The 60,965-nt window shown below is 32.0% G+C and overlaps 2 protein-coding genes across 2 annotated transcripts; both read left to right on the forward strand.

The window, feature by feature from the left end:
- The first annotated feature begins 41,740 nt into the window (after positions 1-41,740).
- On the forward strand, positions 41,741-44,549 carry LOC132726960 (uncharacterized). The gene is made up of 3 exons (XM_060712376.1): positions 41,741-41,847; positions 42,893-43,061; positions 43,365-44,549. The coding sequence occupies exons 1-3, from the start codon at positions 41,741-41,743 to the stop codon at positions 44,547-44,549; spliced, it is 1,461 nt and encodes a 486-aa protein (XP_060568359.1).
- A 10,582-nt stretch (positions 44,550-55,131) lies between these two features.
- On the forward strand, positions 55,132-60,679 carry LOC132726961 (potassium voltage-gated channel protein egl-36-like; the record flags this gene model as incomplete). The annotated part of the gene is made up of 3 exons (XM_060712377.1): positions 55,132-55,424; positions 57,342-57,507; positions 60,269-60,679. Coding segments are annotated over exons 1-3 (870 nt in total), but the record flags the coding sequence as incomplete, so codon positions are not given.
- Between the last annotated feature and the right edge of the window lie 286 nt (positions 60,680-60,965).

Below are 60,965 nucleotides of genomic sequence, written 5' to 3' on the forward strand. Positions count from 1 at the left end.
ACAGAGCAATCTATAAATGCATTTATCTAGCTTGAAGTATACATCCGCCCCTACAATATAGTGAATATTTATAGAAATAGTTTACATTAAAAGTAATAAATGAAGCTCGTGAAAAACACTGTTTTCATACTCCGCGTATCAGTCATACAGGTGTAGAAACTAATACGGACAAACGAAGAAGAAATAGCTTTGAATGCATTGTAAATATATATTTCTCTACAATATTAGATATCTTCAGAACTGTTGGTATGCCTAAAGTTTACAGAGAACACAAGATCTCAGCGATACCCGTTTGTTGTCGGTAATTAGCAGACGATTTTTAGCGAGACTGTATCTACGTCTTATCGGGGGTGTTCAATGATTATTGATATATTTGATGCTGCTAGCAGACGATATTTTTACGACAATGAATTCATGTTGCAATGTTGCAAAAATAATTTTGATTTAAGTACCAAGATTAAATTTAAAACTGTAAGATCATATTCAGAATTCATATGAACATATAAATGTGAAAACGGTCCCATTGAAAGTCACGTTAGAATAAACAAAATAATGATCATATTCGCATCCGTAGGATGTGTATGCGGCGCTTGTTTTAATGGTCATTGAGTCCGTCGACGAGTAACAGTGATAGTTTATAATAGTTTATGATATGTACCATAATAAGCGAAGTAGCGGTATAATATACTTAAAGTGGCATTATGCCTATCCAAGGGGCAGATAAAAGTGTAAAAAAAGTTTACATTTTGCAATAATACCTTTCAATTCTTGCAATATACTCGCATGAACAATAGATATATAACATGGTCCACGGAAGTTTGTGTAAAAATCGCTCAAAATTTACCTGTAACATTCATTTTTTATAATGAGTGGGACAGAGGTTTTTTTTTTATATTTTAGTCTGATTAAAAATGTATCTTAAACATTTTCTAATATCAACTGTTTGCCGGTCATCATTCTAACATTTTTTAAATATATTTTCAAATAAGCTCAACTTGAAAATCGAAAAATAAACATAATTTCACTTTAATGACAAAAGATACCAACAAATTACGAAGGGTGAATGTTAAGCTTCCAATTGAAATTAATAATACAGGTCAAGATATGCTGTCATTTCTCTTGAAACGATGTAGAATGATTAAACGGTAAATTAAATTATTTGTAATGTTTCAACTGTATCTGGGAAAAAGGATAAATTGTCTTCCTTATATTAATTGAACTCAGCTTGAAGGTTAAACTATCTTTCCACAAAGCGAACTTTGTTCTTTATACAGTATCAACGCGTGTAAGGTATTTAAAGCGCTTAAGTGACTGAAATAATAAGAAGGAAAATAATTTGATAAAACTTCAATATTTACAGATAGTTTAAGTGTTCTAAAATCAGTCAAAGCCGGCTTCTCTAAAAATCCACCAACTATGTGCAATAATATTCTAAGAAATAGTTCTGCGTTACTAAAGGAAAACCTTATGTTAACGCTAGTATGGGTACCCAGTCATATCGATCTTGTCGGGAATGAACAAGTCGATATATGCCCAAAAAGTGCAAGCATTGAAGGCATCCCATCAGACATGGCACTTAGTATAAAAGAAGCATACAGTATAATTAATAGAAAAGTGATAGAAAAAAGAAAAAGATTATGGAACGAACTTTGTGAAAAAAAATAATATAGAAATAAACAAGATACCACCCAAAAAACAGTGTCATATCACCACAGCAGGTGTCAATTGCCGTGTGGCAGTCGTAATAAGTTGGCTCGTACTTCAGTGTTATTATATTTTTGTCTGGTCCGTTGGGATCATTGATTTCCAGCGCTTTTAAATGCCAGAAATAACTGCTTCCGGGTAGTTTATTGGAAACCCGGCGGAGCGTCGTTAGCCGCATTTATAGTCCCAAGAAGCCAGATATTCCGGGTCTTACCTGCATTTGCCAACTTTGCTTTTGAATTTCGGGTACATGCCACTACATGCATACATGTTTACTAGTTTTGACAATATACTTTATTTGTTTGTCAGTTAGATGGGGAAATCCTTCTTTTGCCGTTTACAACTATTGATTTTTAAGGGTAGGGCATACACAGCTCTAATTACCGTCTTCATTTGCATGTTAAAATTCGCATATGAACTTAAGTTTTACCTTGGGGTTTACTTTTAAAATCATTATTTCTGAGCAGTATTTTATAAGATTTTTTAACTTTGTTGTTAAAAAGATTAATAAAATTGTAGTCTGCTAGGTTTATAGTACGACGGCAAAATATTTCTATAAATTTATAAAATGCAGCTTGAGATGGATATCTTTAAAGATCCTGAATGCTGTTATTAAGGATGTAATAATACTTAAGTGAAATCGTATTTATGTATAGAATTATTCTTCTAAATCAATGTCCAAACGTCGGATTATATGTTTAATATGTAATGCAAATGCTAATACGCATTACAAGTAATCATAAGAATATATTCATTCATTTCTTATTGAAACATTTTGCTTAGACTTAATCAAAATAAATTTCTAATTACCCCCCTTTAATTTCATGAAATGTAAATTCGGTAATATTTTCATGATTTTTGGAACTTACAATGCTGATAAATCTTTATTTGAGCATCATATTTATGATATAAAATGATTTTCAGGATCCTTAAACAAAGATGCGATTGAAGAAATGAATAACCGGATAGGAATAAACCGCTCGAATGTCTGTATTACTATAACTATATAAACTTTGAAACAAATATTAAAACACTGGATGATTTAGTTTGTTGAATATCATTATCCATTTTATGATATGTTTTGATATAGCTGTTTTTACTTTCAGCGTTTTATTACCATGCTGAATATACAATACAGCTGTAATCGTTATCAGATAAGATCACGTGTGGACATTATGCTGTATGTCACTTAGCTTCTTGATCAGCTTGTTATACACTGTCTCCAGGTTGTTTTTTTTAATATTCATAACATCTACAGCATGATAGGTTATTTAAGATGTTCAATAATACATAATTACATACAATGGTAGGATACTACGTCATCGCGCACCAAAGAATTGCTATAGTACTTGAGATAATTGTACAAAAAGTTTATAGATTTATTGCCTGGTTTAGGCCTGAAAACGGGATAAGTGTTTTTCTCTGAATGCTCCCACTCGGACTTCTCCCGAAACATATAAGAAATAAGGTTGAAAACCCTCCTGAAATTATATTTAACGTACCGGAATATAAACCGAGTCATGTTTAGACATTTTTCTATATTAGTTTTAAATATTTCTATTCAAAAGTCAGTTTTTTAAAGTTTTTTTTTTATAAAAATGGAAAATGCTCTCACTCGGACTCGATTTCAGAGATGCTCCCACATTTTGAAAGAACATTGCTGTGTTAAGCTTTTATGGATTATTCTTACAATTTTTACACCATTTTGTCAATAACTACTGTGTTTGGCAACATTAACTTTTCCTTCTTTTTACAGAGATCACTTCTTTGATTCTGTAGAATGACGTCGTTGGGCAGGAACAAGGTGCCATGGCAAAGTTTCAACTGACAGGATCACTATACAAAAAGGTGCACTTGGCTTGTGTTAGATCCGAAGGGATAATTCAAAATTATTGCTAACAACAAAGCTAGGACTATAAGACTTTTAAATGGACAGAATAAAGTTTTGTTTAGATGGAGTTTTATAAAGAAGTCATTATACATTGTTTAGTACTATACTGGATTAAGATTCTGTTGGACTCGTGCACATATTAGAGGCCTGCATTTATTCAATAATTGCTGACTTTAATTTATTGTTAATAATTTAAAACCCAATGATTTGCGTGTTTGTTAAACATGTGATTTAGGTTTTAAAACAACATAATGGTACGTTTATGAACATAAAGAAGTCAATATCTATAGGTTGATTTGAATAGTTTATTAAAGAACAACATGTAAATCATTTTTGTCATGAACTGGTTAAAAAGTTAATGTACTGCCATACTATGGCACATAAAGCATGCGCCACAATTATTGACAACTTTGACAACTTTAAGTATGAAAGTTATCATGTGTACGTATTTTTACCTAAAATAACAAAATTAAATAAATAAGAAAACAAAGATCATAGTTATTTCTTTATCACAGTCTTTACCATATCTTGGTAATTAAAGATCCTGTAAGTTATATTTCAGGTTGTTACCAATTGAAATTTTTTATATGTGTATATAATTATGGTACTCAAACAATTTTTAAACATAAAGGAATATGTAAAATACGTACTGCAAATGCTTGTCCACATTATATGTAATCATTAAAATATACATGTATGCATTCATTTCTTATTGAAGAATTCAACTTACACTTAATAGAAAATATAATTATTTATAATTACCTCCCTTTATGAAATGTAAATTCGGCATTATCTTTACATAAATAATGCTTTTCGGAACATACACTATTGATAAATCTTCATTTGAGCATTTTATTTATGATATAAAATCATAAAAAATGATTTCAGGATATTTAAATGACGTAAAATAATACAAGAAGGAATCACAGATAGTAAAATCCCCCGCCGAAAAGGAGGAAGTACATTTCATAGGGGAAGTAACCCTTACATACGTGTATAAATTCTAGGTAATGCCACTCGTGAAAATTAATGAAAAGTTATAGCCTAGACATAATAAATCATGACAAAATAACACTCCCATGAAAAAAAAAAACAAAGAAAAAACAACAAAGAAACATTAAGTGAACACTTCTGGTCCTTATGCTCTGCTATTCACTTCTATTAAACATGTTCAATATAAAGTTTCAAGTTTATATCTCAAATACCTTTAGAGGTATGGTCTTGCACACTAATGATAGTGAAGACAAAGAGCAATAACTCCAAAACCGGAGAGTTGTCATTCTTGTTTGCGGTATTTTACTTTATTGAAATCTATCCTCCAGTTAAGTTTAAAATGAATTGATCCTTTATGACACATTGTCCAAAAATTAACGCAAAAAAAATTGAACAAAAGACAATTACTTCAAAGAACTATTATTCTTGTGTTTTCTAGAGTATTCCTCCTTACTAACATATATCCATAGTTGGTATCTAAAATATTTGCTCCAGCTATGCCGTGCCAAGATGTCCTGCCATGTGCTTCCTTACGTCGCAATGTGGTTTATACCTTTTCACATACTGGTCACAAACACAAATACTTTCTGCAAAACAAAACGTTATTATATTTTTAAAATGTATAATCAATTTGTGTCTTATTTCAGCGACTCTATTAAACAAGGAATTGTTTCAACACAACTTTTTTTTCTTATTCTCAGTTCGATAACTTATCCTCTAAGAAGACATATTTACGAGACTGTTTAGTGATTTAAATATTAGTATCGTATTTTAAAAATGCTGTTTCATTGATTTCTTACTGATTATATGAATATATGAACGTGAATATAAAGATATTTGGAAAAAAAATATATCTTAACACAGCAATGTGCTTTCAAAATTTGTATATATTTAGGTCCACGTGGGAGCATCTCTGAAGTTGAGTCCCAATGGGAGCATTTTCCATTTTTTTTTTATATAAAAAGATAAGAAAAACCTGACTTTTAAATAGAAATATTTGAAATCAATGTAGAAAAATGTGTAAACATTACACGGTTTTTGCTCTGGTACGTATAAAATAATTTTCAAGAAGGTTTTCAACTTAATATTTCTTATAGGTTGTGGGAAAAGTCCGAGTAGGAACATTCAAATAAAAAAAATAATCGCGTTTTCAGACCTAAATCAGGCAATAAATCTATAAACTTTTTGTACAATTATCTCAAGTACTATAGCAATTCTTTGGTGCGCTACATGATTTTTTAATACTCTTACGTTTTCTTATAATAAAATTGTATTTTACCTTCGAGTCGACGAAAAAATGGTCCAAATGGGAGCATTCAGCAGGTGCGCGATGACGTAGTATCCTACCATTGACATAGGTAGTTTAACTTTCTTACCACAAAAGTCACAATTAATTTACCAGAACACAGTTCAGCCACCGCATTTTCCTAGACAGGCTGTCAAGCAGCTTACCAGTACTACATGTAGTTGCATTCACTCAAAATTGCAACGTGCTGATTGGGCAAATGTACTCTTCGAAATGTGGTAGAATGGATTTCACGATCAATCACAGTGAAAATAACCTTCACCATGCGAGATTCGAACCCCGGGTATCTAGATTTACTTGGAGTCTGTTACTCCCAATTTCAAGCATGCGCATGTCTTTTATATTGACTTGGACTGCTTGCACCCTTTTTTTGTCTTCATTATCTTGCAGAGGTTGGAATATGTAAGATTAATAATTATTGAATCAATCGTTGCTTACATTTTCAATATGCGTAACGAATCAACGAAATTATATGACCAGGGAACCATCGCAAAAAATAAAACAAATAATTATCGTACCTTTCCTACATTAAATATTAAATAGAAAATTAAAAGTAATCAAATCAAGAAACATTATTAAACAAGTTTGCTGATAAAGTTTATAGTAATTATCGTTGGGAAATATGTGTTTTGATTTAATGCAAATGATGTGTTCGTTTTGAGGGGCGGTAACTTTTCCATTTTTGCTTCAACTAGAACCTTTCACTCTCAAATTAAGCTTTTATCTATTAAAAAAGTATCCTAAACAAATGATAATTTCGCGCAGGATTGATTCCGTATCATCAGGATAAAATTGAAAATTCAAACATTCCGCAGACAACTTTTTTTTCTGATGATACAAATATATGTAATAATTTTACAAAAATTGACTTTATTTTTCTTTGGATTGCCAATAAGTATACCTATTATAACTCATTATACCAAAATTTCACGCATTTTTTGGACTAGCAATTATTAAGGTTCGATGTTGGTTAGGGGCGAAACGTCCTGTTTGCTCGAGGTGATCTGATTGCATTTAACGGAATCTTTTACAAATAGAAAGGTGATAAGGGTGCCCTCTATAACATTTGTACCAATTCATCTCCTATCATATCCTTGTGACGACTGTTAGGTCCTTTCTGAGCAGTCGTTTATCATGAAGACATTATGCAAGAAGAAACAGAAACCGGTAACTAAAGAATGTACTTGTACACATATGTGTACATGATTAAGATGTTTAAAAGTTAGATATAATAGTTAACAAGTATAGTCTGTTTATTATGTCATTATTAGTTTATTGGTATATGCCGCTTTTCATGGGATGGCACTAACGTGTCAAATTGAAGGTTCCATGATTACCACCATATGAACACATCTGCGGATGTTTCAAAATTCCAAATTTTACCAGTTTATGTTAAATGTTGAATACTGCTTAAGCCGGTGCTAGGGGGCATGGACGGTGACTTGCATTTACCAGTGCAGACCATGAACATCCCCAATCAAACGGAGCCTGCAACATTTTCAATTTTGCCGAGTTGCGCTTACTCTAGGGAGTGTTATTTCTCTCTTTTATTTAACTACCTACAAGCTTTATTATTATTATTTAGCATTACTAATTATATTTGATCCATGATCTCATAATTATTGTCATTTAAAATTTCATATATTTTTATTAATACTACCCATGCTTGGAAAAAAAATATTCCATGCGTAATCTATAAAATTTTAAAATATTCTATTTCCTTATATGTCTTCTGCCATGTGTAAATAAGTGAAACGTTTTTCAAAGACAGAACAGTCCTACTTTTCCATGCATTTTTTTGATTATATGGCAAACTTTTATGTAATTGCCATGGCAACTTTTACCATTACAATTACACAAAAGTTTGCCATAAAATCAATAAAATATTTGCCATTGCAAAATGAAAAAAATAGAGATTGCAACAAAAAACATAACAATAGCACCAGGAGCATGTCATAGGATAAGATTGAGAATGTTTTGCGATGTTTTTAAAAAAAAATTGATAATTGCCCTGGTAAAATACCGAAATGCCAATACAAAAACAGTATTAGAGATAGAAAAACAAAACATATTAACTTTTAAACATTTTAGATAATATGACAATTTAAGACAGTTTTTATTTTTTACAGCGCGTAAAAATAGGGGTTGAATTTGCCAAAAATAAAACGGCGCGGCAAAAAGAAACCGGCAGCTACTTTTGACCTATTGATAATATTTTGTTTGTATGTTTGTTTCATTTTACGCCTTTTCCCAATTGTTTTTCAGTTATATAGGCGGGTAGTTTCTTAATTTTCGTTCCTGGAGAGTTACACCAGTAAAATAGGTGTCACAAGTGGCAGCTTGTGATTGCTACCCAGAGGTCTGTGATAAAGGTCAAGGTCACTGTTGTTAAAACAGAAATTTAGTTTCCGCTCAATAAATTGAGTTTTCTTCGTCCTATTGACAACAAACTTGGTGTATGGGTGACTTGTATCAAGAGGCAGCTTGGGATTGCTACCCAGGTGTCCGTGATCAAAGACAGGTAACTAGTGCTAAAATACAATTTCAGCTTTCTCTCAATAACTTGAGTTTGTTTAGGCTTATTGACACCCAACTTGGTGTATGGGTATCATTTATCAAGAAGCAGCTGAGGATTGCTACCCAGGTGTCTGTGATAACGTTCAAGGTCATTGTTGCTAAAATATAATAATCAAGATCAACAAGGAAAGGCGGTTAACCCCCACACGATCAAGCAAAACTAGAAATTCAGTTTTCTCTCAATAACTTGAGTTTGTTTAGGCTTATTGATACCAAACTTGGTGTATAGGTAGCTTATATCAAGAGGCAGCTTGGAATTGTTACAAAGGTGTCCGTGATTAAGGTCAAGGTCTCTGTTGCCAAAAGAAAAAAAAAAACGAAATTCAGACACAAAACTAAACTTTGGTAGCTTATATCAAAGCACTACTCGGGATAACTACCAAGGTGACTTTTATTAAGGTCATGTTACAGAAATTCAGTTTCCATATAATAACTTGAGCTAGGTTCGACCTATTGACACCAAATTTAGTATGTGGGTAGCTTAAATCATGCGGCAACTTGGGATTGCTACCCATGTGTATGTAAACAAGGTTAAGGCCATTGTTGTTATAAAATGAACTTTAATGATATATGATAAATGTTATCACGTAATAACTTGAGTTGGCTTTGACCTAGTGACACCAAACTTGCTATGTGGATAGCTTATATTCAGATGAAGCTTTGAATTGCTACTAAAACGTCTGGGAGCAAGGTCAATGTCATTTGTTTACAATAGAATTTTCAGCTTCTACTCAATAACTTCAGTACCTTTGACGTTTGATACTTCACTTGGCATATGTTATCTTACATGAAAATACAGGTATATGGTATATTTTTTAATTTTGAACTTCAAACCAACTATCTATGTTGGTACAAATAACAGCATCATTTTCCTCACTTTTAGTCTACCATATTTCATTCCTAATTCTTGTCACATCGATACTTGGTATTTGAAAACCTGTTTTTATTTTGTCGCATTGCGAAGCGTCCTGTTTCTTTCTGTTAGTTCACTTCACATTTCTGTTACATTTTCGTAAGAATGTTTTAAATATGATATATGTTTCAAATACATGTCCGCTTTATACATTTATTGTTTTGATATTTTTTTTTTCAAAATAGAATCACTTTGTCTATTCTAAATATAAATTGAAATATCTCATACATGGCAAGGCATTTACTTACGTATATTGGATAATTTCGTGAATTTTCCTCCCGCTGCTTGTCCTGCGTCAGTCATCTCGTTCTGAATATTGAAAACATTCGTGTCATTACGTGTCTTATTGATGTAAACAATGCGTAACAGTCGTGCAAGACTTGTCAAATGACTTTGCACTAGTACGTTGTGAGCATGCAAAATGGCCTCTTTATTTGCAAAACAGACAATGAAACACAAAATGATAGAATTATACGTTTTCTTCTGTGCCAGAATAATGTTAATTCTTCTTTTTGTGTGATAAAATTTGTATGAGCTCGCTCTTTTGAGCGATGTTGTCTTTCCGTTCGTTATATTTCTTTGCAACTAAGTGATCCCATCAGGGTTTGCAAATTTTAAAACAAAGGGTAATAGATTAAAGTACTTCACCAGAAAGTGATGTTTTAGTCTAAATATTAAAGCTGTAGGTCTTGTGGGTTTTCACAAGACTAATATTAGAGATTTAGCTTTCAATAACATTGGAGCAGTGGTTTTCGGAAAGATGCTGGTTAACAGACTTACTGATTTTATTTAAGCTAACTCTAGCACTCTTTCCTGGAAATAACGTTCAACATTGTATTTTAAACTATTTCAAGTTTGCTATCATAATTAGCCTGTTTATAGAACGAAGTTGTCAATGACCCCCACAGTTACAAATTGTGTGTTCTTAGCGTGAAAACAATCGACTGAAGTCATATAAATGGCTTTTTAAAAAGAAATATTGTATTTAAAAACTGTCAAAAGTCAAATAAAAACCAACAGTATTATATATATAAAACGTGTTCAATTAAGAATACTGCCACCTCCGAAAATGAAAAAAAAAAAAATGATTGACATAAACATAGATATACAGGAAGATTATAAAGGGGAATAACGCTTGTTTTGTTGATCATTTCTTATAGACATACATGTATGTGCCCTTTAAAATATACTCTGACATGTGATCTGATATTTCTAAATAAAAGAATAATTTAGAAATATAATAAGCATGTAGTGTGTCATAAAGACAGAAATAGCGACATTTCATTACTAAATTGGGTTTTGTGTCGACTCCGGATATTATTTTGTGATTAGACAACCAAAATAAGTTTTATAAGCATAGAAATCTGCAAGCTCATTGTGGCGAAATCAGAAATACAGTGTCTGTTACATGGGAAACGCGGCATTCGGATTATGCGTACATCAATATAAAACCAACAAACATGGCTATAAGAAGCATTCCTAACCTTACCATATATTTCCGCATTGTAACGGAAGTGTTCATAAAAATTTACTCTTTTTTATAAGATGATTACTTTCTTTCTGAACGCAGGCCTAAGATGATTACTTTCTTTCTGAACGCAGGCCTGATGCATCGTGAAGCTCAACCGGTTCAAGTGTGTTTGCACTAGAAAAATTCTGCTGTGTTCCGAATAGCAACTAAAACTCTGTGACGCAATGCATACACGAGCTGATTATAGTATTCATTTGCATGTTAATATTCGTATACGAACTTTAGTGTTACAATCAGGATTTCCATTTAAAATCGTAATTCATGAACAATATTTTATGAGATTTACAACCATACTGTTAGAAAGGTTAATGAAAATGTAGAATGCTTGGTTTTTAGGCCAACGGCAAAATATTTTTACATATTTATTTAATACAACTTTAAAGAAGTAAATAAACGAGATAAACCTTAACAGCAATATTTACAAACTTACGATTTTTTTCAGCATTTACTATTGGACCATTCACCAAAAAATGAACATAAGATGAAGTTTAAAATAAAAACTTTGTTTCGAATAAATAAACCGTATTTAGTATTTAAATTCTTCAAATTATTATTGTTATCATATTTATATACTTTAGAATTAAAAAAATATGCTATTGGTATTACCAAGGAATTATAATTATATAATATACTATATAAGTCCTTTGACATGAGAACTTAAGCAAATTCAATACTACAAGTTACCTTACAGCAGAAACCCCTTACTGTGACTACAGTAAAATATTTTCATCACTCATTATCAATTTTAGAAACAAAGTATTAACAAGAAAACAGACCGACACTCAATTGTCAATACCCGGTGCAAAGTTGATCATAGCCAAGGCTAACACGACAAAACATGTCTGTTTGACCAATAACCAACAAAACATAAGGCGTATTCTACAAAGTTTTAGATTTATTCTATGCCCTGACACGCAAGTAAATCATTTAATTTGTATCGAAGAACTTACTAGAAACTCAATCTCACTATCAAGACCGTGAATTTAATTTGGAAAAAGAAATAAAATACATATACACTCAATAGTAAAATCGCAATTACGTTATTGTCGCATTGTTTATTTATAAGAATTTATCAGCTTTTGTTTATTTTTAATGCGAAACAAATGTGAACGGTTTTTGAAGTTAATCAAGTAAAACTATTTCTGTTTTATATCATAAATGTGTTAAATATTATTATAAATATTTCCAACAGATGGAAGTTACTGAGCTAAACAATTAAAACAGGAGGAGTCTAAAAATCATTCCATATTAAATCATTAAAAGATATAGGCTGAATAAACCATTTTAAGACCGAAAAGAGCAAGCAGAAACTTTATGGGGTAAATCAACCATATTTAATGCCACTGGAATGACTCTAATTCTCATTACTATTTATTCTAACTTACAAATATTTGCATAATCCAGTTAACAAACAAATGAATATTCGATAAACGAAACAAAATAATATGAGAGTCGAAGTTAAAACATACCAATAAAACTGTTCCTGGTTGCTTCCAGATTTTTTTGTATAACACTTCTTAAAATTTCAAACTAATATGACTTATCGAAAATATTGTCGATATTTGTAATAAAATGTCGCAAAACTTTATCTCAAGTAGGACCGAAGTATGTCTCATTGACCTATTCACTGTTTGTCAAGGAAAATAATTTGACAAGGAAAATAATCAATCAGTTTTTCAGTAGATTAGACAACAGATTTGATAATAATTATCTAATAATAATAATAATAGTAATAATAATAATAATAATAATGATAAGATAATATGTGTGTTTTTCACGTAAAAACCAATTGACGGCTGAACTAGTTTATATAAGGAATTTTCAAAAGATGATTTAAATTTTCAAGCATATGCATCTTTCAACATATATAGTTACGCTTAAAAAACAACAAAAAAAGTTAAGATGCTGATTTACATAATTCCAGAAGGAATACTGCTGCAGCAACAAAACAAAATGTATAATTATATAGTGTGATTACAGAAACACTGATACAACAATGTTATAGATAAAATAATTTTGTATGATAATATATTTATGTAATATATATTTTTAATATAAGCACACAACGTAGAATAGTATTTGAAAAGAACACAGAAAGGTGAAAATGTAGTGAAGAATAAGAAAGATAAGTAATGAGGTATACAGTATAGGAATATAATGATTTAAGTGTTTGAGTGTTAAATGAGTCTTTTTGTCTCTTGGATGTAAGTGTGTATGTGTGACAAAATTATGTCATTTGTTTGGTCAGAAAGGTATAGGTTGCCTAAAAGTAGAACATTTAAATCAATGTCAGCATTATTCATATTTTGGAGTAACTTTTGTCGAGCTGTGTCAAATTGTGTACATTCGAAGAAGAAATGAAAGTTATTTTCTATTTGGCCGCAAAGACATAAAGGCGATGCAGTAGTGTTTTTTAAAAACAAATGGTAGTTTAGAGTATTTGAAGTTTTCACCAGAAAAATAATAGTTAGACGTGTGTCGTTTGTTTTCCTTTAAATTTTGTTTGAATGATGTGAGAGTTGGAAGGTTGCGGACATCGTGTGGAAGATTATTCCATTCCCTTATTGCAGTCAGGAAAAAATGAGTTAAATAAAGTGTAGTTCTTGCATATATTCCAGGAATATTGTCAATATTTCTTGGGTTGTACCTTTCATTAGATTTTGTTGGGAGAATTGAGAAAAGATCATCTGGAGCTAGTCCGTTTTGAATTTTAAAAAGTAATATCATATTATGAATATATCGCCTTTCGTTGAGAAATTCCCAGTTTATTTCATTTGAAAGATTCTCGAGTGAAACAAGTCTTGTACATCCAAAAGCAATACGAGCACATTTGTTTTGGATTTGTTAATATTTACCCTATTCCATGCTTTATTTGTTATATAATCTATATGTGAGTGCCATGTGCAGTTATTCAAAATTAAAACTCCAAGATGTTTGTGGTCAGAAACTTCAGTAATAGTCTGATTATTCATTTGTAGTTCTGGGTGTTGATTTGGATATCTCTTTCTAGAGACTAACAAAGACTCAGATTTAAAAAGATTAAATGAAACAAGCCACGTATCTGCCCATAACGAAAATCTATCTATATCCGACTATAATGTTGGAGCTGCTGTTTGAGAATTTTCAACAACAAGATGAAGACTAGTGTCATCGGCGAATAAATTGATACAGGATTTTATATCTTCAGCAATATCGTTAATAAATATGAGGAAGAGAAGAACACCAAGAATTGAACCAGCTGAAAGAAAACCAAAAGACAATTTAGAGTTAGAAAGGACATCTCGTTGTTGTCTTAATCTTAAATATTCGAGAAACCAAGTAAAGACCTCTCCAGAAATTCCAGCATGTTTCAATTTAGTAAGTTAACCCTTGTGCCAAAACCATGTCGAAAGCTTTACTAATGTCGAAGAAAATAACTCATACTTCTAGACCGTTATAAAAGGCTTTGCAAAGACTATCGTAAATAGACATTAATTGATTGACTGTTGAATCGCCTGGTATAAATCCTGATTGAACTGGATTAAGGAAGTTGTTCTCCTGCAAACGGTTAAAGAGGTGTTTGAATATACGTCTTTCAAATACTTTCTCCATGGTGAAGTGATATAGGACGGTAGTAACTAGGTAAGAATGGATCACCTTTTTTAAAAATTACAGTTACATTAGCCTTTTCCAAGAAGATGGTATGATACAACTTTGGAAAGAGTAGTTAAATAACTAACATAAGGGAACAGCGCGTTCTTGTGAAGCTTTTTTTATAATTGTATTACTTATTCCATCAGGACCCGATGCTTTGTCTGTTTTAAGAGATTTAAGGACTGGTTCTGTTTCGTCTGGAGTAAGAACCGGTCAGATAATATATTTCCATTCAATGGAGGACCAAGATCGGGGTCATTTTTATCTGAGTTGTCGACTTGTGTCTGCTGAAGAAAATATTCATTTAGGAGATTTGCCTTCTTTTTGTCGGAACTAAAATATGATGTCAGAACGAGATCTCAGTAGGTATATTCGGACAAAGCCAAGTTTCAGAGAAAGCCAGTATATCAAAGTCATAAAGTTCTGAATTAATTAAGTCAAGTTTATTACGAATGCTTTGGACGTTTAAGTGGACGAACAAAATGTGATGTTGAATATTATCAAAATCGGACTGAGATTGGTCTGAGCATGTTGAAAACAATGACTATGGGTCAGGGTTTTTATGGACATCACCGGCTATCAAAATAAGTAAGTATAGCCACATACAATGGACAGTTATAAATAATGTTTCTATAAATGCGCATGTAAATCTCATGTTTAATTCAAGTTTGTCAATATTTGGAATTACATTCTTATAAGGAAGTTTTATTAACCTATGTTTGTTAGCGACAACTAATAAACCATACTGTAATGACAAAGTTGATATAAGGCAGAAAAATATATATAGCAATAACAAGAAGTGATTGAATAGAGGAAACAACCCATAATACCTATACAGACAAGTGACAACAGTATAATATTTAATGTTGACTATGTATTTTGTATCATAAGCAAAAATTAAAACATGTTCCCTGTTGTCACAATATGAAATCCAAGAAAAAAGTAACCATCATCTTGTATACTTTTGTTCATAATTTTCAATTTCCTTACGCACTCGTATATTTATATGTTTTTGATATTTTTTTGAAACAGTCGAGTCATTGAATGTCAGACATATAATGTGTCTGTCTCCAGTTTCAAGTTTTTACGGTGTGAAGACAAGTAAGCATTCCAATAATTTCCTACAAATAGATTTCTAGACAAACAAGATATATAGAAACGTTCTTCTCTTTCAGCAGCTAGTGGTTGTTTACAAAGTACCGATCCATCATTTGGGAAACAACCAATTATACAAGAACTCGTGCCATCGCCAAGGTGAACATTATAGTATTGTTACATTTGTGATAAAATATTAGTGGTATAAAATGAATTCTAAGAAATCGTATGCTTTTGATTAATATGCCTTTAATATATTTCCCTTCAAATAATTCATATTTCATATTTTATCTAGTATTCACTATTTTGAGGACAATTGTGATATGGCTTAGTGAGTTCTTTTTCTTAATTTTTCAACTTTTGTTTAAAAAAAATGCCTTCAAAATTTCCACCTCGCAACTTCTAGTTTAGTACACTTTAAATGATTTTTTACCATTAATAAGAATATTGTTACAACAGCGCCAATCGTAGAGCATGATTATTAGATTAAATCTTTCATATTGTATACATATATATTTGAACAAATATTAAAGAGGGAGCTAAAATATTTGTTCTTATAGAAAATAATAGTAATGCTAACTTATCTTCAAACTGTTAAAATTAAAAATTCCCCCATGACCTCCCAATGGGAAAAACAGATTTCATAATTAATGACAAGTTTCACATTACAAACGTACTACACATAGTAAAACTATTTACATTCTTAACCTGGATTATTAGAATGGGAAATTCTCCAGAGGACCTCCAATATGAAAACAAATATTCATAATAAATGACAAAATTTAAAAGCTCTTTTGGGAATATCATATATAAAAGTACACCACATAGGTACATTTTGAATAATTGAATAATTTTGTATTGAATTATTTATTGATATTCAAAATATGCAAATCTAAATATTAAAGAATTTTTATAATTTTGATTGATATTTTTTTTCTGCATCCCTATGTCAGTTTTTTGTACTGATTACAATATTTTATAACAGAAGATCGCGTTAAAGAATATGAATATGAAATATTTAGTTTAAGTTTTTACGAGCTGCCAACAACAAATGGAAAGAGGTTAGATGATATATTATACAATGTAAGTCAATGAAGCGACCATCTACTCTTAACAGAAATAAATGCAAAGAATATATCATTATTAAATTGATGACGTGACTAAAATGCGTTCCCGTTGGTTACATTGCAGTGAAATGAACGTTTATGGTAACTGTAAAACAATATTTGAGCCCACAAATAATTTAAAAAAAATATATTTACCGAATATATTCAAACAATAGATTGGGATCAATTATTAAAAATGGGAAGAATTAAAATTGACATTTGTGGACAAATTGATAATGTCCCGAAACAAGTGATATAAACTGGACCACAATCTCGTTTAAAGAGAATCTACAATTCTGGACCTACAGACTCAAATTCAGACAACATTATGATCCATCGTACGCCAGAAAGTTTCATCGCCATTTTGGCATTTTATCAAAATGGAGAATAACACATCCCAATGAAGTCGTGTCAATGTGCGTTCATGATGGAACTGGAGTATTAGGAGATTGCACCGGAAGCCTTGACAGAGTAATGCAAAAAAAGCTCAAACTAATTTGGCTACATTAGAGACTCAGTTTTTAATCATAAAAGGTACACAACTCAAAGGTAGCCGATGCCATTTGGTCTATAAATGTGTAACAAAAAGCACTTTTAACTTTAACAATATAACATAACAGACATATTAAGTATCCGTCAAAGAATCTCCTTTGCTTGATTATGTGAATTTAAGATGTAAGCACGGTTATTCAATATGGCAACATATGCGAATTAAATATTTAATAAAATATATTGCCAGTTTTTATAAAAAATGTTTATTTCTGGACGAATATACATGAATGAGTTTAACTATATTTGGTTTTGCTATATACCTATATGAAATATATTTAATTCTTATGGTATTATACATCGAGATGAAATTCGTCTTCTATTGATCGCTGTAGACATAATTTACACAAACGTTTATTTCTTAAAACATGTATGTGCCTACAGTCTTTGTTTTTTGACAACCTTATATTCCATGTCTATTTTGCATTTTCAATCCACATTAGATACACTGGCATTTCAAGACTTTGCTTAACATGAAAGAACTGTAATATATACACACTCTCCATTCAATAAGATATATGCTGTAACATTTTGCTTTGAATAATGACAAAAATGGGTGTGTAAATATCAGCAAAACGCAAATACATGTATAGTTTTGTTTTATCAAAAGTGACATTTATCTAACAGTTTCACCATATTGCCAGAAAAATCGTGTTTTTTAAGAGACAAGCTTTTCATTCCCAGTGTTTGTACACACTTATCTTACCCCAAAAGTTAACACATTTATTTTTTATATCTCAGAAATGAAATGTAGCTTGAGTAGTATTACCATTGATGTATATATAAACGAGATATAACACTTGACAATCGTCATGTTCATATTCTAATTTTGATTAACACCTTTTTTACAAGGAATTCTAATACATGTGATAAACATCACTATATAAATGGCCAAATACTTAAATCATTTCATCACGAATAACAATAAAACTTATATCTTAAAAATCGGTTGTTAGATTGTTTTATTTCAGATTTACGAATTCTTGGCGTTTATTATGGTTCTCATATCCATATTTGTTCTGGCATATAGTACAGACCCATCCTTCCACAGGGCATTGACGAACTGTGAGCGTTTACGGTACATGGACTATAAAGGTTTCAATGAGGGTTATGAATCTATCAAACCATATCTTGAGGAGTTATGTATTCTAGGTGACGTCCCTGTACTTTCGGAAAGTCTGATTAAAAAGCTAAATTTGAGGGACATTGAAAATATACTTTTAATGGAAAGCAAGGGTGATGATGGAAATTTGAAACGTTTTGTGTTTACATTTATTCATAAACGACTAGTGACGATGAATAAAGTTGAGGAATTAGAGGCCGAGATTGGCTTGCCGAACATGACTTTGAAAACAATACAGTATAAGAAGATAAAAATACATCTTCCTTCGCGAGGAAAACGTTAAATTATTAAAAACCAACAGCAGATACAAAATTTAAAGCCTATTCCCGTTGCTGGGATATTGACATTGCAAAAAAATTTCATAGTTCCGAATATCAAAATCAAAATGATTACCCTTATTTTATTTTTGAGGGTTGACAACCATTTTCTTCACTATTGAAGTTTTGTTACACCTATCTAATTTTAAAGTGTATTTCTTATCAGTGATAGATTGTTCATATGCGTTGTCTCTTTTGGTTTCTTATCTTTATTTCTTTCTTTATTTGATGTTTCCTCACTTACGATACGGTAGTTTGATTGATTATGTGGCTTACTTACAAACATTAAGATCTTTCCGTTTCTTCCGCTTGGTTCTGAATATGCGAGCTGGAATCGTTTTGGCGTATTCTGTTCGTAGAAATATCAAAGATGTAGTCATTTTGATATTGTTTGTGTTTCCTGGAATGCGCACTTTTGGAACATATATTTATATAGCAGAGGATAACGTAAAAATTGTAAGCATACCAGGCGCTTGGAATTTGTCAATCGTAACCATGACAACGGTCGGTTATGGTGAAAAATTGGCTGATTTGTCTGTTGTCTGTGCGTCGTAGCTGGTGTTGTTCTGCTTGCACTGACAGTACCAATGTTCGCAAATCACTTTCTAATACTATATAATCATACTGAAACGGAAAATGCTGTTGAAAAATACAAGGAAAAGAAAACGATGAAAAGAAACAAAAGATAAGTTTATCAATAATCAGCAAAATGGTTAATGTCGATTGAAAAACTTATAAAATGTTTTCTCAACAAGCGTGAAATTATACTGAACCTAAATTTACTAGGTTTCCTTTACGGTAACATTTTCTCTACTAACCGTAAGCAGTTGTTGTAATATCGTTTGCAAAACAACTGCAAATATTAACTTAAAGAACCTAAGTCATGCCAAGCATAGGATAGGAGCTGTTTAGTTATTACACTAAAAATTCTAATTGAGAAAAACAGAATCCGAAACGTCACAATTAGAAATGACTCGGTTTGAATGAGCATGTTCATTTTCATGAAAAACATTAATATAACATTTATTAATTCACATGGTCATTTAAAGTGGAATATGGAGAATTTGGTGCATAAATTATATTTCAGCGCACACCTTTTCACAAAAGGCTGCATAGGTCAGATATAATTATTTTAATAAGAAGCGCAACAGTAGCCTTTCTTCTGACATATATAAGTTTGTTTTGTGTCCTGCATTTTTACCTAACTCTGATCAATGTGTTAAAATGTGTGACTGAAAGGAATTTTGATGAACATTAAATAAAAACAAAATTGTGTTTAATGTTTTTGTAATATATCTGTATTTTAAAAGTCAGAAATACAAACTTACTGCTTTGTAAGGTATGTGTTTATAAATTTGTTATACAAAAAGATCTTGCAAATGTGAATAATTCTATCTTAAATTGTTGTTGCTTTTATTGGTTTATTTCTTGTCGTCTTTTTTTAGAATAAAGTAGCTAACAGAAATATTTGACGTCGTTGTTGGTTGTTGTTATTTTCTAATTATTCGGACCAACGCTACAGAGTATCGATTTAAATACATATTTGTAACTTAGTTTGTAATTCAAGGTTATTTACTCAAAAGGTTAAAATTCTTACTATAATATTGTAAGAAAAAAGCTTTATTTTAAGACAAATAAATATAATTATTTTGTCATACATGTATGCAACATGAATTCTTTATGCAATATGTATCATTAGAGCAACTTTGTATGTTAATGACTGACATTGTATACACCACTTACTGAGTTAATTCTCGTTTTAGAAATACTAATTACAGGGGGGAGGGTATATATAAAAATATGTTCCAAAAAGTATTTTCATTTGGTATGATTGCTACCTTGCGAGATGATATTGTCAATACATTGCCATAAATCATTGTTGCAACATAGCGAAAATTGAAATTAAGTGTATGTATTTCAGTTATATTTAGAATATCATGCGTTGTACAATTCATCTGGAAATACAAAACTATACTAACATACATGCAATTAAGGGCAGGGTATGCCTCAGGAATCCATAATTGGTTTGAATGATATATACATTTTATTCAAAATTAAATGTTATCATATTGTGCAAGCCCTCAACTTACTTATTGTTGTGCACTTTCGCTTGTACAACTGGATTGCAAAATGATACAACATATAATTAATGTAATTAAGCAAAAATATAAACTTGCAAAGATGCGAAAAAGTGGAAGTGTAACAATGCGTAAAAAGCAAGAAATGTAGCATTGCGAAAAATGTGACCCACGGCAATGTCCAACATTATAGTATTCGCATGTTTTTACATTTCTACATTTTCGCTATTTTGCATGTCAAATTTTTATTAATCACATGGTTGCATTGTCATATTTTTGCTATTACTTAATAACATATGCACTTGTTCAGCCAAAATGTCAAAATTTGAAAATGTTACAAAGCAAAAATTAACATCGCAAGAAAACAAAAATGTAACAATGAGTAAAAAGAATAACGAAAAGTAGCATTGCGAAATAGTAACAAACAAAAAATCCAACTTAGTTGCTTTTTTTCTTGTATATATTATTAAATAAATTTATATGAAAATAAATTGATATCATTTATTATTGTTTTCAATTTTACGCATCATTTATATCTTATCTAAGTACAAATAAAATAATAAATAGACAATGATACAGCATATATTAAATGATATATTAATGCAGGAATGAATAATTAATTGAAGGAATAATATATTATATAAAAATATGATTGAAAATGTATCCTTTTTGGAAGCGTTGCGGCATGCAGAAATGTTATATAGTCACGTGACATTTACCTGTCTGGTTATACCATGTAAATGATTCTGATCTATTAAAATGTTATCAGTTGTAATTTTTTGTTGCATTGATCAATACAAAATTATTATAGTTCACAAAATCTATAAAAGTCAATCCATTCCCGACTAATGGATATTTAATTTTTCCCCCAAGCGGATTGATTCCAAATGTTCTGGGAAACCATGTTTTAAACCTTTGTCTATACTTACACAGATCGCTATTGAAGGGTACATATGTGTTTCGTACGCTCCCCATAAAGTGCAATTTGTAACGATTGAAATAAAATTACGTATTTTGTAGATATTTTTATTAACTCATTATTGCACGGACACACATGCGGATGTTTCTTAACTGAAATTTTACCATTACATTTTAAAATTTTGAATTCGTCTTAAGCCAGTGTATGAGACTGTAGCTTGCACTTTCCAGGACGGTCTATAAACAGGTTTAATATAACCGAGTCTGAAACATTTTCAATTGCCGTTTCGGGTGTTATTTCGTGATTTCTTTGTTTCCCTCTCTCTTTGCAAACGTTGTCATCAAAGTACTGTTATCAAGAATAAATCCAGAATAGAAAGATCTTTCCACAAGTACGGCAATACGGTTCTTGGTGTGAATTGAACGTTCGATTGTAGATCGCACTACCGTCCTTCAGGTGTCGAAACATAAAATAAAGTCTGAAACATTGCCTATTTTAGTGAAAATAATCTTTATTATTTAATAGAAGAGACAAAACGATGTCTGATAGACGAGCATGTCAATGTTATGTCTTTGGTAAAGAATATGGTTGTGATGACAACTTAGACAATAAGTACAAATAAATGTATTTGCCTTGAAAACTGGGGGATCGTTCCTTTCATTAACTTATTGGATAATTTGCCTTATTCAGCTATGCAATAAAAACGCATTTAAGCAAATTTACCATATTTGATTCATATTGTTTTACCAAAAGATAAATGCTTTATGCTAAGGGATTTCTATCATTGAATCTTAATGGTCATTTACGGTTGATTCAGAAATCATATTTGATTAATAGTCGTTCGCATGCTGAGATAAGCAATTACCGATAATTAATGAAAATAAAAAGCTGGTGAAGTTGGTTGTCCGTCAAGATAGGACAAAAATATGTTAAAGTCTACGTAAGAACCAGATGAAAAAATACAGTTAAGATTTTTACTTAAGAAACAATGAAAATAAATTCATTCATTCATTATGACGACGCACATGGCGTATGACAATGCCGATTACTCTGGCACCGATATTTCAAAAAATTAAATCACCTTCCAACTGTCATTGAAAAATTCATAGGTTTTACTCAAAACTGGCAGGGATTGTTTACTTTTCAAATTATTGTATTAATATATATACCGATATTTATATTTTAATAACGCTTCGAGGACAGGAATTATGTAGGTTTACAGTGTTACAAACGTCGTTAGAACAAGTGCCATTACTAGATTCAAGCCAACAAATACCGATTTTTTTGTAACGACAGTGCAAAAAATGTATTTGAATAATTCGTAAATCACAAACATGTTTTTTTAAGTACATGTATTTTTAAAAAATGCATACAATTGCAGGTGTAAATCTCATTTTGTTCTAATCTTGATTTTTTCTTGTACCAATAAATATAATGAACAAAAAACTTCCGGTGTGCTTCAGTGCTGATATACTTAAATAAATATGGGGAAAAGGGTTTTACTGTTTTACTAATATTACAAAAGTACTGCAATATGAATTTGTGTTTAATATTGTATTTTTACTCACGTTCACGGAAATTTAATAAAATAGTTGATTAAATGTGGTAGACCAAAATCACACATTAATATCGGGTATGACCAATTTGTTTGCGCATATAGTTAGTTTTATCCCACAGGTATTCGATCGGATTCTCATAACGACTTTTGGTGGACCAATTATCAATGAATGCAATGTAATTCGTCCTAAGGAAATTCACAGTATCTGTTGCTGTATGGTCTTTAACATTATTCTGTTGAAAAAGTGTAATAGTTGCATTATTTTGAAAAAAGATTGGGATCACGTACCTTCACAAGAACCTCATCTCGGTAGTATTCCGCATTCAATTTCCCATGTTTTTAAAAAAGTCAATGATCTTTTTATGTAACATCGAATTTGAATTTCAAACTTGAGAAATGTAGTTGGTTTTTTTTACGTATAACATATCCAATCCCTGCTTATATTGAGAGGTCTATCTATCATAAGATTTTAAGCTGTAGTCTAAAAATAGATCTAACAGTTTCAATGTCTTAAGTGTTTTGATTTATTGAAAATAAATTAGCTTTTTTCGGGTCCTTTTTTCTTTTAACAGCTTTATAAACGTTGTTGAATATTCATGCTGGAATGTAAAACACTAAACATGTCGCACTTGAATCGCGTGCTTAATCGAATCAGCGTTATTTACAACTGAAAAAAAAATTGTTTAAATGTTATAAAACGGTATTCAAGGGGGAAGTATTTGCCCTGCAAAGACTTCCTTCATTTAGGTATGTAAAAAGAAATAAAAACAGTGCAATACAATGAATTTATTAGAGGAGTCACTAAATCGGGCTTGAGTTGATTTTACTAGGTTTAAATCTCATGAGGCGCGGGTAGCTAGGAATCAGTTCCAGTAAAATTTATGAATTCGTGATCAAGAAAAATATATTTTACATTATTATTTTACTATGTATAATCTAAGTCATATTTTGCATGATGAATTACCAAATATATGATGGTAATTATAACGGGGTAACGGTTTATGTATAAACCGTGCTGTAACGGGTTATAGTCTCTTTGAGTCCAGATACATGCAGAAAAACTAAACAGATTAATTTAGTTTTCCACCTACCCTCCCGCTTTTTTAGATTTTAAAGATTTCTGTTTTTATTTGAACAAAAATATTTTTGGAATCTAGAAACAGAAAAGGTTTTGCCTGTCTATATAGATATTTCCATTTTGTTTCATGTATTATTATCTTAATTCATCTGTTTTATATCGAAGGATTTGTGGACGTTTTTGTAAGATCGTAAGCAGAGTGAATAAATATTCATGCATATGTCAAATAGTCAAATAAATGTTGAGTGTACTTTGTCCTTTTCTTGAACATTTAAAAGTGATTGTTTTCTCTTCATCTTGTGTTAAAAGATTGGCTCAAAATACCACCTTTATGGTCATTTTGTTGTATAGAAACCATCGCAGTGCGGATGTGCTTTGTAATTATTGACGAATAATTGTCTGTATTGCCAACAACTATATATTTGTGTGTTTTTTTTAATTAAGCATAATAAACCTTGTATTAATAGATCTACCTTGTCAAAATTAAATACAATTTTATATAACCATAAAGTGAGTATAACGCCAGGAACGTCATTGCGGATGACACCAGAATGTTATACAGCTTTTTTTTTCGGGTCGTCATTGCGCATATGATACACGCATACAGAAAAAATATATAGATCTATAACGAAATTAATAATAGGATAAGTTGATACACTTCACCAAATTAACATATATAACATTTTACAGTTATTTGATAAATATAAAATATTATATCCATTTTGATTTTTTAAAGTGTATAGAAAAAACAAACAGAAGGTGGTGATCATGTACAGAACAGTAAATAACATACTTAGTCTTTATTTGGAATGACACAGGTTTCAATATACATGTACGTAATAACTTATAATGAAGTATTATTTAATAACATGTAAACAAAGTCAGTATAGTAAACAAAACCAAATGGGTATGATAAACAATTGAGTCTAATATTTTGTAATGCAATTGATCTTTTCCATATGGGTACTGTAGTAAATAGTTTTGTCAAATTGTCAAAGCATAAGAAAACAAGTATTAAGGTTCTCACAAATTTTATTTTGATGAATGTCTATTTTAGCTGTGTGATTTTCTTGGATGATGAAAACTATGTTATTTATCGCATTGGTACAAAGAAAAGAAGTCATGGGCTATGACCTCATACTTTCATTTTGGATGAAGTTAAACAATGAAGTTCTTTGCCTGCAACCTGGATGCCCTCTTGTGAGTGACATGCTATACATTCGACAATCGACTACTTCTGGGTCAACTTTTCCTAAATAAATTAATTAATAATATATATTTAGAAAATAAAAGACCGTCCGAAAAGTTAAGTCAAGAGAACATTACAAATAAATACTTGATTTGTTTGATTATATGATAAATTTATTTCTCTATCGATTTTCTATATTGGACGGAAGGACACCTGAGGTTTTCCACCACAACTAAACCTGGAACGTCGCCATATGACCTATACTGTGTCGGTGTTACATAAACAGATAAAACCCAATCAAACAAACAAACTATTTATATCATGAAATAAAAAATATTCCCCCAAGAAGATTTTTTTATATTTTTATTACATATTTGTACTAATCCAAGTGTTTTGAATTAGGTATAGCACATGCATTTTGTACACACGACCAATTTTATGATCTTTAGACAAACGGTATATTTCTACCTTTTCATTGACATTTGGATAACGGAGCGGTAAGGACTTAATACATTCTAATAATATCTGAAAAATATATAAATATTATACATAATTAATTGCTTATTTTCGCCTATCTATGCAATAAATAAAAGGGTATAAAAATAAACACTTTTATAATTGTAGTTAATGCAAGCCAATACAATTTTGCTTCCCATTAGAAAAACGACGAGTAAGATCATAAACATCTTATAAAAAAGTACTTTATTGAGTTTTTGATTAACTATGTTTTCTGAAATACTTTATTGGCCTAAATAATGTCCAGCTCCTACATTTCTCAACAAATTTCAAAACAAGCTTTCAAAGAAGTATAGTATATCGCCTTGAAATGCGCAGGCTTATATTGTACGTTTCGATTTTTTTATTTATCTATTTATTTTATTGATTATTTTTTTGTAATTTGAATACTTTTTGGTCTACATAATATGCAATTTATTATGCATATCTTTAATATGCAATATATTGATAAACATTCCTCCATATAAAACTCCTTTCTTTAGGGATCAACACCAAACCTCCACATAATTTTGTAAACTAAAGAAATTCTAACGTATTTAGTTCTGTTACTGGTCGGTCATCCGTGTGTCAGCAATGCCGTGTCATACTTAGTCGTGAAATTCAGTTTTCAGCCATCAAATAATGATAACATACTAATAAAAATGCTTATTTGTTTTATATTTAGATAACTGTCACATTTTGTATTTACTCCAATCATCTATATTGACAAAATGATCATTTTCTTGAGTGTGTGATATTTGTATAAAAAATCTAAAAGGATTGTTCTCATTCGTAAGAATTTACTTTAGACTTTTCCATAATGCGTACGTAGTATTATTTAAAAAAAAACATTTGACAGTATTCCATCTCCTGAATGAAACGGAAGCATGTGACCATACAGAGGAGGCAGGGGTGAAAATGAAAGGATACTAGTGTGCGGGAGCACCTAGTATGCAGTAACGGTATAAAAGGCAAGCCCTTCGATTGGCACCAACAGCCCTTATCAGAGCTAATTCCTTTACAGGAACGTTGAGGTGCTCATTCATTTGAACAATCTTCAGAAACCTTCTTCCTACTCAAAACTTCTTTTGCTAAATCGAAAATTACATGGAGGAAAATCATCATCACTATGTGCTTCAAAATTAAACCTTTAAAGGCATGCTTGTAGCATGTCAGATGTCCGTACTCGGTAGCAAGGTTCTTGATATGTCTTAACGGGCGGATGAACATCATTAAACAAAGATTAGACACATACAATCGAATTCGATCACTTCTCCTAAACCCTGTCGTCACGGAAAAAGGCACACGCAGGAAAAAGTCAAGGTCCTCCTTCATGCAAAGGATAATTGATTAACCTGTCTTGACTAATTTAGGCAGGTGACTTTACAAAGAGTCGTTGTGTAAAAGAAATATGTCGTACATGAAATAATGATCGTTTTCCAGCATTGTGCGAATAAATATTTGCGGATAGATCAATATGACAAAGACATTACGATGAGAGAAATTATGCGCGCACAAGGACGTCCTTGTCTGATTAAAGATGATTATTATCACACAAATCTTTCCTCAAAACGTTGCTTTTCAATCATTAAAATGATATGAGGCCGAATTTCTCGAAATTCGAAGATATTAAAGATGATATGGGTGTATACCTTATACTGTTTTAACAAACTTTAACAGTCAAGAATAGTAAAATGAGGTTTATTCAAGCATATCATAGAGCAAACTACAGACAAGAACGCATTGAAAAAGGTTGTGTTGAAACGTTACTTGTTGAGAAAATTGTAGAGTTCGCGTAATACCAATATCGCAAAAATATTTAAATTTGGTATTGTAATCTATCTTGAGCATTTGATAGACCATTAGCTCAGTATTTATGTGATCATGCACAATATATTGTCATTCCTTAACTTTTTTATCATGTTTACAATTTCCTTTCTTGATTTTGTTTAATAATATTTATTAAATTTGTTTTATATTCCATACATCATTGACCAGAAAAGTTGTATAATTTTCAGTATCGTATAAAGGCCAAGTTTTGCTCTCCTTTGTATTTTATTCTGAATCCTAGGTGCAAGTCGGTCGCATAGCATATTGCCGTCAAAGTAAACCAGCTCGACATAATATCTGAAGAGAAGAATTTTGAACGTTTTCAAACGATTTTCTTACAATGTTTCATTCATTCGGATATCTAAAAGGTAAAGGTAGTGGTTTTTATAAAACCGTTATCAAAGATTATTGTAGAAGAGAAGGTCATGTTGCTTCTGAAATTAGAAACATCTATTCACGCCCTGTAACCACGGCAACTATTGCACCTTGACAAGAAGTCGATGATCCATAAGTATTATTAACAATGCTTTATTATAACTCAAGAATGCCTTATTTTAAATTCATTCTAATCAATGGCCTTTGTCTTAAAATTAGAAACATTCAGCCTTAAGACATGCACTGATTTATTATAATAGTCGGAATAAAACTTAAAAGGTCATCCCGTACGTCAATGATAAAAATGTCGCAGGCTCGATGGAATGTAGGCCTGCATATGACAGACAGTGGCAAAGTCACTGTCTACGCCCTTATAGCACCGGCATTAAGGTTTCTTTTAGTTCCTATTATATATTTTTATAGAAATCACCCCGTTCGCGCTTTGCTTTGCGCCCTGTCCTGTTTTTGTTTTGGTCCTGCTGGCTCCTTGCCGTTTGTCCTGTGTTGCTGGGTCGTGTGGGTCGTTTGGAGGTTGCGTTCAATGAACGCCGCCCTTACTCAACATATAGATATAATACTGGTCAAAATGTTATGTCTATCAATTGATTTATTGATTTTGAAAATACGACACGAACTAGATTATCAAGAGAAGATAATTTAAACTTACATATTAATAAAAGGAGCAAATGGTTGAATGTTTAAAAAAGAGAGGTTGAAAAGAATTCTAACCAAACACAAAGATTGTTAATAAAAACACGTAAACACAAACATTGTAAGTAAAAGCACGTAAAGAACCATAATTATAGCTTTCATAGTACTAAATCAAAGAATAAGATTGAATAAAATCAAAAGTTGAAGTAAACATGCGAGGCATAATCATAATTGTGCCAAAACATGAAAATACCACATTTCCCACTTATAATTTAGGGCGTGTGATCCAAACAATCCGATCATCGTATCCTATGACAAAGTTCTGCAAGCCCAAAAAGCCATTGCGGGGGCCATTAAAGTAATGCCCTGTCAGGTAAGTAATTTATTTATAGCGGTTTAAAATAAATACCTTATTACGCAATAAAGAGTTTTAGTTTACTACCTTAACGCTATTAGAACGCTATTCGAACGCATTTTGATATCATGTACCAATAAATTATACCAGGAAGTGGTAAACCATTTAAAGATATTTTATCTTTAAGCGGAGATAAAAATGTCTGATTTTTTTATGATTTTCTTCACTTGATAAACTCACGCAGATGTCTGACTTTTTTATTTTGTTAACTTGAAAAGCGCACGCATATGTGTGACGTTTTATGATTTTGTTTACTTGAAAAGCGTTGACAGATGTCTGATTTTTTATGATTTTGCCTACTTGATAAGCGTTTTAATATTTTGTGGTCACAGATGTCTGACCTGTTCAACATGAATATCTATTTCAAGAAAGAATACACTCAGTATACCGGAAGGTAATGTGATAATGCAATAAATTATTATTGACATGGAATCACATTTAGATTTTACATATCTATTATCTACATTATTTAAAAGATATATATTTAAGGTATGTTGTGTTGAAAACTTGAAGCTTACTCGAACCACTTTGAATACGTTTCCTGCATCAAGCTAGCACTTGTATAACTTGTTGAAAAATATATGGTATAAAAACTTAAAGTATAGTGAGCTAACAATTCTATGAGGTAATTAAATATTGTTGAGTAAAAAACCGAATTCTTTTGGACGAGTATACAACTATCAAATCTATATCGGAAGATGCGCTAGCCGAGGTTTTGCAGCTTTGTATGTGTACATTCAATAGAATCAGTTCTGTTCTAAATAATGTATAATGACCTCATTACTTCACATCACCAGTTTTGTTTTTAATTTTGACAGAAATCTATATCCTCGAGTTCAATATGGTTTGATACGGATGTTTTGACCGAAGCTAGACGAAATACAATAGAAATTTGAGTTTTTTAGTCCGCAAATAATATCAAGGCTTAATTTGATTAAATTCAATAATGATTTATATTTGGTGATCACATGGTGCAAATGTTGTAAGTTCAATTGTTACATTTGATAAGGTGTGAAATAAATAAAGTTACATTTAGACAATTATTTATGAATTTCTAAATGGGGATTTGATACAGGTTAATTTAAAAATACAAGTACTGCATTAATGAACTTAAATCTAGTACTGGTACTGATACGATACTGTGAAACTGCATAAATTGGCAAATTCTTGTACTGGTTCTTAACACTATTTCTGATTACATTGTAATGGGCAAAGACGCTGTACCCGTGTGGAGTACTATACAACACTCTCTGTTCCGGTGCATTCTGGAATATGCTGAAGCGTATGCTGAAGACGACTATGATTAAAAAGAATTAAGATTTTTTAAATGTCTTCTTAATATGATTCTTGTTTGTTTCCATTCACAGTTTCAAGAAAAGAGGAGCAATGTTTTGCCTGTTGAACCTGCCACCTGTAAATTAACAAACTACAAAACAAAGTTTAACGTTTCTTACATATTAAACGAGCCGTTTTATTTTGTAATGAAATATCGTTTTAGTTTAAGAATAATCGAAAGAATCAATTCAAAACCATTGACATTTTCGTACGAAACACAAGTTGTTACATGATGTGAAATCATGTTTTCTTAAAATCTTTGGTTATGCTTAACAGATCGTATAGAGACATTATTTGCTTTACTTCCAGAGAAGGACCAGAGATCTCCAACTCATTACATTATTTAGACACATGAGAGCAGTTTGGAGCCACCGACCTCCCGTCAATTACATGAAAGAAGCCAAAGTTCCTGTCGGGATTCAAACCCTGTCAATGAGAGTGGATGTGATATGAAGTAAAGGATTAGTCTTCTTGGCGACAGATGTCTCCGTCAGATAACCAGTGTCTTGTAAAATGCCTTGACTAAACTCATCCAAATCAGTATTTTATAATATGTAAATACATTGTCTTTTATTTTCATGAAACGAACGCCTTTTTTCTTTTATGTTTCTTTCTACATTACTAATTTTAGATGTAACATTTGCCTCGTTTTTATATGAAGCAATGGCCTTTGTCAAATAAAAATGATTCCTTCCTTTCTTTTATGAAAAGAATGTCTTCTACCTTCTTTTATTACATACTTTTTTTTTCTTTCTTTCATGAAAAAGTGCCTCTCTTTTGTTTATGAAACAGATGATTTGTGGAGTTATTTTTATTTGAAACAGTTATTTTTTCCTTTAATTATATGAAACAGTTGTTTTCTCTCTTATATGGAACAGCTGCTCCTCTTTCTGATATAAAGCAGATGCTTTTCTTTCTTATAGAAATGCAATGTAGTTGTTATTCTTTCTCGTTTGAAGCGGTTGCCATTCCTTCTTGTTTGAAACATTTGTTTTTTAACATATAAAACAAATATTGTTTTTTTTCTTTCCAACTTGAAACATTGTTGTCACTCCTTCCAAAATACAATAAATGTACAATAATTGTTATTCTTTATTATATAAAATAGTATCCCGTGTTACTATAGACATCATTGTCTTAATATGTAAAACATATGTTTTTCTTTAATTCGTGTATTGGTTTATCAAAAAGTTATATAAAAACGACCGTCTTCTTGCTAATAATTATTTCCATTATTTTGTTTTCTTTTTTGAGGCATTTTCCCTTTTTCTGATATGAAACAAATGCCCTTCTTGCCTTTATGAAACAAATAGTTTTTCTGCATTATGAATCGGTTAATAGGAACAGAAAAAGAAAGGAGTGACAGCAACAAGTGCCGGGAACCATGCTTTGGCATTGTCTTACCATGGTAAACTTCTTGGAATACCAGTGAACGTCGTCATGCCAACCATAGCCCCGCTGATGAAAATCACGGCGTGTAAAAATATGGGGCTACTATAAAAAATAGAAGGAAACAACATTGTCAAGGTAGGTGGAGTAATCTAACAGAAATTGCTAAAATATGAAGAAAATTGTTTTTGAATTCAAATTATTTATGACTAGCCGATATTCTACGATAAGGAAGAGCTTTTGTACTCAACGGGCGTGGGTTCGGCTACACGGGTTAAGTTTTAACAGCAATTAATCTCCAAATTAGGGGGAATGGGTTTTTTGAGAGCAAAAAAACGGGGTCAATGTCAAAGCCTATATCTCTGACAAAAGTTTTTGACAAATTAGGGCCCTTTTTTAAGTAAAAAAAGTTTACTTTTATAAAAAGCTCTCGTTTTCTTCAAAACTGGAATTATGGTGGCTGTTGGAAATGCTTTGGCTTTATTGGCACTGCAAAAACACCAAAGCCCCAAACGGCGCGTTTCGCCCTGTCGCTTGGCTAAAAACCCAATCTTTAATTTAACCGGCACAATTGACATCCAAAAAGGCCGCCGAAAAAACGCTTTGTCGTGTTATCGCTAGCGCCAACGCGACGCACAAAAACGTACCAAATCAGCCACCATAGAGAATAGCTAAGCACACTGTCCTACCAACAACTCTTGTTATGAAATACCATTCAATGTATATTTCGCACATGAGTTTTTTATTTTATAAAAATTTACATAATTTAAAAGAGTCTTAGTATATTAATATCAACAATTGTTCTTTTCATCACATGATACAGGGTGGTTGATGGCGTGATATTTATTTACGGTAACATTTGGGTCGCCGCTTATGATATATTTGCTATGTTTTGAATATTTAACATATATACCATGTTCCTGGCAAATGATCTCTTATTTTAATGCTATATATTTTTCAAAGTAGCTCATGAACTTTTCTAGATATAGTTGCAGAAAATGTGACACATATATTCATCAAAATATTACCGATTAGAAAAAATCTGCTCGCATAACGGGAAAAGTGAAACATCTACAATGGCAATGTATCAGCAAATATTTACCTGGAACATGTTGTATGTTAATTATTCAAATATGAATAGATACAAGAAAAATTAACAATATCAAATGTTTCCGCAAACAAATGCCACGTGATCACCTACCCTGATGACCTTTATATCTTTTTTTCAGTTCAATAAATTAAGTAATAATTTAAACAAATATAATATTAATTTTAGCAAAAGTACGAACGGAACATTTTACAATCAAACTGATTTTGGTTTCACGTTTCATTTATCACGACTTCACACACTATCTGTATAACGCATGTATGTCAAATTATATCCATTTCCGTAGCTAGTATGTGATGAAAAGAAAAGCACGTAATGATTGCGTGAAATTGAATACAAGCGACATCGTGGGTTAATATTTGATATTAATTAGATACAAACCATTTAGGGAAAATGATTCCTTAAGTACAAAAGACCGGTCGAGACAACTTCAGTCACAATTTTAACTTCGTGAATTCACGTTTTCAACATACGGAGTTCACGTATTCACGATTTCATCTTCATGGATTCAAGATTTCTGTTTCCCGATTTCACAATTTCCACGTCATGAATTCACGATTTCAACTTCACGAATTCAATTTCGTAAAATCTAGATTTCAAATTCACGAATTCACTATTTCATCTAAGAGAATTCACTGTATCAACTTCACGAATTAAACTGCGGGAATTCACGATTTTAACTTCACGAATTCACTATAATATTTCAATTTAACAAATTGATTATTTCAACTTCACAAATTCACGAATTCACGATTTCAACCTCATGAATTGACGATTTGAACATCGTGAATTTGAATTCACGATTTCAACTTCACAAATTCACGATTGATTTTAAGGCTGCTGAAACATTTATTATATAGATAAACCTTTTAATTCCAGTCAAGGACCGCTGCTCTGAAAATGGCTAATAAATTGGGATTAGCGTATATAAATGGATAAGAATTTCAAATTTAGCACTTCCATTGAAAGTTTTTTTTGTTGTTTTCTATTTTGTTTGTTTGTTATTGTGTTTTGTAAGTTTGCATTTTTTGTTGTTGTTTTTTTAGGGTTTGTTTGTTTGTTGTTGTTTTGTAATGTTGTTTTTTCTGTTTGTTTAGAGTGTTTTAAGGAATGTCATGAAGCAATTTGCTTATGTAATTGAATAAAATACATGAAATATATGTGCTTCGGTTATTAACCTTGGGACATGTTGTCATAATAACATTTATACTGTTCAGGGAAAAGATTAGTAAAAAGTGTTAATGTATTGTTAGATATGACCACGAGGATATAATAGTTGGACAAGGCACGATTGGACTTGAAATATTAAAGGATGTACCCGACCTTGATGCATGTATTGTACCAATAGGCGGAGGAGGCACGATAGATGGAACAGCTCTTGCTATCAAAACATGGCGTCCAGACGTCAGGATGATTGTAAATTTACTTTTCAAAGCGTCTTGTGATCAAGATAAACTTAAACATAAATTTTAATGAGTCGACTTATCCGTTGTTTCTTTTAATCAAGTAATTCAAATAAAATGGACGGGATTGAGTTAACCCATTACTTCATGAGCATTTTGTGAAAAATGGCTGTTTTCATTGAAAAGTCTCCCGTTACAAGTTCAAATTGCTATAATACTATAAAAACTGCTTCAACACTAATCAAACTTGGCACAAATGTTGACTGGACCATTGCACTTGCAACAACATGCTCAGGCTTAAATTTTCTGTTACCATGGCAACGAGGGGACATCTCAAAATTGCCAAAAATCACTATTTTGCGTTGAATTTTTTTCCATCAAAATTGATTTCAAAGTGCTGCACTTTCTCAATGGATTGAGATAGAGTCAAATGCTTTTCAGCGTTTGGTTACACGTTACCTTATGATCAATCTGGGGTCATTTACAGCCTCTCCCAAGTCCAAAATTTTTCTTGGCGATGAGGTTGGGGACTCCGCCCCCCTTCAAACCCCCCAAACAGAAAGGGGCACATCCCCTTCTGGCAACCCCCTGATGTTCTGCTTTGGTTTGGGGGCCGCGCCGAAAAAGAGGTCACTTTTTTTAACAAACATTTCTCAAACAAAAACAAGTGTTTGGGGCCTAAATAGGCATTTTTTTTCATCATTTGAGAACAACAAAAAGGGGGGGGGGGTGAAAAAGGCGTTAAAAGGCGTGTATATGAAAGTAATGGGTTAACTGAAAATGATGAAAATACTTGAAATTACCCTAAATCGCGTTTTTTCATGTTTAAACATGGCCTGTCATATAAATTTGAAGAAAAATTGTTGTTTTGTAGATTTTTTTATTTTTTTCATTAACCCATTACTTCATGAGCATTTTGTGAAAAATGGCTGTTTTCATTGAAAAGTCTCCCGTTACAAGTTCAAATTGCTATAATACTATAAAAACTGCTTCAACACTAATCAAACTTGGCACAAATGTTGACTGGACCATTGCAATTGCAACAACATGCTCAGGCTTAAATTTTCTGTTACCATGGCAACGAGGGGACATCTCAAAATTGCCAAAAATCACTATTTTGCGTTGATTTTTTCCATCAAAATTGATTTCAAAGTGCTGCACTTTCTCAATGGATTGAGATAGAGTCAAATGCTTTTCAGCGTTGGTTACACGTTACCTTATGATCAATCTGGGGTTATTTACAGCCTCTCCCAAGTCCAAAATTTTTCTTGGCGATAATTAAAATATCGATCCATGTTCATGAAGATATATTAATCTTCAGGGTGTTCAGGCTGAACACTGCCCTATTTCCACAAGGCTGCGATGGACGTCGGGCGACCGATCTATACCGAGACGAAATCAACGCTGGCAAACGGTTATTTTTTGGTCGCATACTTTTTATAATTTTACAATATATTGTTTCACATCTGAAATTTGCGACATTCAATACTTCTATTATTTTATCTCTTCATATAGAGCATATAAAGTCCAGACTTGATTATAGATCTATATACTAATGAATACATTGAAATCAAACAACTGAAGTGTCACATATTTATATACATAAAGATACAATCATAATTTAACGTTGTAGCAATATATTTAATTTTCATAATTCCAATTCATGTATTTATTTTATACATGAAATATTGAGAAATAATGATTAAATAAAGTGTATACTTTCATTTAACATGATTTCATTGTAAAAAAAAATTTTCACTGCAGTGTAACATATTTTCACTGGCGTTTCTTTCGGAATACATGTACTAAATACATCAAATACACAAAATTAAAGGGCAACTTCTTACGTATCGTAAGGTCAAAAAAGAGACAACGTATATAATTATCCTATCTACAATTAGAAGAGCACAATAAACAAACAGACATGCCAACTTAAGATCACGAGAATTCCTGAGTATCACATGCGTTATTTTTAAAATAGGCAGATGCATTCTTTTAAAAAGCAGACAACAAAAACAATAAAAGTGAAATAAAGCTGTTTTTATACATCTATGTGTGACGAATTTATTTATGTACGAATGGGCTTGTATAGTAATACAAGGGTTACGTGTCTTTAATTTAAAACGCCATTTGCATCTACCTTTCTGGTCATCAATTGTTACTTATTTTGATAGGTAAGGTATAGTTACATGTTTTAACCTCATATTTGTTTATAACTATCTTATACCTGTCAGGAAAGAGTCTATTAGTGTGCCAAATTAGAAAGGTCACACATTAAATTTAAAAGTTCGGTTAGAGTCGTTAAACGTAATCGACGAATTAACTCTATAATAATTGGGACTTTGGGACAGGGAATTATTTAAGCCTCTGTGTGACGGGAAATAACTCAGCTACAGGTGGCGCTTTACTCTATATCCATAAAATAAGGCAGGAGACGCTCAACGTCGCCATTAGAATCAACTTTTCGGTGGAAGCGAAGGTTACACTGTCAAAGCAATCCACGGAACATAGGAGGTGTGGGCAATCCTATAGTTCGTATAGTAAAACGGCTCCTTTTAAAAGGCTCAGCTTCTGGTTTGGGGAATACAAATGATAGGATATAAATTGTCAGGTTGCTGAACCTAACTATATCGATATTTATTGTATATTTGATGAACATCAAGTATTCATTTTTTTCGTGGCTGAGGTTGAGGGATCACACCAATAGTTATAGATAGCCCACGTTTTCTTTATAGATGTCGCTGCTATTTAACGCTCGATATAAATATGAGTACGTTTTTACTTACTATAATTATTTTCTCTGTTGATTCATTGTTCAGCCATATTAGTCAGTGGATCATGATATTATGTCCACTATAAATGGAGGGTAGAACCATATTAGAAAAGTTTATATGTATAAAAATGATAACCTGTAGCCACGAAGTGAAGGCAACGTTCCTCAAGAAGATATAGATGTCTTATTAGGGGTCATTGGGAAGCCCGCTCGGAATCTACGGTTACATATGCTATTCTTTCACGTGTCAACACTATCCTCTCAACTCTTTAAACATCTAATATTCAATAAGTTCAAAACATAAACGACTTTTTTTGTATTCTATAGGATGGAGCCATTTAAACGCGACTAACTATAAGTACGTGATGTGACATTACTTTTTCGCGCAAGTTGCATAAAAGCAGTGTGTGATATATCCTATTGACCATAATTAACATGTTTTAGATGTATGTAGGGTGTAAATTGTATGACAACTTGTACAAAGTCGAAGGAAGTGGTGTTTTCAACTGAAATATATTATCATGATTCATTTATAGTGTGGTGGAAATTTGAACAAAAGGTGAATAGTCCGTCCGTCAAATAATGCAGGAGAATTATTGCAACTAAAGGGCGCTTCATGTCCAGACAACTAAGAAACCACAGCACAGCTTATTAAATATAAAGAAGAGCAGCGTCCACTCTTGCTTATCTGTAAGGTTTGTCAGCCGCTTCAATGTAACATTTTATGAGCCAGCAACTGTTTGTATTTTCTAAACTTCTCGCCTAAAGTAAGTAACTTTAACCAGCGCAGGTCCTTTAGAGCTGACTGCCATAAATATCTGACATTCGTAGACGCTGTCTTTATTTGATCGTGGTCATACATGCGCTTTGAGAACCTTACTCTTGACTTTAAAAAATACCTCATCCTAAATTGTAAAACCATCATTTCACAATAATACGCTGAGAATTGCATTGAACAAAAGTGCACCGATTTTCAAATGCATTCTTGAAATGTCCCGCATGTGCATGAACAGAGGCAGCATCAGGTAACAACTGTCCCACAAATATGTGTGTGTGTGTGTGTTTTAGGGCAGGCGTTATAGAATGGAATATACAGTAACCTGGATATGGCCGTCATGAGCATATTTTATGATTCTGGAAGAAGGGCTGTGTGTTTCCCTCAAATACTGCGTCATAAGAATGTCATAGGAAAATATAAAGGTATACCGGCGAAAAAACACATAAACGTATATAACTATTAAAATTAATAATAAATAATAACCGAGGGTGTGAATCTCGATATTGCGCTGTAGTATAGCCCATATCCGGAATAAAACGGATATATTCTTTATTACTAAAAAAAAACATATATAACAAAGTTTGTGTCGTAAAAAATCGTCTGCTACATGAAAACTTTAGAACTGTTTAATGACACCTACGGTCTTGTACACGTGTCTTTCATCCGGTAACCCAGGTTATTAACTGTATTAAACATAGTATATATAGTATAAACGGAATGTGTACCGTGGGTTTCGACGATGGGCCTACTGGTATACTCTACTATCATTGCAATTATTTAAAGATTAATCTATCAATTTGCCAGTATTATTTTCTATACAAACATAGGTAATTGGAAAACCACGCGTGGTGAATAGATATGGTGCTTCTCGTGATTTTCCATTACTATGCAGGACGTTGTTTATTAAGGCCTACTACGAAATATTCACTATATGTAGGGACGAATATATACTTCAAATATAAGTCCAGTTACATTTTAAGTCACATCTTCCGGTAGATCTGATATAATTGTTAAAACTTATTAGATATATCTAAAAAGGTCAGATAAAAAAAAGAATAAAATAGGTGTTTTAGGTAGTTTTCAATTTTTAAATTTGACTATATTCATTAAAATAAGTTCATAAACATGTCATATTGTAGTGACACTTGCATGTTTTAAAGATCATTAAATGCGTTTATAGATATATCCGTGCGTTTATTCGTGCAAGTTTTAAGAAACAATAAAGTGCGCAGGACTTAATTTACAATGGTATACCTTTAATTCAGTTATTCATTATGATTTGGGGAATAATGTATACTTCAAGACAAAAAAGGGCATTTCAGTTATATGTCCGTTTATCTGTTATAATAGATAAATGTACATAATAGAAATGTCGGACAATACAAACAATATCGGTGTTTTTCATGATTTTTCAAATATTAACAGGCTGCATTTATCGAGATTATTTTTATTAAAAACAAACATATTGTGGGGGACGCATGTGTACAACTATACAAGACCTTATGTCATCGCCAAATTGACCATTATAATATTGTTACATTTGTGAAAAAATATATCGTTATTTTAGTGGTATAAAATGAATTCTCAGAAGTCGTAATAAAATAACTATGCTTTTCATTAATATGCCTCTTTAAGAAATTCATTTTCATATTTCATCTATGAGGACAAATGTGATATAATTTGGTTAGTTCTTTTTTTAAAAAATTCAACTTTTATTTTTTTAAAAATTGCCTCCAAAATGTTCACCTCGAAACTTCTAGTTTAGTACACTTTAAATGATTTTTTACCGTTAATAATAATATTGGCACAACAACGCCAATCGTAGAACATGATTATTATATTAAATCTTTTATATTGTATACATATATATTTGAACAAATATTAAAGACGGAGCTAAAATATTTGTTCTTATAGAAAATAATTGTAATGCTAACTTATCTTCAAACTGTTAAAACCTGAAATTCTCCCATGACCAACAAATGGGAAAAACAAATTTCATAATATAACACTATTTACATTCTAAACCTAAATTATTAGAATGGGGAAATTCTCCAGAGGACCTCCAATATGAAAACAAATATTCATAATTAATGACAAATTTTAAAAGCTCCTTTGGGAATATCATATATAAAAGTACAACACATAGGTACATTTTGAATAATTGAATAACGAGGTGATAAAGACTGTAATCGTGTGTTTATAATAGCATTACATTCATCTAATTTTTAAGTTAATAATTAAATAGGATAATTAAACAGACAAAGAACAGTGAGATCGGTTTAATTGAAACTATAATGTATTCAAGCTGACTTGAGTTCCATCAGTACTGGCTGATTAGTTAGATTTGTTTTCAACACAATCGTCCATATCAAATCTGATTCTTAAGACATCCACACACACGGCGTTGTTGAAAAGGAACAAATATTCGTACGGAATATGATCATATTGGTAATTAAGTTTTTCTCATATTCATAACGTAATTACTTTTCTAATTTATCATATTCAAATACTTGCTTGTTGTTTTTATCGTATTGACATTATAAAAAACAAATGATATAAATTAACATTTTTGCGTAAACATCATAACAATTATGGATTTTTTAGGTACAAGGTAAATCTTACGTCCTTAATAAAACACTTTTTATATCTTTTTTCCTGCTTATTCTTAACGTTGCACCAGACATTACTAATGTAATTGGATCTGTAAAGTCCTTTTTAAATATAACTACCTATTTATCATATTTCATCTGAATAATAATTTATATGGAGTTTTAATCATTATGAATAGATACATTACTTTGAATTCAAATGTTCTATAAGTTGTCTACCTACTTTTATGTAACATACTTGCTTCTTTGGTTTTCATTTTTTATGAGAAAAATGTAAAAAGAACTTGTTTGATCACTACATGCAAATATTTTGTCCATACGAGCCTCTTCGCTTATGCAGCAATACTAGTTTTTGAAAATTATAACTTCTAATCGAAAAATACACAATTTAATATCTAATTTTTATTTCATTGATATTTTTTCTGATTCCTATGTCACTTGTTTTCGTACCAAACACTATTTTATAACAGAATATGGCTTTGAACAATATAACCATTAAATTTGCAATTTAGATATTTTAGGAGCTGCCTACACAAAGTTGATAAGTTTTTACAGTAAGTCAATATGCGCACTATTTACATTTACAGAAAACATGCAAAAGAAATATAGACATCTACCTTATTTACAAAAATACTTTGTGTTATACGATTTAAATTTGTGGGCGTGAAACAGAATTCGTTCCTTTGATTACATTGCAAAGATTGAACTGTTTACAGTATCCCTGTGAACACAATATTAGAGCCACTATAATCTAAAAATAAAACAACCTCACTTTCTTAATATTCTTCAATGATTATCGGCTATCAATTGTCTTGAAAATGGAAATACCACTTAACAATTGAGTCTGTGGAACAACTCTAACAACTGTTCCCACAAGCACTGCATAAACTGGACCGCAATCTCGCCTTCTTGCAAGCGAATCCTACATTACAGGATCTACAGAACAAATCCTCAGAATGCATTCATGATAACATCGCCATCCAGACAAGTTTTCGCCGCCATTTTGGCGTTTTATCAAAATGGAGAATTACACATACCCGATGACGTCATGTCCGGGTGCGTTCTTGGGGGAACTGGAGTATTGGGAGATTTCACCGGAAGCCTTGTCAGAATGCTGTTACAACAGGTAATCTGAAGAACTGAAGAAATAAATTAGACTTTCTTACATTGCAATTACATGTATTGCTGTAAAGTTCATAAAAAGAGCCATATTTGGTCACATAAGAGAGACTTATATATATAAAGTCCGGAATATTACGCCGATTCCAGGCATTTAATAATTTATAATAAAGTAAATTCGTAATTAAGTAACATTACATAAGTTTATGAATGAATCGTATGCAAACAGCACATTACAATTTAACAACATAACAAAACAAACATATTAATTAAGTATCAGTCAGAGAGTCTCCCTTGTTTGATTATAAGACTTGGATATATTAGCATAGTTATTCAATATGACAACATATTTGATCTATCTAATATCAAGTTAATATTTGATAAAACCAGCCTTTCTTCAAACGCTCAGATTAAATTACTTGCAAGTCTATATAAAAGATGTATATTTCTAGACGAATAAACATCAAGTATATATGAGTCTAACTATGCTTAGTTTTGCTATATACCTATATGATATATACTTGATTCTTATGATATTATACTTCGGGATGACATTCCTCTTCTATTGTTTGCTGTAGACATAATTTACACAAACTTTCATTTCTTAAAACATTTATGTGCATACAGTCTTTTCTGACAACCTTATTTCACACGTTCATCTTTTATTTTCAATTCACATAATATACACTAGCATTTCAAGGCTGTGCTAAACATAGAAGAAGAACTGTAATACGTACACACTCTCCGTTCAATAATAGACCGTAAAAATAACTGTTATTATATTTTGATAATGTCAAACATGATTGTGTTAATATCAACAAAACGCTAAAACAGCTTTATTTCTCCAAAGTAACATTTGTCTTACAGTGTCGCCAAATTGCCAGACATATCTTGCTTCCCATTCCAAATGCTAAAATTTGAATTTGTTAAGAGGCAAGCTATCCATTCTCTGTGTTTGTGCAAACTTCTCTTACCTCAAGTGTTTCAAATAATCAAAATCATTGAAGAATAGCTTGTATTGCATCATTTCTTAGCAAATAAAAACATCTTAGATTACAGAAATTTCTAGATGAACAAGAAACTTTGAGTAAGTTTAGACAGACGTATGTAAAGAGCAAAGATATCAGTAAGCCAGTATCACCGTCAAGTGGTTGCTTACAGAGATTCCGTACTAACATTTGGGAAACAATTAACTATAACAGACCTTCTGTCGCCGGCAAGGTAAACTCAGCTGTTAAGTTTTTAAGCTTTTAACACATTTATTCTTTATATCAGAGTAATGAAATATGGCTTGAGTATTATTGTCATTGATGTATGATTTATATGAACGAGTTAAACACTTCACAATCGTTATGTACATATTCTAATTATCTAATAACTGATCAATACCATTTTTTACAAGGAATTCGATACATGTGATAAACATCACTGTATAAATGACCAAAAACTTTATTATTTTCCTCACGAATGACAATTAAACTGATATCTATAAATCTGTTATAAGATTGTTGTCTTTTATTTCAGATTTACTTATTCGTGGCGTTTATTATGGTTCTCATGTCCATATTGGTTCTCGCATATAGTACAGACCCATTCTTCCACAGAGAATTGACGAACTGTGAACGTCTACAGTACCTGGACTCTAGAGGTATTGAAGGTTATGAGTCTATCAAACCATATCTTGAGGAATTATGTACACTAGGTGACGTCCCTGTACTTTCGGAAAGTCTGATTAAAAAGCTCAATTTGAGTGACATCGAAAATATACTTCTAAGGGAAAGCAAAGATGATGGTGGAAAATTGAAACGCTTTGTGTTTACATTTATTCATAAACGATTAATGACGATGAATAAAGTTGAGGAATTAGAGGCCGAGATATCTTACCCAGATTGGCTTGCCGAATACGACTTTGAAAACAGTACAGAAGATAAAAATACATCCTCCTTAATTGAATACCCACAACAGCCATACGCAAAAACTTTAAAGCCTATTCCCGTAGCTGAAATATTTACATCGCAAAAAGATTTCACATTTCCGAATATCAAAATTAAAATGTTTACCCTGATTATTTTTGAGGGTTTGACAACAATTTTCTTCACTATTGAATTTGTGTTACGCCTATCTACATGTCCAAATTTTAAAATGTATTTCTTGTCAGTGATAGATTGTTCAGATGCATTGTCTCTTCTGGGTTCTTATCTTTATTTCTTTCTCTATTTGATGTTTCCACACTTACGATACGGTACTTGGATTGATTATTTGGCTTACTTACAAACATTAAGATCTTTGCGTTTCTTCCGCTTGGTTCTGAATATGAGAGCTGGAATCGTTTTAGCGTATTCTGTTCGTAGAAATATCAAGGATCTAGTAATTTTGATATTGTTTTTATTTGCTGGAATGTGCACTTTTGGAACATGTATCTACATAGCAGAAGATAACGCAAAAATAGAGAGCATACCAGACGCTTGGTATTTGTCTATTGTAACCATGACAACGGTTGGTTACGGTGACATTTATCCTGAAACAAAAATTGGTAGATTCATTTGTTGTCTGTGCGCCATAGCTGGTGTTGTTCTGCTCGCAATGACAGTACCAATGTTTGCAAATCACTTTCTAATACTATATAATCATACTGAAACGGAAAATGTCATTGAAAAATATAAGCAAAAGAAAACGATGAATAGAAACAATAGAATAGTATATCAATAATCAGAAAACAACTATTAAAAGTTTATCAAAACTGCTTTTAATAACACATTTGAAAACATTGTTTTGTCAAATTGCAAGATAAAAAAAAGCTTGTTCATGCCGTAATTATATATGTCAGACGGTTAGGCTACTATTGCGTAACTTCTTGAAATTGGTATATATAATTTATGCAGACGCATTTCCAAAAAGCAGTGCGCTGAAATATCATTTGAAATTCTGCACCAAATTCTCCATACTATACTTTAAATGACAATGCAAACAAAGATTGTTTTTATATAATTGCATTTATGTACGATGTATTAGTGTATGCAAAACACTTTTATTTAGTGACTATGAACTTGCTCAATCAAACCGAGTCTGCAACATTTCTATATTTTGACGTTTAGGACGTTGTTTAAGGATTCTGTTTTTCTCTTTTTGATTTTTAAAATCTATATATAAACATAAATGTTATCAATCTTTCTGTAATATATCTGTATTTTTAAGGTCTAAAATTCAAACTAACTACTTTGTAAGATATGTTTTTATAAGTTATACAAATAATACTTTGCAAATGTAATTAATCCCATTTTTAAATTGTTGATGCTTTTATTGGTATATTTTTGTTGTATAGAATATAATAACTAACAAAAATATTTTTGTTGTGTTATTGTTGTTGTTGTTATTTTTCTAATGATTCGGACCAACGCTATAGAGTACGTATTAAATTACATATTTGTTACTTAGTTTGTAATTCAAAGGTATTGACTCAGGTTAAACTTCTGAAACATGAAAGAAAGAACTTTATTTGAAGACAAATAAATATAATTTGTCATCTATGAAATACATCCTTTATGCAATACGGAGGAGTGAAGCAATTTTGCCTGTAAACGGCTGACTTACAATGCACAACTCACATAGATAATAATTATCGTTTAAGAAAATAAGTGGAGCCTTGCTAATCCGAGCCCTTCTAATCCGGGATCCTTTCTAATCCGAACGATGTGTCCAGTCCCATTTTTTTTGTTGTATTTCTAATAGTATAAATTAAACCTTTCGTATCCGGAACCTGTCTTTTCCGAATTCCGGACGATTTTTTTTAATTTTTGTTCTTGTTTTACACTGAAATTAATCTCCCGGATCCGAACAAATTTTGTACTATTAACAGGGTTTTTTATATAAAAAGTTAGTTTAACCAAGTAAGGAAAATGAATCAAAATCGCTTATTGACAGCTATATACACGAATAACAAGTTACCATTGATTATCAAATTAAATGTTATCATATTTTGTAAGCTCTCGACTTAACTTCTTTTGTGCACTTCCGCTTGTACAACTTGAATGAAAAAAATGTATATGTAATAAAGCAAAAATATTATTATGCAAGAATATGAAAAAGTGAAAATGTAACAACGCGAAAAAGGTGAATCACGACAAATTCCAACATTGTCGTATATGCATGTTGTCACATTTCTAAATTAACGCTTTTTTGCATGTCATATTTTTATTAATCGTATGGTTGCATTTTCAAATCTTTGCCTTAACTACTTATGTGCACTTTCTCTTGATAAACCATAACGCAAATATCTGACATTGTTACAAAGCTAAAAATGTAACATTGCGTGAAAAGTTAAAACAAATGTAACATTGTGAAATAGCATTGGCGAAAGGCGAATGGAAACAGAATTGAAAAGTCTACCATATATATGTAGTACACTTGAACACTCTAAAATATTAAAACTGAATATTTACATGACATGTCACTCCTTATAATGTTGCAACAATGCTGCTAAACGGTCATTTTTATGGTCTATTATTTAGTCTGTAGAATACATATTCATCCTTATTTAATGATCCGATAAATAATCAGATGAGTATTTAAGTTTTTCGGCCGGATGGCATTTATCCAGCCGGATTCGGAAAATATCCACCCTGAAAAGCTTTTTAAAATAAGATTGACGATGAGAAAACAAATAAATGAAGCGTAAATTTAAGTCAATTATTGCTAATTAACCCTCAATCTATCATGTGACATAGTTTATAAATGTTAAGGACATATTAAATGGTAGTGAAATTTACCACATTCCTGGTGTGCAAAGACTTTCCGGCTTGCATTCAGAAACATTATATCGAATAAGTCGCAGTTTACTTTTACATTTCTTTATTTCTTGTATTAAACATAAGGCAGTCGTGAAGCTTACATGTATAAGATTTTATTTTCCGAAGACAATCAGATACGATAATGGCTACCGAAAATCCTATACACGTACACACGTAACTATTGAGAATTTGAAAATCAGAGACCGCTATTGTGAATAATTTAAAAATAGAAAATTCAGATAGATTCGTGTACATTTATTTTTTTGAAATAGAGCGATCCTTTATTTTAATATTGCTAATAGTTTAGACTTATGTATAACAGTGTTCAAATTGAATTTATTGACAAATATACATGTATATACGAGTTTATATATCATTTTCATACCAATTCATATATAAATGTTAATAAATATACATGACTATGTAAATAGGTTAAGGCTGGTATGTTATGAAATTTTATGGATCATTCATATCTAAGTAAAAATGAAAAATAGACAAAAAATACATCATATATGAAATGATATTCCAATAAAGGAATGAATTATCAAATTAAGATAAGACGAATTATTTCAATAGCAAATAATTGATTTTATTTTTGCGCACGAAGTTCACGTGATTTGTATACAGCATTGGCGGTAAATTATGCGGATTTCCTCGGTTACGCTATATATCACCGACACATCCGTTTCCGTCAGCATTGTACTTGAGAACTTGTGCTGTAAACATCGCTTGATAAAATCAGTTTCAATCACCAATTTATATTGCGCATCATGCCTCCTAAACGCAGAGGAAGGAAAAGGAAAGCAAGACCTTCTGATGAGGGAGAGTGTGAATCTCGGCTTTTACAGCCTGATCCAGGCAACAGTTCTTCACCTTCACGTCGTTCTTTACGTTCTAATGTAATAGATTTTGAAGAAATAATAAGAGGTTCGGGTATATTGCCCGCTTCTGGTGATTCGGCTAATTCAAGTAATGCTGTTAGCCAACAAAATATTAATGAGGGGTGTGGTGGTGTTTTTCAACAAACAACAAGTCAATTGTCAGAAACAGATCGTGCGCAGGTAGTTGCTAATCCCCCACGTGCGCCACGTCACGCTCTTGCACAATACAATTTAAACCCGCATTCCAGTTCTTTAATACCGAGCGTGTTACCTGAATGTGTTCAATTAGCAGACGACGATATCGCTGCGCACGTGCCGCCCGCTCTCAAACAGCAGATAGCACGTGGCGAGTATGTAAATTTAGCCCTGTTGTTAAAAGGCTCGATTGAGTTGTCCGATATCTATGATAAAGGTAGCAGACTTCGTTTGTCAGTAGACGGAAAAATTGAAACGCAGGCGAGGCCGTGTAAAGATAAGATATACACCATTGAAAAATGGACCGATGCCTTCATCGTGTACGCTTCAATTTACACTGCTTCTAACCTCAATAAAATATACGAGATTTTTCATTACATGTGGGTTATAAGGGAATGCGCGGCCAGGCAAGGCGACTTGGCATGGCGAGAATATGATGAGCACGTATTAATAATGACCTATGGTGGAGATGTGTCCAAACTAGGCCGAATTCTCCTTTCCCAGTTGACAATACACGAGCACCTCGTGCTCCATCATGTAATCAATTCAATGAGGGCAGGTGTAATTGGCCAATGTATAAATTCCCTCACATATGCTCGAAGTGTAGCGCTTTTCACGCCGCCGTGAATTGTCCGAGTAATATGCAACGTCAAGAATTCTCTGGTAATTATACTAACAATTTTCGGGGAAGGAATTTCCGATTCTCAAAATTCAGAGGGCGAAATGTTTCCCGTGGTAATGCCAGGGGTTCATTCAAAAAATGAAAATATCAAAGATGCAGAAAATCTAGATTTAATTAATCTAGCGGTTACCCCGATAAACTTGAGTGCTCTTCGCCGTTTGGTAACGGGATATAAGCATAAGGATGCTAAAGTTTTATTGAACGGTTTTCTTTTTGGTTTTAATATGCATTATTCGGGGCCGAGATAAGGCAGGGAATGTAAGAATTTACGCTCGGCTTTATCAAATCCTAATGTAGTACAAGCCAAAATTAATAAAGAAATAAACGCCCGTCGTATGGCCGGGCCTTTTGTAGATAAACCAATGCCAAATTTAATCATTTCACCTATAGGCTTAGTTCCGTAGAAAATAAAAGGGGAGTTCAGACTTATACACCATCTTTCATTCCCAGAAGAAGAATCAGTTAATGATTATATAGACAAAAAATTTTGTTCTGTGTCATATACGAATTTTGATGAAGCAGTGGCAATGATTCAAAATTTAGGAAGGCACTGCTACTTGTTTAAAATGGATCTTAAAAATGCTTTTCGATTGTTACCAATTAGGCCCGAAGATTTTGAAGTATTAGGATTGAAATTCAAAAGTTTATACTACATAGATAAAGCATTACCTTTCGGGCATCTGTTAGTTGCAAGACGTTCGAAAAGTTTTCAACTTTTTTGGAGTATGTCGTTAAGCAGAGGTTAACGTCTGGTGGGTTAATTCATTATCTTGATGATTTTCTTGGCGCAGATAGGTCATTTACATTATGTCGCGCTGCTATGGACATATTCAAAACTTGTATGGATGATTTAAACGTTCCCCTAGCAGACGAAAAAAACCGAATGTCCGAATAAAATTATGGTTTTCTTGGGTATCGAACTTGATACGGATAAAATGCAGATACGAATTCCTATTGAAAAAATAACGGAAGTAATAACAAAAGTAAGGGAGATTTTAAACAAGAAAAAAGCGTCGTTACGAGAAATACAGTCCCTTATAGGTTCTTTAAACTTTTGCTGCCGTGCTATACCTGCCGGCAGACCTTTTTGCAGACGACTTATTAATGCTACATGTGGCGTATCGAAGTCATTTCATCGCCTTAGAGTAAATACAGGCATTAAGCGCGACTTACGTATGTGGCTATTTTTTTGAAAATCATAACGGCATATCAGCTTTCCATGACCGATTTTGGGTTTCGAACGAGGAAGTTCAATTAGTAATAGAAAGAGCACCGAAACACGAGGCTATCTGATTTGTACGAGGGGGCGTAGCCCACGAGTATTAATCAGATTGCCGAGTGTTTTGGTGTTCTTTCTCTTTTGTATCATAGTCAAACATAAAAGCACGTTCCCTGTTGTCACAATATGAAACCCCGGCAAAAATGAACCAATGAACGAACATCTGAATATGACATTTCTGTCGCTTTCCCTTTCTCTGTCGTCACAATATGTAAACCCCAGCAAAAATAAGCCAATCAATGGGGATGCTCTGGAGTGCGGGTAACTAATACCCGCACTCCAGTTAACGCACTGTGCATGTATATGTAAACGATTTAACCTTGACACATTTTCAACAGAAAGGTCTCCAAACTATGATACAATATACAGATAGCGCAGGTGGCTTGGGTTGTGGCTTCGGAATTTTTTATTGTAATCACTGGTGTCAGGCTAAATGGCCCAAAGCTTGGCATGAAAGAAATATTACAAGCAATATAACGGTTCTCGAGCTGTTTCCTATCTGGATTGCCATAAATATCTGGGGTAAAGAATTAATGAATAAGAAAATTAAATTTTATTGTGACAATGAAGCGGTGGTGCACATATTAAATACGTTAACATCGAAATCTGAGTTAGTTATGTGCATTGTGCGAGCGCTTACGCTAAAATGTTTGAAATTTAATATCTTGTTGAAAGCAAAACATATTCCTGGTTCGCGTAATGAAATTTGCGATGCATTGTCTCGATTTCAGGCAACGAAGTTCAGAGAATTGGCTCCCGAGGCGGATCTGTGCCCAGTGGTAGTCCCACAATCACTTTGGAATATCTTCAACGAACAACAATAGGTCTTATGCAAAATAGTTTGGCATTCAACACATTTCAAACTTATAATACGGCCGTTAGTTTCTTTTCTAAATTTAGATCCATGTACAAGTTTGAGGAGCATTGACCGGCAACTCAACAGCAGTTAGTCTTGTTTATTGCATACTGTTTCAATAAAGGCCTCTCTCCGAAACCTATCAAAACTTATATTGCAGGCTTGGATTATTTTCATAGGGTAAACGAATGGCCACCAGTCACAAGTAACTTTTTGATAGCTAAATTGCTTGATGGTTGTTTTCGGGTTAGGAAAACAGTTGATAATAGAGCGCCTATCACCAAACACGTTTTGTTAGGCATATTAAATGAACTTCACAGAGTATGTTATAATCAGTACGAGATTAAGTTATTTAAATCATTGTGGCTTTTGGAATATTTTGGTCTGTTCAGAATTAGTGAATTAGTGGCTTGTTATGCATACGGTCCAAATTACAATATTAATCGCGGTGATATATACATTTCACCGGACGGTCATTTCGTTTCAGTGTCATTAAATAGGCACAAAACAAATCAATGCAGTAAAGCAACAGTGTTGAAACTCGCACTTGAACAAGATAAAAACGCATGTCCGGTTACGGCCTTGATTAGCTACATTAATGTGAGCCCGGATATCGAGGGTTCTTTGCTTTGCCATGCTGATGGCAAACCGGTGCTAAGACATCAATTTTCATTTCTATTGGATAAATGTATTGTCCGTGCCGGTTTCAACCGGGGAAAGTATACTTCACATAGCTTCCGGATTGGCCGTGCAACGGACCTAGCAAGTATGGGTATGCCGTCCTGTTTAATTCAAAAAATGGGTCGTTGGTCATCAGATGCCTATAAAACTTATATACGCGTATAAATTTGTTTGAATTATTGATATCAGCATTTATAAGAACGAAATTTATGCTAGAATTGAAATACATGTACTTGTTACCTTGACTTAATTTATGCTTTAGATATTTGGATCCTGGGAGATTCCATCCCATACTGGGCCGGTGTAAGAGCCAATGAATTAGGAACCCCTAACCTTAAAGGGAGACACAGGCAAAATTTTCATTTCTTATTTTTGATTTCTTCATTTATTATTCTGTAAATGTCCTCAAAATGAATATATTAGACGGTCAAAGGAACAAAACTTTTCTCCATATAAATAATAAAATAGTGGTTTCCTAACTTGACCCGCGTGGGTCAGGTTAGAGCGCTAGGATTTCACAATAGATGTCACAATGAACTCTGTTAACGTTAAAGAACATGTGAGATGAATGACTTAGACTTGTTTCAATCATACAATATCCACAATATCTGTTATTGTCACTTCAAAGGTTTGTACAAGTCACCTGACTTGTTTTAGAACTATTCAGTGATTCTATTGGCGTCTAAATTTTGTTCAACATACATAGATACATTTACGCTTAAAACCAAAAATATATATGATTTAAACAGAAATTCATGCTGAAACTTTAAGAAATGCCACTTTAAAGTGAATTGAGTTGATAAGATCATTTTAATATTTTTTGTCATTATTTTGCCTAAATATCCCTTTAAACTTGACGGTAAATCAATTGGATGGTGGGGCATACGGGGAATGACTTACGCCGTTCTGTGGAATGTAACGTCATTCTTAGCAAGCCACCTGATGTTATATTAATTCATCTCGGAGGTAATGATTTGTTGTCTAAAACTTTGAGAAAATTAAGATTTATTATTGTTGCCGAAATTAAGTACTTAAGTGAAGCTTTTCCGGATTCCGTAATTATTTGGATAGACATTCTCCAACGTCTTTCATGGAATTCCGAAGTATCAATACATAAAATTGAAGAAAGCAGAAAACGAATAAATCGCTGGGGTAGGCAGCAAGTTCGTCGTCACCCCAAATCTGAAGTAATTTCGGTAGATATTGATTATAAAACACCTGGTTTCTTCAGGGCGGACGGAGTTCATTTATCAAATATAGGGTTAGCTTTTTACATTGATGCCATTAAGGATGTCATATTGAAGTACATTTAAAACTTAATACAATGGTCATATAATTGAATAAGTTGCTGATACGTCGTTTGAATTTTCGGGGGAATAAATTTTCTTTTGCATAAAATTTATCGTGGCGGCAAAAATTCAAAGGGACGGGTTGGACAAGCGCAGGTAAATACTTAAGAAGCGAGTTTAACTAAATTCGTCATTTGTTAAATAGTTTTGTTCCTTTGGGCATACAGATAAGGGGTAATCGCTACACCAAGGTTTTTTCTCCTGGGTAGTGAATTATCTCTTGTTTATAATTTTGAAATTTTCATACTAGAAATTGCCTGTGATAAATCAAGTTTTGATTTTTCGCGTGTGTATACAACCGCCAGCATGTCATTTATTATACCGCAAAGTACGCTAAAGCCGTTTTGTCCATGTACGCCATTATGTCCGTTCAGCCTTTCAGTCAGTTTGTTTTGATTGCGTACAAAAGTGTGTAACTTTAACAGCGTATGGCTCGGTTAAGTGGTCGTGTTGCATGAAGTAATGGGCAATAGTGTATAGTGCCGAGTAAATCAGTGTGTTGGTAAACTTGTGTGGTTTAAAGTTTTTGCTGGCGGTTAGTTTGTCACTCGGTTGACAGTGAGTGTGAACAGGGTTTTGCCCATGGAAGTGGCTGGTAATTCCTTGTTTCACGAGTGTACTAGGCAATCTTTGGGTATTAATATCTCTTAGATTATAAATTACCTGCGCTTGTCCGCTCGTCCCTCATCAGGCTCTAAAGTAAGACAAAGGCTTTCTCCTTGCTTGCTTGCTTTTAATTCGCGGCCATTTTCTGCCATTACAATTTCATTTATTAAATGATTAATACTGTATATTAGTGATGTTATAAATGAACCTCATAAGTAATGCTGGGTGTTTATTGTTTCAATAAAATGTGAAATTTGATGATTGTTTGTGTTCAGCTTCGAAGTCATAAAATAATAATAGATTATATAAAAGTGAATGAAAATGTATGCATTATAGGAAGCCATTCAGCAAGCAAGAATACCATTTAATCACTTGACCTAATTTACCTGTCTGTTTATACCATTTTAATGATTTTGAACGGAAAACAACAGTTACGTTTGTTTTTCGTACCGGTCTGTTGTTTTTTATTACATCTGTCCCTGGAACTCAATATGTCTGAAAAATTTGTAAATAGTAGAATAAGTTAAAATTGATATTATTGGCATACAAAATTTAACAAATGATTATCAGATAATAACCAATGGAAACGCAATAAAAAGACGATATTTTCGACAACTCATTCGATCATCTGCCTTATTCAGCTTTGCAATAAAACGCGTTGATAAGTACATTTTCCTAATTTGATTTATGTTCTGGTGCACAATAGATATATGCTTTATGTTTTTGGATCTTTAATATTGAGTCTAAATGGTCATTTGTCTATTATCGTTGATTCAGAAATCATGTGTGATTCATAGTCGTTCGCATGCAAAGATAAGAAATTAACTTTAAGCTGACAATAAAAGCCGGTTAGGTTGGCTGGCCGTCAAGATGTGACCAAACATAATTATGTTAAAATCGGCGTAAGAACCAGATTAAAAATCACAACAAATAACATTCACAGTTAACGATTATTATAATATAATATTCTTTAATAGTTAAGCACACTTGATCTACAAAAATATGTTGTGTTTACTTTATAATTTCAAGTATTGATGCCCGGCATCCATGTATAATTATCATATGAGGTTTGGATTTTGATGTTTCCGATTTTGTTATTTTAAGTTTATGTTTCAGACATAACCGATTTGATATAACTTTCTAGTTGATGGACTGATAAATGTTTGCCTTCGTTTATGTTATTACGCATTTTGTTTTTTAATGAAACAATGGTCCTTAAGGTATTCTTGCGGATGTTTTTGAACCATTACTAGTTTTTTTAGAAATGCCATTTCGTATTTTATGGTGTCTGATAATGATATTAGATCATAAAGTTTTAAAAATATAACTAATATTACAACATGAATCCGTTAATCATGTTGCAATGCTGACGGTTCTGATCATGTCCCGGAGGACTTTGTGTTTATGAATTGTCGACTTACCTTGAAGTTGAAATTGCATATTTTAAATGTAAGAGCTTTCTGTACCATATCATAAAAATCTAGCCGTCAGTAATGGGGAATCAATTCTTCATTCCTGTTAACAAAAAAATCAAGTGGAGATTATTATTATTGTTATCATGTTATCAATGCAAGGAAACTCTTTTTAAATGAAAATAATAATGTTTATAAAAGTTAGACAGAGAAAAAAGATTGTATGTGTTCCTATTCTTTACACAATTATCGCTAGTGTTTACAAACTGTCATGCTTTTTTACGATCTACAATGTCAAATGTAAGGATAATATAATCCCGGTAAACGAATATGAGTTTGTGACTGAATCGTTTCCTAGCAACAATTCTTAAACCTGACTGTTTATGTAACTAAATATGTAACAAATATGAAACTGTCTTATTGGAAACAGATGAAGCTTTCCGCAAATCGCTGGGGTACATATATATAAAGTCAAGTAATTTCATTTTCTACGTAATATTGATAAGGTTCGCTGAAACAGCAAAATTCAGAAAAATAGCAAAAAGGAAACGCATATTCAAATAATGGACGACAGGATTAAAATCGATGTTTTTGGACAAATGTATGCTGTTCCTAGGGAAATTATTGAAAATGGACCATCATCGCGATTGAGGAGAATGTATAAAACGGGTTCGTCCGTTTCTAAGTCTGAGTGCATCGTAATAAATAGACCAGCTGAAAGTTTTGCCGCAATTCTTGGGTTTTATCAAACTGGTGAACTGCATATTCCGACGACGTCATGCCCGGGAGCGTTCATGAAAGAGTTGGAATACTGGGAAATCACACCGGATGTAGTTTCAGATTGCTGTTACAACAGGTGAGTTGATATGCGATGTAAAAGGGGCTATGCATTATTTTCTCACTTTAGATGGTTCAGATCCATTCTGCCAAAGACCTTGTGCTATTTTATTTTGTTTTGTTTTTATGTCAATATTGCGATTATTGAGCCAAGGTTACTTCTAATGTCTAAATTATTTGTCGAAGTTGTCAATTTTCAATCTTTCTGTCAGCGTTTCACGAGAATGATCTTTTTCCTTTCTTAAAAACAAGTTCAATTTCTGCAAGGGTGATTGTCAAACATGTGTTTTATAATGTTGTGTTTGTTGATTTTGAACATTTAACAGAACCTGAAGATAACAAATGTAATATAAAATGATTTATAAATGAAATACAAATATAAATGTAGCCTTCGATACAAATCAACATTGTTTGAATTGTCAAATGAAGCAAAAGTTATACGGCTAAAGATTTTCATTCAAATTTTGACATGATACCAACTTTAAAAAGTTTTTTTTAATAAAAAAATGTTTACGCCATTTATAACTTTAACTTGTAAAAAACTGTGAAAACTTGAGAATTTCCCACTCTGGAATCATTATTAACTTGATTATTTGTTATAGTTATTAATATTAGTGCATGACTATAGACAAGTTTCTCCGAATAATAACAAGTAAACCATTTTTAGTAACAATACCAAAAAGGCACTTTTTCTGCCTATTCAATGTATTCCTTTCTAGAAAATAAGGATGAATAAGAATTAATAGATTCAGTTTTTGTTTCCGTGTTTCATACATAGCAAAAGGTAACCATAATATAAAAGTGTGTAATAAAAAATAATCTATTGATAAAAGTCTCTCTTATCGAAGTTAGATGGCGGTCTCCATGGCAATAAAATTCGTTGAATATAAAAAATCATTATGACGTTATTTTAAAGGCTTAAATTTCAGAAAAATATAGATTCTAGGTAAAAGCAAATATAACATTAGAAAAACTGTTTGTTCTTTTTTCTCTAAAAGAATATGATATTCTATGTTCATGTGATATCGATAACAATATGTAAAAGCAATGTAAAGCAATTCAATTCAATTCCATACTATTGTAAACTCTGACTATACAACCCGCCCGACTGCTCAGTCAGGTGAATTCAGATTTATTAAAACAAAAAATATATTAACATGGTTCCAAATCCAAAACAAGTTCTGGAGGCATTTTTTGCAACTGTTTAAATTGTCATTCTTTGGAGAATTAGGAAAAAACACTTTCAAATTGAATTTTTTATCTACAATATATAAGAATAATTTTGTTTTGAAAATAAATTCGCTAATAAAAGAAAATTAAAAGTCTTCTCTGCGAATTATTTATAAGAATCTGGTAAAAGATGAATCTAGAAAAAATGTGCCCCTCGTAAGCATTAATCACAGTCAACAAAATTACACGAAAACTGCAGACAAGGTTTGATTGAGTCTGTACAGGAAGGATAATAAAAAATGCAACATCCCTCACGCCCGCTTGCAACGGCCTGAGCCGTACTCAATTTTCAACACCTAAAAGTGCTGTGCATAATCAATGATCCCGAAGAACCAGAAAAATGTTACAACATTGAAGTGAAGTTCATATTACAGCTGCCACACAGCACTCGACAACTGCTGTTGTGAAGTATAAAGATCTGGAATAAAAGTCATCTATCGGAAGCATTATTCGCAACAAAATAAGATGAAAACTGCAAACTCAGTTTGATTGAAAACTGTTTGGCAAGCAAAAATACTCGTAATATGGAAAGATATTGCACATAATTCAATTTTATATCAATTTTTGCTGTCTTGTTGTTATTGCTTTCAATCAGTAGAACATACGTAAATATGAAACACGCCATTTTCACGTAGCTTGGCCCGCTCCAGTACAACCCATGTTGTATCATTCATTATTATTGTAATTGATGTTCATTTCTTTGCAGACTACAGAGTTTTATTGATGAACAGGATACACTGAGGCAATTCAAACAAGTCTCTGAAGATAGATCTTGGAGTGAATCGCCACTCGACTCGTACAGATGTATGAGAAGAATACGCGCTAAAATGTGGGAGATTGTCGATTACACAAAACCTTCTCTTTTGGGAAAAGTACGTGACATTTGTTCTACATGTATATCTATGTGTATCATAAATACATAAATTGTTTAAGGTAACTAAATATGGTAAAGATAAGATAACGCTTTGCTTAATAATGAAGTTAATTATTAAAAGACTTTTATTTGAAATACGATGAATAACAAGTCCGTCGTTGCATGCGTTGTGATAATATTATACATAATTATCAATATAAACTGAGTAAATGACTACGCCAATAATCAGCAAAACTTTGGAAAACGAATAATTATGCACTAAGCTGCTTATAAAGTAAAACCTGTAAATTCAAAGACTCAGTTCATCCCAAGGCTATAAAAAATTTAAGGATATTAAAAACAAAAACAAATAATAAAAAAAAATCTTATTGCACGAGTTTCCTCCCAATACTATTATTTTCATAATTTTGCTTAAACTTAAAGAATTAAAATTGTCTTCAAAACAACTATTAATCTTTTAAAACAAAATATAAAAATGTCTCAAAAGATCATTTTATAGACTGAAGCTATCAAGAAACTTTTTTCTCATAGTTAAATGACATATCTTATTAAACCGATCCTTTCTTTTATATAATGATCTACCTACATTTATTCATTAATTTTATAAATAACACTAATGCCGGCTCGCCACGGCGAGCCGGTATTACGTTAGAATTTTACTTAGAAACAACCTAAAACTCCGAATCCATCCAAAAATTTAATCTAAGCTTGGCTTCCAGCTTTCTACAAAATTTATCTGTCTGGGCTGGCATCCAAAATAATTAAGCCAATCAAATTTGATCTTACATAGCGGCAAAAAACCTTCAATTTTCACGCCATTTTTAAAAAGGAACAATTTTTGCTTTGAGCGCAAAGATGATAATGATGATAAAATATTTGTTTTCATGAATTCTTTTCAACTGGGACATAAGTCCCAGTTTTCAATAAATCATATTTACACTGACTTTTGATTTAGCGATTTCACCTGTTTTCTCTGTAGTAAGTTAAATAACTAACAATTAATTGGTTAATTAACATAAGTGTACATCTGGTTCTGTGCATATTTTCTTTTTCTTTTTTTCAGATAATTTTATCCTGTCCGGTATTTTGTGTATGTATTTACTGGGATATACTATTCTCCGGTCCGGTCGCTTCCGGTCTCTCCCGGTCTATTTTGACCGGGATTTACGAGACTTGAGAACTTGTACAAATCAAATAATCATGCCACATGAATCTAAATTCGCCCACACCCAAGAGAGTTCTTCAGTAATATATTCCTGTATAGGACTTGTGTCTGTCACTCATTCCAATACTAAATAACATATTACAACTTAACTTTGTATAAAGAGACATCTTTATGAATTCTACCTATCTAACATTTTTGGTCAAGGTCAACAGGCCATATAGTAAATGTGCATAGACATAGGGACTTCATTCTATCTGTTTACATGCATCTTCATATATACTCATATTCCCCTTTGTTAAACTGAAAGAACTGGCTTCCGTAACTTTATATGTCACTTTTATTTTGATGTTCGCTGAAGTCTCTTCAGGTATAAAACTGTCATTTTTACATTTAAACACACCCCTGGAATAAAATTACGAAGCGAGTCGCTACTAGCTTTTTTTAAAAGCTAACCTTGTATCGTATATAAATCGTATTTCTAAAATAAAATTACGCACACAAGTGAGTTTGATTTAAAAAATCTGCGGTCGTACACAGTCTCTCTGTACATTCACTCAGTCTTAGAGGACACGTGTCCATCCTTGTATATCACAATAATACACAGGTGTAACAACATCTTATCTCCACACAAAGTCTCATTTTGTTAAGTTTCATCTAAGGTTTCTCATTTGACTAATGAACATAATTGCTGTCATCTCTTTCTTGTTGGGAAGTACTGTTAATTCTTCTTTTGTTATGTAATTCTTTAGGATTTATTTCAATGTTTTAAATTTTATCATTGACAAATGTTTGTTATCATATTTACTTTTCTCTAAATCCCACCCATGCCATGGTTTGATTTGACCATTTTGTGGTTATATAAAATCAAAATTTTATAATGTTCTTTTGGCATAATATTACAGTTAGGTTTGCTGAATGATAAAACAGTTAAAATATGGGAATTGATCTATTCTAATCTTAAAAAAGTTATGTTTCAAAAACATATAGGCTGGAGAAAGACAGCGTCAAAAGCTCTTGTAATTTTTATTTCTTTGTTTATATAAATGTTACTTTTAAAGTTATAAACGACGAAGTACTTTTGGAAAATAATTAATGTAGTATCGGTTTGAGGCACTAATCATGATATTTGTGTTGAGATTGTTTACAGAAGCTCTACATTGTATACATGTGTGAAAATGAAATAAAAACACAAAAATAATAGACGTAAAAGTATCTTAATATTACATTTGAAACAATGATATCATGTTAGTAGATCAATTCTGGATTTGTTTTTTTTTTCAAAATGATCTATAATAAAACGGACATTGCCTCGAGAGCAGTATATGAAAGTATAATAGAAAAAATATCAACGATTGTATTTTGATTTGAGCATTTTCAAAAGACATAAATGCTTCTTTCATATGACACTTCAGTCAACAATTCAAACATTTTTTCAACATTGTCAACTGGATTCAATTTTCAATTTTGGAACATTGTAAGCGGTATATTACATTATATTTCTTCAAATTCTAGAGTATTTAGAATAGTTTCGTATTATAAATACTTAGTAAATAAATATCACATGATATAGACAAAGAAAACTTTATTTCTACAGATATACTTCGGTTTGACGCTACTGATGATATTGCTTTCAATATTCACGTTGGCATACAGCACGGATCCAGGTTTCCAACGCGCGATGACCAACTGCGAGCGTCTGGAGTACATGAAATCATCTGACATAGAAGGCTATGAGATGATGAAGCCTTATCTTGAGGAGAAGTGTGACGACGAATTTCTACCGATGCCAAATGAAACTGTTTCAGACAGTTTTTCCCTTCAATCTGATAACGAAACTAATCCTGAAAGTGATTTTAAAGTATACGTATTTAAAGTCATACGTGAAATCTTCAATGAAGATGAAGAAAACGGATTTAACTCGCGTAGAAGACCCGTTATGATTAATGACACATTTGATGCAAACAATACCGATAATTATAACAAATCATCATCAAGAGTGCATTTGGTAAAGGCTGGCGTACCAATTCCTCAGATATTTGTTGAACTGAAAAATGTGCAAGTGCCCGATATGAAAACACGACTGTTTATTCTCGTCATAATGGAATCCGTTTCAAACATCTTTTTTACTGTTGACACAATTTTACGTTTGTATTCATGTCCTCGTATGATATATTATTTTTTGTCGGTAATCAATATTGCAGACAACAACGGCGTTAATTGGCGCGGTATCTTCATTTGATTTTTATACTATACATACCCTCACTTACGCTACGGCAACCATGGTTTTGAAC

The sequence above is a fragment of the Ruditapes philippinarum genome, unplaced genomic scaffold (genome assembly GCF_026571515.1).
Source record: "Ruditapes philippinarum isolate M1 unplaced genomic scaffold, ASM2657151v2 ctg6982_1_1_1_1, whole genome shotgun sequence".
Lineage (NCBI taxonomy): Eukaryota > Metazoa > Mollusca > Bivalvia > Venerida > Veneridae > Ruditapes > Ruditapes philippinarum.

Coding starts and splice junctions, on each gene's coding strand:
- LOC132726960 (XM_060712376.1), top strand. CDS start 41,741: ATGGAGAATTACACATACCCGATGACGTCATGTCCGGGTGCGTTCTTG. Junction 41,848..42,892: donor TCAGAATGCTGTTACAACAG/GTAATCTGAAGA, acceptor AAAACATCTTAG/ATTACAGAAATTTCTAGATG. Junction 43,062..43,364: donor GACCTTCTGTCGCCGGCAAG/GTAAACTCAGCT, acceptor CTTTTATTTCAG/ATTTACTTATTCGTGGCGTT.